The sequence below is a fragment of the Cibotium barometz genome, chromosome 3 (genome assembly GCF_041138505.1).
Source record: "Cibotium barometz isolate CiBa-2024 chromosome 3, ASM4113850v1, whole genome shotgun sequence".
NCBI classification, from domain to species: domain Eukaryota; kingdom Viridiplantae; phylum Streptophyta; class Polypodiopsida; order Cyatheales; family Cibotiaceae; genus Cibotium; species Cibotium barometz.
This window is the reverse complement of record NC_141048.1, coordinates 19,399,050-19,471,138: the sequence shown is the minus strand read 5'-3', so window position 1 is coordinate 19,471,138 and position 72,089 is coordinate 19,399,050. Positions and strand designations below refer to the sequence as shown.

Sequence of the window (72,089 nt, the reverse complement as noted above, 5' to 3'; positions counted from 1 at the left end):
CAAAATGGGCATCCAAGTGTGGATATCAACAAGAGGATCGCACACCTCTCAAACCATCATCCACACCAACGGGCATACAAGTGGTAGAATCCGGGAGAACTCTCGACCGGAATCTCTCAACCACTAACCAAAGATTAACTGAGCATCCAGCTAATCAATATGGCATCTCCAAGAAGCATACAAGTGCTCACACAAGCACATACAATGCTTCAAACGGGCGTAAACTTATGGACTCAAATCAGCCCCAAAGTGCATACATGAGGCATCAACTGCCGCTCACACTCGACGTACACGAGGAGCATAAATGAATCGGTACAAGGTCTCCCCTTTGCTGGGATCTCCCACGTGCATTCATTGCATTGGACTTTCCAACAGAGTTGTTCTTCCTGTTCATCTCTTCTTGAAGAAGAGCACCCTCAACATCTGCATATGACAGCATAGCATTCGAATTGCTAGTGGCTGTCCTGAATGTGTCCCAACTCTCTGGCAAAGTGCATAACAGAAAAGTGGCAAAATCCGTGCTTGTGTGTTTGATGCTTAGTTGCTAGCGTGTAACTGAGCATCTTGCAATGTTGGATTGCGTATTATGCATCCAGTTTCTGTCAGACTTGGACGATCTTGTTCGAGTGGGAGAATTTTTGACAGCCACACTCCTCTCAGATAGGAGAGTGTTTTGTACTGTACCTTTGAGCAGTGTTGCAGTTTGCCATTGCTACAGTGCCTTGAGGATTTGGCACTTGGTTTTCAGCTTGTCGGATCATCTTGTGGACAGTCATGGCTTCGGAGAGTGCCCACCATGATGCAGTCAGTGTAAATGGTATAGCTGAGAGTAGAAATACATGTATGGCTGTTGTTGAGACACCTCATGTGAGAGGACGGACTCGATCTCGTAGAGACATGGTCTGTTGGCATTGTGGCAGACGTGGCCACATCAGACAGGGATGCTTCCGTCGTATGAGACAGAAGAAGAAGCGACAGCTTCTTGATTCACGGATGGCAGATGTTTCTAGCAGAGAGGTTGTACGGGATACCTCTTGTGCAGTCACTACAAGTCCTTGCACATTGTCTCAGAGATTTTTGTTGGATATGGATGCCTTGTGCCATGTTGTCCCACATAGGGATTGGTTTAGCACATATTCAGCTGGGAGACATGGGTGTGCTGAGATGGACATGCTGGGTAGTGATGTTGCAGGTGTTGGAGATATACACCTCGTATTTGCCACTGGTGGTTGTTTGCTGCTGCGCGACGTGAGACATGTGCCGAGTATGACACAGTGCTTAGTGTCTGTGGCACAGTTACGAGACGAGGGGTATGCTTTTACGCATACAGAGCATGCCTGGAAGCTGCATAGGGCTTCGCTTGTGATAGCGAGAGGTGCCATGTCAGGCACAAAGTTCCCTTTGTACTTCATGTACTCTCGTGATGGTAAGAGTCTGTGTGACTCCCTTGCCGTGTGGACAGGTTGAAACGAGGAGAGTACACTTCCAGGATGCTCGAGCATGTGAGATGCATGCGAGAGGTCTGCGATTGTCAGATGCGCATACAGAGCCCGCCGAGGTGCATGGTTTGTCCAGCGTGGGACATGTTGAGAGCAGTGCTTGCTCTAGAGATGCACTACAGGGACAGCAGTCATCACGAGATGTGACACAGGAGCCAGTGCATGAGATGTCTATTGATGGACATGTGGAGCATCTGTCCTCTATGGATGCACAGGGCGAGTCATGATGTGTGATGGCGGAGATGACTGGTTTAGATGCCGATGATGCTTCGGTAGTGCAGTCATTTCTTGACATGCTGATGTCAGACGAGATGCTACAGTCAGAGCATGACGATGCTTCTGACATGATTCCAGGACACTTGGATTATACGGGGACACTGGCTAGTTCCCCGGAGCTAGCACATTCATATATGGCAGAGTCCAGTCCTGATGTGTCAGCTATGGCTGACATGGTGAGGCTATGCGAGATAGCCAGAGTAGCATCAGCGTTCGGGAGTCTCATGTATGAGATACTCATGTCAAGACCCGAGCTTGCATTTGCCGTGGGCGCATTTGCAGTGGGAGTTGTGAGCCGTGCGGTGGCTGACTCCACGGACATTCAGCATGGGGGAGAGATGCAGGTCATTGCTACATACCTGCATGAGTGCATGAGCTCTCGCAGACGGGATGTAGAGATGGGTGATATCTCTGCATGGCTTCCACCGCGCATTGGTCTGCTCCTTGGAGAGCTGGATGCACTACGACACAGTGAGCCCGTAGGTGTGGGATGAGATCCGTCGTATCTCGTCCATCTTGTACATAGGCTAGTAGGTAGTGGGTTCTCACTTGAAGGCACATTGGCCTTTAAGTGGGAGGTTGTTGGGGTTAAAGGTCCCTGTGCCATCCGGGCGGTCTCCCGTGTCCGGGCGCCCACATGTGTATACACTTATTCATTACATATAGTGAATAAGGGGAGGGCTCACGGTACCACTACTAGACTACTTTGGTACTCTCCCCACCATATCGTCTCTCTCTCTCTCTCTCTCTCTCCTATGTGCGTGCTCCGCCCCGGTCCCCTTCAGATGGAGCCCAATACTATCTCAAATCTATAAGCTCAAGCAAGAAGAGGGGGAGTCCATAAGAGATTATATTTCTAGAGCCAAGTACCTTCTAATGAGGTGCATTCCTCAGGAAAGGCTCGATGATCTATCAATGATTAATCAATTCATGATTGGTCTAAAAACCAAAAGCCTGCCATCTCTATAGGTCTATACACTACACCTTTGATGAGTGTTGCCGTGAAGTAGTGGAACTAGTAGACAATGTTACCTGTAAACACAGAGGCTAGAGTAGGAGACCTATGAGTCATATGACTCACATGATCCATACAGTAAATATAATCCATATGGACATCCGAAATTGACTGAAGAGGTTGACTACGCTTCTTTGTATGAAGCTATGGTACAACAAAGAGCATGAGACCTCAATAATATGACACACATGCCACCTCTTCAGTGTTTTCATTGAAAGGACCCACATTGCATTGTTGAGTGTCCTTATTACAAAGCTCAAGTTCCAAGTGCACCAAGTGCACCTTGACCACATAATCAAGTGCCACCTCTTTAGTGTTTTCATTGTGTGCAAGGGCCTGCATTGCATTGCTGAGTGTCTACATAAAGCTTAAGTTCCAAGTGCACCTTGACCACATAATCAAGTGCCAGATCCAAATGTCATACCATATGGTAGCACATGCTACACATGTGGATTTGAGCATGCTTATAAGGATTGTCCCAATAGGGTGACAACCACCCAAATGGTAGCATAGAATACACTATCAATGAGCCTTAATTTGTTAAGCTTGCAAGGTGGACTCATTCACATGTTTCCAATTAATTCAATAACTAGGCTCCAAGCCAAATCAAGGGCAGCAGAGCCAATGGAACATCCAAGGTTGCTAAAAAACAAAAAGGTCAAGCCTCAATTTCAAAACAACCCCCTAAGAATGATGAAGCCCAAGCACCAAAAACAATAAAAAACCTAATGGAGCAGAAACCAGGGGTCATGAAAAGAAACAGTCTAAGAGCACACGAAAACAAAATGCACAATCAATTATTAAAGATGATGATGTCGTTATACGATTGAAAGTGGTTTAGATGAGAGTTCAAAAGTTGCCTCCCATGGAGAAATGACATGATCTCCCACCTAACCAAGATCTTAACACATGAAAGAAACCCATTGATTTATGAAAGTCTTCCTAAGAAACTTAAGGAATACCACAACCCAGTGTTGGAAAAACACAACCCAATGTTGGAAAAACAAAGGCTGAAACAAGCTCAAGAGCTTCTACGACAAGTTCAAGCTGACCTAGAGCTGATCTTAGAATAAGTGGTTGAGTATAAACCATTGAGACAACAAGAAGTTATACCAGGCTCTAATCTAGAACCGATTGTATAGCCAACAAGAATACCTCAGGACTTGGTCAAGGCCGTTTGACAAACCAATTTCTATACTAAAAATGCCACAAAAAGACCTAGTGTAGGAGCCTCCGACCCCCGAACCATTTCACACAAACCACACATTGCTTGACTCAATTGTGGAACCACCAGTGGAGAATCATGAAATACCTCCAATGCCACCACATACAATCTTCTGGAGGTGATCGGTGATGACTTTATATAATTCCCTTCAGAGCCAAATAATATGAAGGATGCTTCATTCGTATACGATTGTAGGTCCTAGCCCACCTCTGAGTGAATGTGAGTACCAACCATGGGGATATCTAAGTCTTCTTGTCCTTAGAAATCCGTGTCCCAATAAGTTCTCTTTTTGTTGAGGCAACCTCCTCAGCATGACTTCTTCCTCCCCCAAGGCAAGGGTGCTGAGCTTCTGGTTCTCCTCCCAACCACAACCAAAAAGCTACGAGACCTTCTATCCTTGGACCCCATGATTTTATTGGCTATTTTCCCTTCACATGTGCCCAACCACTCTTATTAGTGCTCGGTCACACTAGAGTCCGTATCCGGTCATTTTTGGCTCCCCTAAACCCCGCCTATGTCTTGCCTGCATGGTCGAGCTCTCTAGGCTCCCACTGATTCCATTGTCATGATATCTTTTGAATGGTAACATGTAATTATGAAGAGACTTATCAAACTAGATGAATAGTAATTTAAAAGCCTATGTGGAAGAGCCAGATGAGCTTGAACCATTTCCAATGGGACAAAATCCATCTGAGCTTAAGACAAAACACGTGTATCCGAAAGTTCCCATGAACAAACTGGGACCATACTTTGAGAGTGATGATATGAATGCCATATTGCGTGTCATGTATAATGGAAAGCAAGTCACAACAATCTTGGATGCATACTCACAAAGAACTGCTCGGAGACTTGGGGAAGCCGACCAGCCTTGTATAGACACTAGTCTTGTGGTCAAACTAACTAACGATAATATAACGTAGCCAATGGGTATACTTCCAAATGTGACGATCAAGACCTTTGGTATCACATTTAGCCACACATTTGTGGCAATAAACTTTCAAAGAAGAGGGTCTTACACAATGATCCTCAGAAGACCATACATGAAAGAAGACTGATTAGTGCATGCTTGGGAAGCTAATCACATCTACATCCGAAAAGGAGGTTAAACATTAAAAGTGGCCCTCAATTCTTAGAAAACACACCCTATGGGTTGAGGAATATTAGTATATGAGTCAGACACTGTTGCCAGAACCACTCAATTGGCATATGTAGAGCATGCACAATGCAACAGCTAACACCACAAGTATCAGCATGTGCCGATCGTGCAACTAACTAGATGGTACAAATGAGGATCCAGAATATGAGCCATGTACAGAGCCTAAAGTTTATGAGGAGTTGGAGTCATGTTTTGGCAATCATGGACACACTTTCGCAAAAAGTTAGGGACATGATTTGCTTAATTGGATGGAGCATGCACAATGCAACAGCTAACACCACAAGTATCAGCATGTGCCGATCGTGCAACTAACTAGATGGTACAAATGAGGATCCAGAATATGAGCCATGTACAGAGCCTAAAGTTTATGAGGAATTGGAGTCATGTTTTGGCAATCATGGACACACTTTCGCAAAAAGTTAGGGACATGATTTGCTTAATTGGATGGAATTGAAATAACAAATTACGAACAACTTCGACATACATCCACAAGCTTTACAAAAACAATCCCAGACTTGGGCCTCACAACTACACCTTCGCAATCAAAGTAGGTGACGCGAGGAAGGGGGGTATTGTAACCACTCTGATAAAGATGGCCTTGACCATCCTATTTTTGTAGGGCATTCCGCCAACTTATGATGCCATCACTTTATTTTTGCACTAAAAAGACGTCTTTGTATTTCAAAAGATGTAACATTTTGTATGACAGTAACTGTACTTTATGAGTGCACAACCTTACACTGAGCTTATTGTAAAATGGGGAAAGTTTTGGACTTCATATGTAATTTCTTAGGCTAGTAAAAGGCCGCCATGGACTATTTTTAAGTTATGGCCGACCAAGAGAACACTGGTCACATGTACATAAATCAATTTCTCAATAAGCAAAGCATAATCATTCCCCTTTGCTCAATAGATTGTATGTGATCTCTCTCTCTCTCTCTCTCTCTCTCTCTCTCTCTCTCTCTCTCTCTCTCTCTCTCTCTCTTGCATGTGATTTGTTATAATCTTGCATTGCATGATGGAGTGCAATTATGGTTAGGGTATGATTAGTGGTTTTCTTTTGCATAATCTTTTCTTTTTTTAGTGAGTGTGAGAGATTACCAGAGAGCCTTCTTGCTTCTAACATAGCAAGATTAAACACTCTTTACATCCCATGTTCTATGGAGCTCTCCGGTGTGACAACAGAGGTGTGACAACAGAGTGAGGATGCTGGTTGGCTAGCCACCCCACAAGAGGAAGGTGCAAATTACCATCACCGCTGTGGCTCTTTGGTAAAATTCCAAATGCCAATTTAATCGGTGAAGACAAGTTGAGTGCTTCAAATTAACACACCCACAATGGGAAGTTGTATTTGTGGCTCAAAGGTAAGACCTAATGACTGTTGCCATATTTGGTAGTGATGTGTATGAACACACTAGGACCAGGGCACTTTTTCTCTCTTTAGGTGGTTTTTTTCCCTATGCTACTATACACCCATCTTGGGGTATACTTATCATCTTTGTACAACACACATTTATTATCTATCTATCATCTCATTGTGTGCTCCCTTGAGCTTCTCCACTATGTGTGTGCGTGTGTGCGTGTGTGTGCATTCCTGCAACCATGTTTCCAACATTTGGTATCAGAGCATACACTCCTCGTCGCCGCCCTTGTGTTGCTGCCTTCCCTTCACCTTGAGTCACCTGTCTTTTTAAATCGGTTCAAGGAGTCCTTTTGGGAGAAGAAAGAGGACCATGAAGTATATTGTACATTGTACTATTGTACTATTGTTTTGGGGTCATTTTTTTTATTTTGGGCACCTTTTGGGGCTGTTCGCATGGTTTTTGGTTTTTCTATAAACTGCTTTGTGGATTGGATTTGCATGTTCTTCATCAAATTCTAGAGTAGTCTTGTTAGACCTACACATATGGGTGTGCACATATATCAAAAAGCCTCATCAGACATTCGCCACACTGGATCTTGTCTATGAGCTACACTTCGGTGACATCAATCTCTACATCTTATGAGTAAAATTTCTACTCACTTTCCTCTGCAAGGTCTCCATTATCAGTGGCCTTATTAGTAGCCACCTTGATTGCATCAAAGAAGCACTTATCACTTAGAGGTTGTGTGATTACTTGCTTGGGTATTATTAGAGATGGTAGACAATGATGTATTTGAGATGTTATCCTTGCTTTGACAGGACCAACTAACCATTATGGTCCTATATGATGTGGCATGTATTGGTAGCCAAAGGGATATGGAATTTTGTGGTTAGTATTGAGAAACATATTGGTATGGAGTTTTGTGGTTAGTATTGAGAAACATATTGGTATGGAATTTTGTGGTTAGTATTGAGAAACATATTGATATGGAATTTTGTGGTTAATATTGAGAAACATATTGGTCCCTCTGATGAACACGATGCAAAAGGCACATCTACTAAAGTCATGGACTCAGTTTCACATGGTCTGTTACCACAAGGTAACAAACCTCCTACATAGGAATAAACAAAGTTGGATGGAAGAGATACATAAGCACATGCATTGCTTGCTTTGTCAGTAAAGAGGAGTATCATTCCTCACATTCGGTCATGCACGATTACTAAACATGCTTGGGATACACTTGCATCATTGTACCAGGTATGTAATGAAGCACGTGTTACTTATCTGCGTAAGTAATTAGAGTCAGAGCATATGAATGAGGGAGACTTCATGGAAAATTTCCTTACAAAAATCAAGGATTAAGACGCAGTTGGTTAATGTTGATGAAGTATATCCTGACAGTCAATTGTATCAAAGTTTTTCTTCTGCCATTAAACTCATGACTTCAAGGTAATCCAAATGCGTTAAAGTTTGAGGATTTGGTTTCTGTGCTCTTATAGGAAGAGCAATCTAGGCAAAACAAACTTGTCATGCGTATAGGAGATCATGCTTTTGCTGCTAGTCAACAAAGAGGTAAAGGTAAATCCTTTCCTCAAGGTAGTTACAAGTAGAAATCAAAGTCATCAGGCAAGCTTGCAACATACAAGGAAGGCGACAAGCCAAAGAAAAAGAACAAATGCAACTATTGCAAGAAACTTGGTCACTACATTAATGAGTGCAGGAAGCGACTAAAGAAGGAGAAAAAGAAAGACTCAGGTATGGCTATACTGAAGCATCAGCATCCAATGTAGAAAACAAAGAATCTGAAAACTATGCACATGATGATTGGGCTTTTATTGTGCAATACAGGTTTGACCCTTTGCATAAGGATGTATGCATGGTTGTTATAGATGTACATGTATGGTATTTTGACAGTTAAGCATAGTACTTCTCATCGTTGTTTGTTCTCATCACTTAAATCTTCTCCATAGAAAAACAATGTTACATGTGCAAAAAACGCCTCATATCATGTAAAAGGAGTTGTTAAAATCGCTCTCATTGCTGCAAATGGTGGAACAATCATGCTCTTAGATGTATTATATGTATCAGGGAGGATCAAGAAGAACTTGTTATCTATCTCTGCCTATTACTAAGGCTCGCTTATTGGTTTAGTTTTTGGATGATAGATGTATTGTTTATGATTGTAGTGATGGCAATACAATTGTTGCTTCTAGTACTTTGTCTCATGGCCTTTACAAGGTAGATGCATATGAAAGACAAAAGCATGCTGTATATATAGTCTATACCACAAAGGTAATGGGTGATGCTAAGCTATGGCATGCAAGCTTTGGTCACTTGAACTTTGCCAGTTTGTTGCGTTTGCATAAGTATGACATGGTGTCTAAGCTGCCACATCTTGAAGCCCCTATTAAACATGTTTGTGAGGGCGGTATTCTTTGAAAAATGCAGCGACATCATTTTTCAAAGATGGTTAAACTAGATTTGTCCAAAAATTACAGCTTATACACATAATGTATGTGGTCCTATGAGAAAAAAATCTATTGGGAACTATCTCTATTTTCTCACATTCATTGATGATTATTCTAAATATACATGGGTATATTTAATGAAATAGAAATAAGTAGTTTGTTGGTACAGTTGAAAATATTTCTGTATGTAAGATTGGCACCTGTGTATTGATCGAGGGGGGAATTATATTTCTAAGGAGTTTCATGCATACATAACTAATTATGGGATAAAACACCAATGTACTATGCCCTATACATCTTAGCATAACGATGTAGCTAAATGCAAAAATAGGTCTCTCATGGAGATGGCACGTTGTATGGTCAAAAGTTAGGAGTTATGTCATCGCTTTTGGCTAGAAGCAGTCATGTGTGTAACATGTTTTAAACAAGTGTTCTAAAAAGGATTTGCATATAATTATGCCTTTTGAAGCTTGGAATGGTAGAAACCCCTTTGTGGCTTACTTATACACAATTTTGGTTGTCTTGCTTATGTACTTGTACCCGAACAAATTTGTAAATAAGCTTAACGATAAGGATGTTAAATGCATTTTTGTGGGGTATAGCTCGAAATGTAAAGGTTATTACAATTTAGCCCTTGCTTTTGTGTAAAAAATAGCAAAATGTATGTTCACAAGACATGCATTTTCGACACTCTCCTTCATTGTTCAATGTAAGACACATTGATGTAGAGCATTTGGGTACTCAAAGGAATGCTAAAAATCAGCCCATACATGTAAAAAATCAGCATGTTTTTTAACCCACAGATTATCCTATTGATGAGAAAATGTGGATGATGTAATTGATAAGGAAAGAAGGAAAATTGAGGAGTCAAAAAGTATGCTAGAATTATTTTTTAGCCCACAGACTAGCCTATTGAGACGAGGCAAATGTGGATGATGTAATTAATAAGGAAAGAAGGGAAATTGAGGAGTCAAAAAGTATGCTAAAAAGTATGGTGTAAACACTACATGATAGCAAATTGGCCACTCCTTTGCCTAGCAGAACATATGTAGGTTCTCATCATGCATCTCATGTTGACGTAGGTTATGCTCTTATTGTAAGTTTATGTAATAAAGAGAAACTTGTCTCCTTTGATGAAGCAAAGGTATCAGAATAATGGATGAGTGTTATGCAATTTGAATATGATGCTTTACGAAAAATGATACTTGTTGGGAGTTGTTTGATTTGCCTCATGTGGCAAGCATGCCATTGGCACAAAATGGATTTACAAGCTTAAACGTAAAGTTGACGATAGTGTCGAGTGATATAAACCAAGGCTTTAAAAAGGGTTATGCATAAGAAAAAGGCATTGAATATGGTGAGACCGTTGAACCCACATGTTGTATGACTACCATGGAGAGTATCTTTGCATAACAGCACATAAAGGTTAGAATGTACGTTGATTGGACATCAAAATCGCTTTTTGAATGAAGATTTTCATGAGGTCTATGTATCTCAGCCTCATGGTTTTGTTTAGAAAGGTTAGGAATCAAAAGTATGCAGATTGAAAAAAGCTTTGTATGGTCTTAAGTAGGCTCCTAGAGCATGGTATGAGAAAATACATGCATACTTAGTTGCACAAGGTTTTTGCAAAAGTACTGCTAATAATTTTCTCTACATTAAGAGGACTAAAGATGAATTTTTGGTCATCATGCTAAACATTGATGACATGCTGCTCATAGGCCCTAATGATAATCATATTTTAGCTTTTATAGTTGATTTATAGAGATCTTTTGAAATGTCAGAGCTTGGCCCGTTGCACTATTATTTGGGTATTGAGTTTCGGCAACATAATGATGTCATTGTTATGCTACAGACACAAAACATAGAGACATTGTTGAAGAGGTTCAATCTTGGAGGCTGTAAACCTGTTGCTACACCTATGGAACCTAGTTTGCGACTTAGTATTTAAGATTTAGGTGACTCTTTGATGCTGGCTTGTATCAAGAATCTATTGGATGCCTTATCTTCTTATGTAAATCTAGACTTGACATTTAATATGGGGTCTCAATATTGAGTAGATTTATGCGTAGCCGAGGCACAAAAAGCATTGGCAATTTATCAAATATGTGTTCCATTACCTAAAGGGCACCAAGCACTTTGGATTATTTTATCCCAAGGGGTGTAAATCATAGCTACATGCATTTATAAACTCATATTAAGCTGGATGTTTAACACACGAGTGTCCATGAGTGGTTTTTGCTTTCGCCTTGGTGATTTATGCATATCATGGCGGCTCAACAAGAAGCAACCCATTGTGGTCACTACGAAGTTGAGTACAAGGCATCATTTTATAGCCACATTTGAGTGTGTTTGGCTCACACGCCTTATTGGCGAGTGCTGATTTGGGTATTGGCGAATCCTTAGCCACTACCATCTTTACTGACAGTCAAAGCGCTATGACAGTTTACGAGGAATCTATTTTTTCATGCTCACACAAAGCACATTGAGGTGCATTATCATTTTGTTAGGAAGAGATACTCCACAGGGGAAATAAGCTTGGCTTATGTGCCAACACAGGATAACATGGCAGATTTACTCACGAAGGCTCTCTCATGATGAGAGAAGTTTGAAGCTTTTCACAAAGCTTTGAACTTACTTCCCTTTAGGGATTAGTCTAGGCTCTCTCTCACAGTCCAAAGAGCCTTACACATCTCTTTATGTGCTAGCTCACCCCTTGTTCACATCATCACTCCCACGGGGGATTTGTAGTAGCCATATTTGGTAGTGATGTGTGTAAACACACTAGGACCAACCAAGGCAGTTTTCCCCTCTTTAGGAGGCTTTTATACTTATCATCTTTGTATAGTACACATTCATTATCTATCTATCATCTCATTGTGTGCCCCTTGAGCTTCTCCACTGTGTGTGTGTGTGTGTGTGTGTGCATTTCTCCAAACCTATTTCCAACAATGACACATGCTTCAGCAAGGCTATGGTAATGCTAAGGTAAGCTCTTGACTTGAACAACTTGCAAACTATCACCCTTTCTTAGCTATCACACTTGTGGTTGCATTTGCCTCTACAATTTTTATCTAGATAGAAATTTAGGGTAGAGAAGAGACCTTAACCAAGCAATCCTCTTGTTGATCCCATGGTTGATACTTAACCAAGAAACCCTCCGAGGAATATCATGGTTGACCCTCAACCAAGCAACCCTCCTCCTGATCCATGGTTGAGGGTCACTCAACAACCACTGACCTTGGCAACACACAATTAGTAATTAATGTTGATATTGCTCAAGATATATACATATTGAATCTTTTTATGATAAGTTTTTTTGTTTGTTTATTTGTTTAAAATTTAGTTATGTGTATTTTTTTGTAGAGGTTGTGTTGGACATGGAGATGTACTCTATGAGGCAAGGAGGTTGGGACAATTTTAGAAAAGATGCATCCATCTCGTTCCATGATGCTGAGTAGTTCACTCTGAATGGAAGCACATAGTTGGTCATTTTGAAAGCTCTCTCTTGGGTCCTTTGTCTAGCAAACATATGACCGACCCAATGTACATAAAATCATCCTTGTAAAAAAAACCCTTGGAAGACATGCTTTCGGTGGATTTAAGGCAACATTATAGTAACCATAGCCATAGGAGAGGCTATATATGAGAATTCCATAGTTTTTTAACTTGAGAGTTGATTGTACCCAAGAGGAGATGCAAACAATCTAGTGACACAATCAAAAGGCTAATGAAAAATTATGATTCTTCCCCCCTATTGATATACTTTGATTTCAAATGGTCATGTATGCACCATTGCTATAATAAAATGATATTTTTAATACTTTTATCACCAATGAAATATAATCTTAATTGTTGTTTGACAAAGCATTACATTTCTTGCCAATTATGCATGCGTAGCCAATTTTTCTAGCGCATGGTCTCAATCCCTCTATAAAAATCGAGTGTAACCATTGAGTATGATAGCATCAGTTTGAAATGGCATACTGCCAATGCTAATCCTATTTAGAGGGCCTTATGCTAATGTAATGTACATGTCATCATATAGGAAGTCTACATTTTAAAAACTAGGCTAGGGGGATGAAAACTCATGGTGTGTGAGAAGACAAGCCTAGATAAATTTTTTAATCTAGCTTTCTCATATACCATCACATGTTTTTATCCTTGTGGGCTAGTTTTTCCAAATTTACATTGCCTACATAATCTAAATTTGTGCAAGGCCCTCAATAAATCATGGTTCCATGTCAAGGAAAACGCATGATGCCCAGGTTTTTGTTCTTGTTGTGGTGATTTCCACAAACCTTGAATATATACTAGTATAAAGAATTAGAATCTGACAACATATTCATGGATACTTATATAAAGAACATAAATAAGAACAAGAATACACTTGAACATGTTTCAAACTTGAGCACTACAACACTGAGCAAAAAAGAAAAGATTAATCAAAATATACATTTCATTACTTCTTCAAAGAAAGATACAAAGTTGTTCACTTCTGATCACCCCTAAACTTACGTGCTTGCTACATGTCCTTTGTCATTATGGTTACTACATGCTTGATGTAACATAGCACACAAGTTGGTAGCTTCCAAAACATTCACAAGGTGGGTCACAGTAGTCTCTTGGATACCTTTTCCCTTTATGCAAAACTCCATCATGTTGTAGGACCAAAGGATCTCCTTGACTTTGCGTGCAAACAAGGCTTTGCAGATCATGAGATCAATTAACTTATGGTAGTCTTGGATCCCTTTAAGTGCTAAAATTGCTTTATAATGGTAGTCCTTTCTCCTTGGTGCATGCTTTTGAGGGGAGTCTTTGTGCAGGCCTTCATGGAAACTCGATCTTCATGAGAGAAACATATTCTTTTTCATTATTAGGGCATCATATTTAATGTACTATCAATGAGCTCAGCAGCAAATGGAAATGGCCTTGATGAAACCCCGCGTGGGGAAGAAGACTTCCTTGCCAAGTTTCCTTGACGTAGGGCAAGTGAGGGTTTTAGTGTGTGTAATCCTTGCATAGAGACCATAGCTAGAACTAAGAAAACATGAATACCTATCCCCAACCCCCGAGATAAATATAAGAAGCATAAAAGTCCAACCTTCTTAGATTTGCACCACCATGGGATGGAGCCCAAATCGTAGTTTTCTCAGGAGTAATGATCGTTACCATGCAATGGTAATGTTTGTTTCTCTCCATGCTACATTAACAAGCTTGGTGAATAATTTGAGCTCTTTTTTAAAGGAATTTTATTTTGTTTTTGTGGTGTTACTTTGTTTTATTCATGAGAAACACTAGTTTATCAGAGTTAAACCAAAATTTTGCTCTTTAAATTTCAAAGTTGGGAATTTTATCTTGATTGTTTATGTGCACTTGCACACAAACTCCTTCCATGTGCAAGAGTCGATTTTGACTGTGTATACCAAATTTCTAGTCAACGTATAGTTGTATCATGAATTTGGATGCAAAATATTTTATGCAGATAATCTATGATTTGTAGGTTATTGGCGAATATATGTTTATGTAAATGGTTCACATAAACATATATGTGAATGGTTCACATATAGTGGTAGTATAACATGTTCACATTATCGCTCAAGGTGACTATGTTAGAGATTACAGGTTTGCTATGAGTGCAAAAGTTTATCCAAGTTGTTACAGGTAATCATGTCCTGATAGTCTATCCTAGATTATGAGCAAGAAGTTGTATAATAACAAGCATGGAAGTTCAGGATGAGAAACTTTCTCATGGAAAAAGGATATTATGGAAAAACTCAGGGCATATAGCAAAGGCCTACTATAAAAAGAATAACATTAAAAGTGGGAAGTTAGAGTAAGGGAACTATGCATCTTCAAGCATGAAAGTTGAAGATAGAGTGATGAGCAGCATTTTTTGATGAAGTATAAGCTTAGTTCCATGATTGCAGATGCACAAAATCTTGGAGATGTATGGTATGTTGATCCTTATGCTTCTAACCACATGACTAGTCATGGTGGTGAGTGGTTTAGAGGTATGAAGAGAATGGAAAAATCAGAGTATGTGAAAAATCCTTATGCTACTAACCACCATGACTAGAGTGGTTTAGAGGTATGAAGAGAATGGAAAAATCAGAGTATGTGAAAACATATGATATCCTATTACGTATGATGTTGGTAAGGTGTCATTATCTATCCAGGACAGAAAAATGACGTACCTTGTTAATGCTTCATGTTCCAAACATTACAAAGAGTCTGTGGACAAATGGTTGAGCAGGGTCTACAAGTGAGGTTTAACCCTCATGGATATTATATAGAAGATTTTAATAACCACTACCACGTAGCTACAAAGAGGGAACATAATTGGCAAAATGTTTACATTGGTGGTGGATGTAAACATGCCTATTGTGAGAGAGCAGAGATGTTATGTTTGATGAATAGCTAGTATACTAGTACGAGTGAAGGATTCCATAGAGGTTGATATAACAATATTGTGGCTGGTAGAAATGGAGAGCAGTAATCACATATAATTAGTGAGCCAAGAGATCCTCTATTAGCCACTATAATGTTAAAAATTGGCCATGAAGGTTGAGGTTGAATGCCAGGATTTTTGACACATTATTTAGTGGTACTGCATGTGCTAAAAATTCAACAAATTCACATGTATCATGTAAGGGAAAAGAGAAGGTGGATCACCCTTTCATAATGCTTGATATTTCAGTAGGTCATTCCTTTGTTGATTTGGATAATGGCTCAAAATAGAGCCTTGATGAGGACCTTGGTTATTATTACACATCTAGTGTACAAAGAGCCAAAGCAGTGTTCTAGCAATGATCTAGGTTTACATAGGTTAATGAGGGTCAGATATTCACTGAATAGGTTGAGATATGACGGGTATGTAGTGCATCAGTATGCATATATAGTCAAATAAATACAAGAGATAGAGCTCACATATTTTGAGGAGGCACTTGGACATAAGCTTTGGGATGATTCCATGGATGAAGAGATGGTTGCATTGAATGCAAATAAGATATGTGATTCAGTGCCTTTTCCTAAGGCAAAGAAGGCAATTGGATGCATTAAATGCAAATGAGATATGGGATTTAGTGCCTTTGGCAGCTAAGGAGAAGAAGGCAATTGGATGTAGGTGGGTCTACAAAATAAAGAACAATTTAGATGAGTCTGTGAGAGCAGGTACAAGGCAAGATTGGTAAAGCCAAGAGATATGCCTATGGCATGACTATGAGGAGGATTTTGGTTTGCTATAGGATGGACCATGAGAATAGTCATTTGTAGGACTATAGCTAAGAGATGGTTTTTACATCAAATGGATATACAGAATGTAATTTTTACATGATGATGATTTACAGGAGGAGGTCTACATGGTGTAGCCACCTAATATAAGAACTATGCACACCCAAGTTTTATTTGCAAGTTGCGTTTTGCAAGTTGCGTAAAGCCTTATATGGCTTGAAGTAAGCACCTAGATCATGGTCAAATAAGATAAGAAGTATCTTGTCACACTATTATATTTTAGATATCTATAACAAACTTTTCACTTTATGTGAAAAAGACTAATGGGGACATTATGCTAGTCATCATCTATGCTAATGACTTGATTATTACAAGAGACAACGATGTTGACATTCACAAGGTGAAGATGCTCCTTAAGGAGAAGTTTGAAATAAAAGATTTGGGTGAGCAACGATACTTCTTGGGTGTAGAGGTGATTAAATTGCATGATGAGATTTGACTTTTATAGAGGTAGTATGCTTTGGACATGCTACCCAAGTATGGGATAACAAGTTGTAACCCAATCTCACTAGCAAAACACAAAATTGGTTACATGATATAAGTAATCTTTTGGAGGACCCCACTATGTACAAGTGCATTGTAGGGAGTTACATTTACATGACTATCACCAAGCTAGATTTGTGCTATGATGTTGGATTAGTGAGTCAATTTATGTAGGGCCCGAGGAAGGTACACTTGGATGTGGCTAGGAGAATACTTAGCAGGTACATGAATTCTATAATACAATATGGACTTTTCTATGAGGCTAGAATACAAGCATAGGTACATGGTTATACAGATGCAAATTAGGTTGGTAGTAACTTAGAAACAAGATCTACTAGTGGTTTTATGTTTTCTTTTTGGAGTGTTGTTATTAGCTAGAGCACTAAGAAGCAACCAACGATGGTGGTTGCTTTGTTGACTATAGAGGCTGAGTACATGAATGATGCTATGACATCATCAGTATTTTGGGTGCAAAAGCTGTTTGCAGATATGGGTGAGCCCATGGATAGGACAGTTGTCATTTATTATGGCAACATGAGCATAGTTGGCTTATAGTTGGCTACACTAGTAACCTAGTATATCATGCTAGAATGAGAAGCACATTGAGATGCATTATCATTTTTTAAGGGAGAAGGTTCTAGCAGGTGATGTGGTTTGGTTTACGTTAGCATAGCGGATCAAGCAACTGACATCTTTACAAAGACATTAGGTATAGAGAAGCTCAATAGGTTCAAGAGCTTACTTGGAGCGCAGGGGATATGGAGTTGAGCCCAAGGGAGAGTGTTGGGATATCGAGCTCAACTAGTATGGATATGGATGATACGCCATGATGACATGCTCCAGACTTATGCCACTGGCATGGTTGGTGATATTATGAGTGATATGCTACTAGTGATTTATAGGCCATGAGATAGCCACTTTGGTTTAGTAGAGTTATGGCATAGTTACAGCGTCATCTCATGTAGGTCAAGTTCACACGACGAACCGGCCTTGCATGTTTTAATAGTAGAATAATTTCCCTTATAGCATGTTACTATTCTTATCTTTATGTTATGGTTGTAGAGAAGAGAATGTACTTTCCCTTACGGCATGTACTCTTATCTTTGTGTTATGGTTGTAGAAAAGAGAAGAGAATGTACTTTTCCTTATAGCATGTACTCTTATCTTTACGATATGGTTTTAAAAAAGATAATATAACAGAAGAAAATTCAATCATCCATCTCTCTTGTGTGCCTTTCTACTCGTGTGTGTGTTTTCTTGCAAGAGATCAAGGTCACCCTCTTCCTTACATTTTTCTCAAAACTTCATTAGGGAATCATTAAGGGCCAAATGGAAGTTGTAGGAATAAAAGAAAAAATAGAAATTGTGTTTGATTACACCAAGTTTAAAAATATTTTTATTGATCTTATCAAGTGCATTACGTGACATTAAATGTCTATAAACAATGATTTATTTTCTCACTATGATTTTAGGTTTTGAAGATGCACTTACATTTGATTGGAATTTGATTGTGAAAGACATAATATAGAGAGGCTAAGTGTGACACTAATTAGTTATACAACAGCTCATGCTAAGGACAAATCAAAGATACCTCCATTTAGTGTCCAATCAAAGAAGAAGATATGATGGCTAACTACCTTTGAAGTTCCCAAAGAAATACACAATGTTCTACATTAGATTTTCCAATAAACAACCTATAAGAAGGAGATCATTGTATAGCAAATTATTGATAAAAAACTTGATGTTGAAGGGCTTAGGAGTTTCAAAGTTAATTGGCATTTGGAAGGTGATCTAAAAAATATTAAGTGCACATTCAACTACTCCACAACGGTCTCAGCATTTCTTCAATGTCCTTTGTGTATATAAGGTTTGATAAGTTCAACAACATAGGTTGAAGATGTGACTTGGACAATGGCAGACCACTTGTAATCATGAGGCAATGCCAAATAGATATATCAAAGATAAGAATTGGAAGTGGTTAATGTTCACTTTTACACTCTTCATTGTCTAGCCGATGTGTGTCCTTTTGAAAAGCTATTGAAAATGCGAAAATCAAGAAAGATGGAAAAACATATAGACTCAATTTTGAAATTTCTTAAAAGCTTTCTATGAATGGAGTAAAAGCTAAAATATCTCTTAGTAATATGATACAGAAGCTAAAATATCTCTTAGTAATATGATACAGAAGCAAACAAATACAAGATGGATCTTTAGAGGGCGTGCGAAAAACTTTTTTAGCTAAAAAAGGGCCCAAAATGATATTGAATCCAAAATCTAAGATCATTGAGGTCCTATAGATGTCTCTTGCACAATATAATTCCCCTTTACTTCACCAATGAAGGTGGCTCACAATGTGACAATGCACCTTATTGTTTAGCCGCAACTACTAGTAAGAAAGGGTTCCAAATCAAAGGGAAAGAGATGGAGTTACATTTATTTGTAGTATCTCTTCCTTTGCTTACCTCTAGCTTGTCTCTTGAGATCTCTTTGTAAACCGACACTTTGATACCATGAGAAGAATGCAAGGCCCAGAGGGTGAGCTTGACCTCCTTGCAAAGCAAACACACACACAAGAGTAGAAAAGCACACAAGAGAGATGGATGGCTAAATTTTATTTTATTCTCTTCTCTTCTCTACATAAAGATAAGAGTACATGCTATGAGGAAAAGTACTGTAGAACTACTAAAACATACAAGGTCGGTCCATAGTGTGAACTTGACTACATGAACTTGCACTATAACTATGCCATAAATCTAGAGAACCAAAGTGGCTATCTCATAGCTTGCAAACCACTGGCAACATCTATAATCTCACCAACCGTGCTAGCTACATAAGTGCGGCCTGGCGAGTCATCTATATCTGCACTAGTTGAGCTTGATATCACAACAAGTTTTTGACTAACAAGTTTTGTCCTCTTTGAGCCAACCAAAGTCTATGTGGACAAAGTATAATTTTAAACCAAGTACTATTCCTTGCAGGGGTATCCTTTATAGCATCAAAGGTTGCTAGTAGCTTGCACAAATAATTCCAGTAGTAGCACGTGCTATCTCAACTTCATCTAAATCCCAATATCTCACAATATCTCAACTTCATCTACATCCCAATATCTAACCTTCATCTACATCCCAATATCTCACCTATGATTTCATTCAATGTAAGATGTTGGAGCCTCTTGTGTTGTGGATCTCTAAGAATTGATAGTATACAATTTTAGATGGAAGTAAAGTTTTATGTCCAGGTGTCTGCTTATTAGAGTTTGCACCTATTAAAAAAGACCATTTGATTAGATAAGAGGAACTATAGCCCAAGGTAGTCTAGGGTGCGACACAACCATAAGAGGAACTATGAAGTGGAGTGGTCTAGGGTGTAGTGTAGAAGCAGAAGATGACTATGAAGTGGAGCGAAAACAGAGAAATGAAGGAGGCATAGAAACTTGCAAGTGCAACGATGCCACCTCTACCCCTTTACCAATCATTTATTCATTTATTTGACAAGGATAGAAGATTGTTGCCGTTGAAGTAGAACATTGGGCATGCCAAGTGTTAATCCATGGGATCCACCCTTACCCAAAGTGTCACTAGACCTTATGAAGGTGGTCGGCTTTGCCCACCCCTTTATAAATTTCAACATTATTTCTGATCCAACCACAAGTTCAACTCCATAATTCCCTATGGATAGCTTGATAGTATTTGCGAGTTCAGCCACATGGCCGACTCCATAACGCCACCTCTGTTGGCATCACGTGCTACTAGCAGCTACCCATATACCCACTACCTTGTATAATATTTTGTAATCACGGTTCTGCTACCTCAAGAACCCAGACTGTTAGGTAACATATTGTGCGACACTAGTTAACCAATAGATCAACCCCATGTACATGCCACTATGACTTATACAACTCAATACAAATGTTTGACAGTGCATACCACTCCCCTTGCTCCTAACTTTTACCCAACATCACTTGCCATTTTAACACTTCCCCTCAAAGTGATTGAACAGTAACTACCACCACACATGCATTGGATCTACACTCTGAGTTATTTGTTAGAGTCATCTATCACACAGGTGCCTCATAGGTTACAATGTTATGTTAGGTGCCAGATAGGTTACAATGTTATTTTTGGGCGTGTAGGCTTGCTTGTACAAGGGTAGGAATACAATGTAGGGTTAAACACAAAGTGAGAGGAGGGCATGTCCACCGAAATGTTGATCCTGCTCTCGGCTGCTTGCGTATGCCTCAGATCTGCTGGTCTTGGTCTCTGCCTCTTTGTCGCAGCTCCTACTCCCGCCACACGTCTCTTCTACTACTGCACCCGAAGATGGCCGGGGGGCCTGTATGCATACCTACTAGGCGGAGGCGCACCCTTGAGCTTTTCTGTTCGTTTGTTGCGAGCAATGCTTTTGCTTCCTTTTATCTCCTTTGCTGCAGCTACTAGGCATGCCTAATAACCTCTGCGCTCGTGATTTTGACGGGCTAATAACACCTTCTTCCTCTTGTCGATGCTGCTGCTCTTCTGCAGCTCCTGAAAGTCTTGTCTTGATAACAAATAGGGGTAAGCACTGGATGCTGCTGCTCTTCTGCAGTTCCTTGAAAGTTTGCTTGTCTTGCTTGTTTGATAACAATTAGGGGGATAAACACTTCATAACAAATAGGTGAAGCTTTCAATACTCACAAATCTCTCTCTCTCTCTCAAAATAAAATTTACACTCTCTTCATATCTCCTTCGTATCTATTCCTAAATACTTGAAATGAGGAAAGCAATGAAGATGCCCACTATCTATTGCTACAAGGAACAAAAATGATTAAGAAAAACCTAATTATCCCTTAATAAATTAATCACCTCAGCTATCACTATTTGAGCTTGCTAGGAGCCTACCTATCCTATTTTTTACTTCATCCTACTAGTATAGACCTGTGCAAAGCTAGCTTTGGTACCATGTTAAAACACATGGATCTAGGTAGGGCTCTGGTGGATTAAGGTGTGTAGAAGTGGATTACCATCAACATATTGACATACAAGAAATGCAAGGAAAGAGATTAAAACTAATGATAAAAAAAGAGGTTTAACCACTATCATTATCACTCCTTGTAAGATAGCAAGAATGTTCTTGACATGAACATACTTCTAGATTGCTTTTTCGGACAGCTTGACTCGGTAATATATGCATAAGTTTTTGAGAGTGATATCGAAAACTTATAAGGGACTTTGTTTGTGTTCACTTCCTTGTGGATGATGCATCCACCCACTTGGTCCATATATTCATCCAAGTGTACTCTTTTGTGGGACTTTGAGGGATATTTTCTTGGATCTCTTCAAGGATCCTTGCATTGGTTTGGATGGAGTAAACCCTTTATCGTCCATTATTTGTGGAAAGGAGGCTATACGATGGAATCTTCCTCTTTGGAGATGCCATCCTATTGTAAAAGTAAAGCTATTTAATTTAACATTGCAAATTTTTATTATACTTAGAAAGAATTCCTCAAAGACGTTTGAAGGAGACAAACCGATAAGTTAAGCCTTATGGAGAAAACTCTGTGACAACATGCATAGCCCAACTAATATATTGACATTATATTACTTGTTAAAGAAACACCCAAACAATTTCCACGTAAATGCCATAAAGATAAACTTGTTTGGTAGAACATGATTTTCATCATTTTAATGTGATGGTATATTCCATGGATATGTATTTTATAGGGGTATATTAAGCTTTAAATAAAAGAAAACAACCACATAATGCTCACGCAATAAAGAGTTAGTCTCAACGTGATCATTTCTACTAGTGAATTTGATGTGCAAAATGATTTTATTCCTAGAGAAAATCCTCATATTATTCTTTTTGATATGTACTGATATGTATCAGCAGTTAGTTTTAATCTCAGATAATGAGACTAATAATTAGATATTCAGCATTATGTTATCTCAATAGTATGTAGCAATCTTTCCACAACTAGTAGTAAAAAAAAACATGCTCCTGATTCAAAATGTTCATTCTCAAGAAAAACTGCATGCTCTAAGGTACATATGACATGTGCAATGTCATCATTGGTTTTTTAAAAAGAGTAAAGAAAAGTGTTGGGTGAGTAATAACAAAAGGCTTTTGTTTTGGAAAACAACAAAATACACACTTGGTAAAGGGTTCTAGGTTTTAAAGCCCTTTGTTTGTATAGTGTAAAACGATAAAAAAGTTCAACGTGTATTCTATAACATATTTACGATCAATTAAGAGTCAAGATATTGTCATTAATCACGTATAAAGGGTACACGCACCTTACCATGCTTTTACCCAATAGGAAGTGATGCAAAACTATTCAAGGATGGCAAGAAAAAACAAAAGGTTAGTAAAGGGGACGCATAACATTGTGTTAAGGGCTAGGGTGCTAAGGCAAGAGCATAGCACTAATATGTTGAGTGGTGAAGGTTGAAATCATGGACATTTCTTTGTGAGTAGACATGATGTTCTTAGTATATGAATATTTGAATAAACAATTGAACGCTCGCAAAAAAACACATCCCATGTACCAAACAATGGGCTATAATATCTATTGATAATGCAAAATGTGGTGGAACACACATCCTCCAATGGGGAAACATGTGCTATAAAATGTTAGAGAAATGTTATTACTTTATCTTTTTCTATTTCTTTACCCGGTCTATGTGTTTGCTCTTCCTCCATTACTGGGGGTACTGACGAACCAAAATAAACAAATCATCTTCAACTTTCCAATTCAACGAATCTGCTTTAGGTCGGTGGTAAGGTTCCCAATTCAATCTGCTCAGATGAAGAAATATCTCAGCCCATGACTCCAGAAATCTCTACCCCATCCTCCTTCAATACGAGAGAAATGGGGGAGGGACATCTTCTCTAGTATCTGTACCATGGTGTCATGGAACTTGAAATTGGAGGAGTGACTAGTAGTCTCGAAGATGCATTAGAAAACTAGAAATGATCATACAAATCAACCTTTGCCAATGTTCCCTAAGTCTATTCCTTTTATAATATGCGTGATTCTCCCCTTGCTCTTCTACGCATGCTTCACCCTGACACATTGCATTTCTCAACACCTCCCCTCAGTGTGATGAGAATCTTAACACCTAGCTTTGACCTGGCCTCCTACACTCCATGCTCATATGGTTGACGCGGTCCGTCTAGGTTGCTCTATGAGCTACAATGTTGGCTTGGTCTTGACATTTTACACATCGGGAGAGTGGGGTTATAACTAGGTGTAAGGAGCCATGCTCCTCATATCATCTAGAAAAGATGCTCGGTGTTGGGTGTTGCACTAAAGAGTTGGAGTTCATTAGCATGAGTTGATTCTTTGATGGGGGTAAAGAAGTCTCTTGGCAAGGAGGTCTATGGGTTTTTGATATTGAAGCATGGTTTGACTCCCCTTCCTAAGCTATGTCGTACCCTCAAAATCTTTCTAGGTAGCCAAGTTTGGAGAGGTGGGGATGTTGTAGACACATCCATAAGTGCCTTGCTCTTGTCTACACATTGTTTGCTTATTTGTCTTATATAAATTCTCTACTATTTCATCTTCATTAAAGGCATACCTGAAATCGTCAACTTCATTCTCATTTCTTTTCCATCTATTCATGAACCAATCTAATCTTGGATGTGAAGCATCAAAATTTTGTTTATTAATAAAAATGTCAAAGATATCTTTCATTGTTGTGTTGGATGGGTATACCATTGTCCTGTTGAAATATACAAGTGAAAAGGGTGTGTGTGGGAACAAGCTCTTGGATAGAGGCTGTAAAAGAGGAGATGTAATTGTGAAAGAACCTGTGAAAAGGTTAGAAGAATATACTGGGAGAGAATAATGGGTAGCATGAGGGAATTTAGGAGTGTGGAGATATTCTGGGAGATAATCAGGGAAAAGAGAAGAGGTGGAGAGAATCAGGCAAAAGGTGGAGATATTCTGGGAGTGAATCATGGAGAAATCAATGGGATTTGATGCTTGATGTAAACTCTATAAATTGAGGCATAGCCCTAATGAGAATTTGCTGGTTTTTGAGTATCCATGCCTACATTAATCTATCTGCTAATTATTCACTAATTACGTCTTAATCATTTCTTAATCACTTTGTTAATCATGTTGATTCTAGTGTATGATCCACCATAGCTCATCATTATGCTCAAATTTCAACATGGTATCAGAGCCATGCCTAGAATCAACTAGATTTATGAGCCCATTAGTGAATTAATTAGGATTAGTAGAAAGCAAAAAATCAAATTTTTAGTGTGTTTTTACTTCTCCCCTTCACCCCCAATCAGTGGTGGAGGACTCCATTCTCTTTGCACACATAACATTAGGCTAGGCCCTTTTAGGCACTTATAGTAGACTCATAGGGCTACACTCATCTTGAATCTTGAGGGCTAATTCAGCGCAGAACTGCCGATTTTCGCTGATTTCTGGGCGCTGTTTTTCTGAGGTATTTTTGCCATTGCTACTTGCTCAAATCAAATTGCTTCAATTCCTCCTAGCCCAAGGGGTAATCAAGCATGCTCTACAAGCTGGTGAAGACAGAAATCAATTTCATCAAGTCTACAGAGAGATCCAAGCTCTTCATCAAATCTGCAGGTGACTTTGGTAAAACAGAGATTAAGCTTTCATTATTTGGTCAAATCTTGTGTTTCTTGGCTTAATCCTCTACTAGACTCATTGCTATTGATGCCTTTGAAAGTATTTGAGCTCATTTGAAGTGGAAGGCACCAGATCTGGGCTCCCCGCATACTTTGTTTTTTGCACACAAAACAGAGCATTAATTTGCTAATCAGTGCTAATCACTGTACTTTGGTGCAATTGAGGGTTCAAATTAACCATTAGGTATCTGATACAGATCCCTAAAGCTTCAGATTGCAAATCAGAGTTGGTTTGATACTCCAACCATCCTGTACAAATTGGTTACTCTCAATTTAATGTAGTTTCTGGTAAAATTGTGCTGATAAATTTGTGAAAATCATCATTTTGTATTCAACCCTTGGTTAATGCCTGTAAATCTCACTCAAATTCAAGATTATTCACAGCCAGAGTTGCATTTGGAATGTGCATGAGAATGAATGCTATACACATTATGTATTGGGCACATTTTATCAGTGTAAAAATGGGAACAGACACTGCCCTTGTCCAGATTAAGGCAAGAGGTAAGACCTCCCGCATAAATTTGGGTTTGCATTGCATAATGATACAAAATAAACATAAAAAGCCCAAAGGAACTGTCAGCAAAACATTGAAACATGTTGCTCACATGGAGCAAAAAGACCTGACGGACGAGCTCATGGCCCCAACCATGAAAGAAGAAGAATATCTCTTCCCAAGAAGAGGATCCACACCGAGAAGAAGATCTGAAGGAAGACATGGACACGAGAAGAGAAGCTGCCACAAAAAGAGAAGCTGCCCCGAGAAGACTGGAAGAAGAGACGGACGCATGGAGAGATGCTGCCACGAGAAGAAGACTGAAGAAAAGAGAAGATGTGAGGCTCCAAAGAGTGAGGAGCCATGTGAAAATCTCTGAGAGAGAGAGAGAGAGCCCACAACCCAATGTAACCTGCCCCAATAAAGTAAAACCACCTCTGAGCCACCGATGAGGTAGGCCAAGTGGTAGACGTATGTGTGAGCACTTTAGTCAAGGTCGCGGGCACTTATAGTAGCCTTGGACACATAGAGAGAGAGAGTGTCAAGGACTATGGAGTTTAGGGACTTGAGGCACTGGTCGCGGACTGTCAAGTAAGAAAGAAACTTGATACAGGGTCCAGGTGTGCTAAGATAACTTGAGGGGAGGAGTAGACACTGGTCGCGGACTTCCAAGTAAGGGGAGGCAAACTTGGTATAGGGTCTAGGTGTACTAGGATTATTCACTTGAGGGGAGGTGTTGAAATATACAAATGAAAAGGGTGTGTGTGGGAACAAGCTCTTGGATAGAGGCTGTAAAAGAGGAGATGTAATTGTGAAAGAACCTGTGAAAAGGTTAGAAGAATCTACTGGGAGAGAATAATGGGTAGCATGAGGGAATTTAGGAGTGTGGAGATATTCTGGGAGATAATCAGGGAAAAGAGAAGAGGTGGAGAGAATCAGGCAAAAGGTGGAGATATTCTGGGAGTGAATCATGGAGAAATCAATGGGATTTGATGCTTGATGTAAACTCTATAAATTGAGGCATAGCCCTAATGAGAATTTGCTGGTTTTTGAGTATCCATGCCTACATTAATCTATCTGCTAATTATTCACTAATTACATCTTAATCATTTCTTAATCACTTTGTTAATCATGTTGATTCTAGTGTATGATCCACCATAGCTCATCATTATGCTCAAATTTCAACATGTCCTCCATAAAGCATCAACTTTTTGAAGCTCCATTCCTCTTCCTTGATATGGTGTTATCCAATTAGAAGATGGGTAGTACTTTCCTGTCTTGATCATTTTATGAATGGTGGTGCAGAAATTATTACCTAAAGGATGCTTTAAATAGAACTTCCAAAACATCAATGCTCTATCAAAAATGTTTGTTGGAGTAAGACAAACTTTGTTCTTTAAATCATCTGCACCATATTGCATGTAAATTTCTATTCCCATTGAAATATCTTAAGCACTAATATTATGTGACACATTTTTATAATGAGGCTTATCAATATCTTTCATACAATAGCCTATCATACCATGAAATGTGTGCATGTTCTTTTGCCTTAATGCTCTACACATTACAATGCCACCAATGGGATTATTCTTATCCCAATTCTAATGACCATTTGAGAGTGTAAATGGAAAACTGTGCCTCCTCTTTCCAATGAGTAACTACCAGCAAGGCATTCTTTAGTGATAAAATCATGAAGATTATTTAGTAATGCTTCATCAATGTCGCTACCACCTAATGATATTGTCACACTTAGCTCAAGCACTTTCAAGTGGACATTGGATTGATCTAACATTGCATCTTCATTAGATAACTTCTTTGGTCTTCCACGATTTTTCTTAGGTTCTATGCTTGAAACTTCATGGCTTTCATTAGTTGAATTTATAAATTTTCCAGTTGTTGATTCTCTTGCTCTTTTTTTCCATTTTTGACATTTCACTACATAATAAAAAAGAAAAAATAGGTTAATAATTCAGAATACATATAGTCAAATTAGTGATAATACAATTGTGGAAAGAAACATTAATGTATTTGATTGCCCAATTTTAAGAAAATTATATTCATGAAATAATAGGGGATTACCAAATTTAGGAAATCAACAGACAGTTCTTCCTATTGGCCTCAATGCTTCTTGGAGACGGATCCCAGTATACGGTAAGGAGGCAGCAATAGACCGTGCAAATAAAGTGAAGAAATCAAGTGAAATAATGCCTGCAAAATAGAAAACACCTCAAAAATGATTTCTATCTTTAATTTATTTTACGGACTCCAAAAATGCTGCGCTATTTGGAAGGATGCCAAAATGCTGCGCTAATTATAAAACTGCAAATCAAAACTGCAAATAAAAAATGCCATTCACACAGAGAACCAATTAACATTTGATTGACCAAGTTTAAGAACATTTATTCATGAAATAATTGGGGATTACCAAATTTAGGAAATTGGTCTTTCATTTTGCAATGCCTCCTAGCATAGATACACCACCAGTTTGGCTACATTGGTATGGGAGGGGGTGCATGATGATTCGCCAATCTCACTACATATATGTGTGTGTAATCATTGGATAATGGTTTATGAATTATTTAATCTATTTTAAAATGGAAACAAATAAAATAAAAATTGCACAAGATAAATTATTAATTATTTAATCGTATTATCACTAATTTAATTAGCGCGAGCAGTTTAAACATGGACAAAACCTGCTCTGCATTAACCGAATTGTGGAGCAGCCTGCAAACTCATGAGGCCATCATCAAGCTTCCATCGATAGCGTCGACGATGAGGCCATCATCGCATAAAATCGGGATGCCCCTATTCGCATGTACATCGCTTTCTTCAATATAATCGGGAAGAGGATTAGGTAGCATAAAACGTTTGGATAGAAAAGTGAAAAGGGTAGGGTGTTTGACAAGCGGGACGGAGGCCGGCAGTTGCTGCTGGAAGATCGCGCAGTTGCAACTGTTGGAAGATCGCACAATTGCGCAATAATAAATTGCAGTTGCAACCGTTGGAAGATCGCACAATTGTAATAATAAATAAATAAATAATAAAATTACCTAAAGTTTTTTGATCCTAATGTTATCTAAGTTGCATACTCTCTTAATTAATTCAATAAATTTTTTCACTCGTTGTGTGTCCCTATTGCAAAATGTAGTGGAAATGATGTCTATACATATATCCTTGATTTGAAGAAATTATCTATGCTTGCATGCAAGTAGGGCTAAACCTACCTTGGACATCAAAATTGAAGGACTATAAGATACCATTTACTTGCGACGATGACCTCCTTTTGAAACACATTTTTCAAAGGTGCGTATCTTTTTTAAAGTTTAAAAGAGGCTTTGAAGCCCACTACACCGTTCTGCAAGTATGACTTAGATGGTGGGCTCCCATCACATGGATGTGTACATACATCACTTAAAGTTTTTTTTTTTGGGTATTTACGTTGTAAATGTGATCTACGTGTATTTACATTATAAATGTGATCTACGTGTATTTACATTATAAATGTGATCTACATGTATTTACATTGAAAATGTGATCTACATTTTTTTTGTATTTACAATTTGTTTGCATTTCCCTTTTCTTGTATTTACAATTTGGATGACAGTAATGCCTTTTGCATAAATATTAAGTAAAGCATGAAAAAATATAAAATCGTCACGTATTGCACTATTGTGCTAAGAAACTCCATAGTGAATTTTGCATAGATGCAACCATGTAGAGGATAATTTTAAGTCACATGTATCATATCCATTACCCAGATGCAGAGTTGGTTTTGTGTGTGTGTGTGAGAGAGAGATGATCCATTAGACTACATTTGTTTAAGAGCTTAAGTTTCAAAGTTGGAGATGCCTCGCATTTTGACCACTTAATATGTCTCGTGTGCACAAAAATACACATGCTTGCACATATGCACACGCACACACACACGCACACATGCACCATGCGTGCGTGCATGCACACACAAAAAGAACATCCATGTTGGTGTGAATCCCTATTGTGTCTAGCAAAACATATTTCACCCCTCAATAGTAGAGAAGGTGAGGAATTGATTGGTTGGAGATGTATATCCACTTTTTTTTTGAGAGGGGTTTGTTTGTTTTAATCACACACCTTTTGGTGTGAGAGGAGGAGGAGGAAGAAGAGGGGGGTTGTGGGGGTGTGTGGTTAAGGTGATTTGGATTCATGCCTGCGTAATAGAGCTTGAACACTCTACTGCAAGGCTACTCCCCGAACCCTAGCCCGCCTATCCCTCCACTTATTATTACAGGCGCAACGTGGAGATGTAGTTGGGGCTAGGAGTGGGGGTGTCTTTTCTTATTCGTAAGGGAAAAGCACCCATCCATTGTGGTTTGCATTTCTATGGGTTGGTTAAACGAGCATGTGCGATTGAATGTGGTGTGGAGTCATGTTGACCGTGGTTGCGTGTGACTACGCTCTTAAGGTCTTAAGGGGGCCAACGATGACTAGGAATTAAGGTTTGTGAAAATATCTTGTGTGTGTGTGTGTGTGGGGAAAGGCAGATATTTATAATGTGGGGGAAAGGGGCAGATATTTATAATGTGGCCAGATATTTCAAGAACTGTCATGATCTAAGGGAATATTGTTGGTGAGCGCAAGCAGAAGCGGATGCGTCGTCGCGAGTGGAGACGATTAGCGTTACTAGTGGTTTCTTAATACACTCGTGGATTCAATAATTGGGTCATCGCCGTGGCCATTTCTCGTCTTGATCTTGAGTGAGAAGGGCTAAGCTGATTTCGTCAGTCTGTTTGATCTTCGATGACAAGCTGGGAAATGGATGTTGGCTATGGCGATAATGAGGGGGAGGATGATGCAGACATGGCTGATGACTCGTGCTTTGATGTGGAGGAATGCCATCATCATCAACATGGTGATGATGACGATATGGCCGGCATGTTTGCGTACCCTCTGCAGAGCGAAATGCTTCTTCGGTCCAGCCCTTGCGGCTTGGTTGTGGCAGATGCCCTTGACCCCGATCAACCCGTCATCTATGTCAATGCAGTCTTCGAGCTTGTCACAGGCTACAAAGCGGACGAGGTCCTAGGCAGAAACTGGTAAGTCTTCTCCTTTTCCTACAATAACCTCACTCAGCCTTCCTGTACAGTGGTTAACAACAGTGTAGCTGGAAAATTTTTCACACGTGTCTGCTGCACATCTGTGTGTGTTCATGCAGCATCATTCATGGCTGTTATGCATAGTCAGGAATGGATTAGCTTCATTTCATGCTGTAATGGAAAAGTAAGCTAAACAATCAGGCCAGTCAAGCAACTCTCTACCCAGATGGGGTCACACCCACACACATACATACACACACACGTGCATGGAGAAAAACTCCTCTAGTGTGGTAGTCCTTCCCTTCCTCTAAATTCTTGGGAGTTGTGCAAAGGAAAGGTTTGGCAGTATTTTAGATACCAAGGTAGCGATTATGTTTTTGAATGCGTGTGGTGATCTTCATTGCCATCGTCATTGTTGTGGTGGTGGTGGTGGTTGTCATCAGTGTGGATGCTAAGGCCAGCTCTGCAGCTTGTTGCCTACTGCACTGCAACATCGGACAGAGTAGTGGCCTAGTAGAAATTTGTGCATCGGATAGCTCTTAAAACTTCATTATGGTCTCGATCTCAATCTTCGACATCATCAGTGTGAATGCTAATGCCTGCTCTGCAGCTAAGCTAATTGCCTACAGCACTGTGACAGAGTAATGGCCTCCTAGAAATTTGTTAGGGTTTAGGCTTATGAAGGGTGGGGTAGTGAGGAAGTCCTCTGCGTGCATGCTTGCACGCATTCATGCATGTGTGTGTGTGGTCCTCTTCCTTCTTGAAAGTTGAGGTGAAGCATTTTAAACAGAGACTAGTGACTTTTGAAGAGGCTAGTCATCAGTCACGAGATGCTCATCATCTCCTTGGATAGTTCAATGACTTTTGGATAGACATACGATAGTCATTAGTCATAATTACCCATGGCCTCCTTTTAGCCTACAGAGGATATTATAAAGCAGGGCAGGGAAGGTGTTTCTTTGGGGGCAAGAGCCCAGTCACCAATCCCAAGATGCCCAGGATACCTTCTTGCTTTCATTTCACAGAATGGCCATTTAGGTGATGCACAACTCATGGCAAGGTACAAGGCCCAAAGCAAGGCTAGCCTCTAGCAGTTTACTTTCTTTTTGGTTACGTGAAACATGCCATTGTGCACGATGGCTGTTTTCTTGGTGGACTTCCATTGTCTCTCAGACCATTACGGTCCTCTGTAAGAGGTAAATAAAACTAATGCATGCATGTGTGGGCATGTTTTTTTTTTTGGTGGGGTTGGGCATGCTCGCACATTTTGTGGCTTCTGTGTATCTCACATGCATTGGGAGATTACACCCCTAACAGTTGTTTCTCTACCTCATGTATACATTTTTGAAAATGCTAACACAAATCTAATGATAACTTTTTCTGTTTTTTTATTAAAATCCAGCCGCTTCCTGCAGTACAGAGGGCCTTTTGCAAAGAGAAGGCATCCCCTGGTGGATACAACAGTTGTAAGCGAAATGCGGAGATGCCTTGAGTACAGATTAGAGTTCCGGGGAGAGCTGCTTAACTTCAGGAAAGATGGGACACCAATGATGAACAGATTGTGTCTAACTCCTATCCACAGTGATGATGGAACGGTTTCCCACATAATCGGCATACAGGTGTTTTTAGAAGCAAACATAGATCTAGGACCTTTGGCATGCTCTTCATGGAAAGAGGGCTTTCGCACAGCTGAGTGGTCTACTGAAGAAACTACTCCCCACAGAGGAAGGGCAGCTGCATCTGACCAGTCTTTCAGACATCATGGCTGTGGACTCCTGGATCTGAGTGACGAGGTTCTGGGTCAGAAAATATTGGCACAGTTGTCACCAAGGGATGTTGCATCACTTGGTTCTGTTTGCACACGGCTCTTTCAGCTCACTAAGAATGAAGACTTGTGGAAGACGGTATGTCAAAACACATGGGGTGTGGAAACCACATCAATTCTCGAAGTTGTGCCAGGTACTAAGAGGCTCGGTTGGGGGAGACTGGCAAGGGAGTTGACCTCACTTGAAGGAGCTGCATGGAGGAAGATGATTGTAGGAGGGGCTGTAGAGCCTTCTCGCTGTAATTTCAGTGCATGTGCTGTTGGTAACCGGTTGGTGCTCTTTGGTGGTGAGGGAATAAACATGCAGCCCATGAATGACACTTTTGTACTAGACTTAGGTGCAGCATCTCCCGAATGGCGTCATATGCATGTGAACTCACCACCCCCTGGCAGATGGGGACATACTCTAAGCTGCCTGAATGGGTCCTGGTTGGTAGTTTTTGGAGGATGCGGGAGAGAAGGGCTGCTCAATGATGTTTTCATCTTGGATATGGATGCACAGAAGCCTGTATGGCGGGAAGTCACAGGAGGAACACCTCCTCTTCCCAGATCATGGCATAGCTCTTGCACTTTGGATGGTACAAAGCTAGTAGTATCTGGGGGTTGTGCAGATTCAGGTGTGCTGTTGAGCGACACCTTTCTTCTGGACCTAACAATGGACAAGCCTATGTGGAAAGAAATACCAGTGTCATGGAGTCCACCTTCCCGGCTAGGTCACTCTTTGTCTGTCTATGATGGTTGCAAAATTCTCATGTTTGGGGGTTTTGCAAAAAGCGGGTCCTTGAGGCTGAGATCAAGTGATGTGTACTCGATTGATCTTAGTGAAGATGAGCCTAATTGGAAGTACTTGAGCAGCAATCCTGGGGGGTCCGTGCCCCCACCGAGGCTTGATCATGTTGCTGTGAGTCTGCCTGGTGGGCGAGTGCTCATTTTTGGTGGCTCAGTGGCAGGGTTGCATTCAGCTTCTCAGCTCTATCTACTAGATGCAACAGAAGAAAAGCCTACCTGGAGGAAACTTGATGTACCTGGGCAGAAACCAAAGTTTGCATGGGGACACAGCACATGTGTAGTGGGGGGAACCCGAGCTGTTGTGTTAGGGGGTGAAACGGGTGAGGAGTGGATACTGAATGAGCTTCATGAGCTGTCACTTGCAACAGAGGCAGAAACGTAGGGGCACATGAGTGGTGCTGTTGGGAAACACATTTCAAGGGACTTCTTAATCTTACACTTTGTGAAGGGAAGTTGGATGTATGATTAAGGAGATGCCAGTGGTGGTGGCATCGGTATGTAGCTGCATGAGTAGGTGTCTCAGGTTATATTTTGGTCATTTGGGGGGATCCTGGCATTCTTGTTGTAAAAAGGTCTGTTTGTGAGTGTACCATGGTTTCTTTTGTCATTTTCATGATGTATACAGTTTTGGGTCTTGTATGAAGACTAAACTGTTTAGTTGAGTTTTTTAATCTACTTGGCTCCTTTAATCAATACAGTATAAAAAAATCTACTTGGCTCCTTTAATCAATGCAGTTTTTTTTTTTGTCTAGGATATAAGTAACTCTTGTACCTATTTACAAGAGGTACAGAAAATCGTTGGCTTTGATTTGTAAGTGGGGGTACATTTGTGCTTGTGAAGTTTCATGAAAGTGATTTTTTAACACCAGTTTGAATGCAAGCAAAAGATCATGGTTTAAAGCCTGTGATCAAGCAATATCTTTGCAGTGTGTGAGTGTATTTTTGTTCGATATTATTTTTATAAATTAGAGGAGGCATATGGATAGAAGTATGCGATGAAAGGTTGCTATATGAAAAAGTGTGCTTTACCTTTCTTGACTGGCAATACTAGGTCTTTGCACTGAGATGGTTTTTTTGTTTAGGTTAATCTTTTCCCTTTCACTCCCCCTTTTTTAAAGCCTCCCCTACACATAATCCCCCCCCCCCCCCCCCCCCCCCCCCCCCCCCAACCATTCTTTTTCTCTTTTCCCCTCTTTCTTTTAGCCTCCTCGTGTGTGATTTTCTTCTTTGTTAAGGATGGGCTTCGTCAGAGGGGGGAACCATAACTGTACAAACATCCTTGTTTTCTGTACTCGAAGATGAAGCAGATTTCTGCACGACAGGGGGAACATAAAAAATTATGGTGAAGCTGATGTGGGGCAATAATACCAATCTCCCATTAGCCATCATCCGGAATGCTTTCTGCTGAAGCTGATCTGATGTTAGATCATTGGTGTCCTCTTGACTCCCATTGTCCTGCTTGACGTCTGGGAAAGGACAGGAGTCATCCTTTCCTTGGAGGAGTGGGGGCTCATGCCTGCCGCCAGTCCCTCCTTCAGGGAAGGATTCCGGTTCTTTCTCTCTCTCCCCCCACAAGAATACATCATTTGTTTTTTGGTCAAGCACGCCTTCTCACATCAATAATTCAATGTTGTTTTGCAACTCTATTCATTTGCAGTTTTGCTTCTAGCAGGTCATAATTTTATGTGTTTATCATGATCTGTAATCTCTTACATGACCATTGTAGAGCTCAAGGAGAAGGTGAACATAGAGAAGATCCACACTACCTCACACTTCACAGTTGATAAATTCATATGGTAGACCAATCAATTGTGTAAGGGGTCAAAACATAAGAAAAAGCTGAAGTCAACACTTGAGCAGAAAAAGCTGAAGTCAACACTTGAGCACAATCTTGGATGAGTCTTTTGAGATTAAGGATTTGCTACAAGCCTATCACAAGATTGGAGTATGTGAAAGAGATCCACACATGACCTAAAGTGTTTTTTTTTGGGTATCAATATCCAAAATTTCATCTCCTCTACTGATTTCATAGGCTGATCTCATAGGTGGGCGTTGAATATTGTGCCCCACCTTATGCTCAAACAAGGTTTTCATTTTTTCAATTTTGTGGCAGGGCTTGCCTTTGGTGGATTCTTGGACCTCTTAAAGGCCAAAGATTGTGAAGGTATCAATGTAGGGGATCTCGCCTTGAGCTTGACTAGTCTAAGAATGATCACATCTGTGCGTAGGCTCAAATTATGCTTTCAAGAGGTTTGGCTTGATTGCATCAACAAATAATTGTAACTTTAGGATCTTATGCATCAAGTGAAACCCATCATGGGACTCAAAACTCCTAGCCCGTCAGTACCCAATTAAATGGGAGGTAGGCGTTTGTGTATACAGGTGCTCCCATTGGCATACATGATGATTATAAATGGGAGGGTGCTAGCAAACCTCTAAAGGCACAACCCATTTTTACACCTATAGTGTAGAACTCTACATTGACATATTGCACACTTTATGAACCCCACTTAATTCTCCACATTTGAAAAGCTTGCTCAAAAGACTCCAAACATTATGAGCATGGATTCACAAGACCCCCTATGAGTCTACACACACCCCTGCGTACACATGAATTGATGACCTTTTTGGCATGCAAATAAGTACCAAAATAACATAATATGTGAGGATTCTTTAGCCCATCTTGCACAATATGCATTCTACCAAAAATCCATGGTAGTTCTTAAAGACTTCAACCTAAAAAGACCACCATAAGGCCTCCAAGCTTGTGCACACAAGAAGCTCTATGCAGTTTACATATTGGACACTCACAAATTATTGGAGAATATGGTGTTATCATGTGGACAAGGAAGAGAGAGGAAGAAACCCCCTATGCAAATATGGGGCATGGAGTTCATCCCTAACATCCGACAAAAGGACAAAAGTGACACAAGCTGTTTTCAAGCTTATGAGGAAAGGAGAGATATCATATAGCATGTGTGTGCACATGAGCACCCTTATTTATATTTTTTTACACAATTGTTTATCCCCTTTTGTAAGTATACATGTTGACGGATTGCAATACCAAAAAAATATACATGTTTAGATTTCGAAATGAAAAAATCCATTGTATAAATTCACATAAATAAATTATGTTAACATTTATTTTTTGTTTAGATTTCGAAATGAAAAAATCCACTATATAAATTCACATGAATAAATTATGTTAAACATTTATTTTTATAATCCCCTCTTGCATGTATATGACATGTAAGACCAAGGTGTGTAAAACATGTGTAAATTGGCTCCTCGATGGGTGTGCCCTCTAGAGCTAGGCCTTAGCTTACTTAGTGTGGACCTTGTCACCCTTAGGTTGGCATGAAAAGAAATCAAACACAAGTAAAATTGAAGATGAACTTAATTGAAATAAGGGACACTTAGCCTACGGGCACATAGTAGCTGAATTAGTAGAACGGTTGGGTTCCATTGTGAGGACCCAGGTTCGATACGCGCTACGGGTGTGCGTTAATCCACCTTCCCGCTAAGGTGAACTAAAGGGGCTCCATTCCCTTTTTTTAATAAGAAGATAACCTAAACTGAACCTAAACTGTAACATTAATCTATTCCCACTAACATGAACTAAAGGGGCTCCATTCCCTTTTTTTAATAAGAAGATAACCTAAACTGAACCTAAACTGTAACATTAATCTATTAGAAGGTTTAAGACAGGTAAAAATTGCTTAACTAGACTACAATAGATGACAAATTGTCGACGCGATCATTGTGGTTCTATCACAACTCTGTCATTAAGCAAGTGACCTTTGAAGAGTTTGCCCAATATATATATATATTATATTCATAGATAGAGCAATCTGCGCAGGAAAAAAGTTAGAGCTCTTTGTAGTGAAAGTGATTTGCGTATGTTTTCATTCAACTCTCTCTAAATTGCCCCCTTCCCCATGGAGATCTCTCATCAGGACTTGATCAGGCCCTGTAGATGCTCCAGCAACAACAGGACAACAATCAAATGTTGCGTAAACAGGTGAGATTTCCACCATTCTAACAGGTACTCTTTTAATAGCATTCTTAATCTCTCATTTTACCCGATTTCTTCTATATTCAACAATCAAAGCATCCTAGTATAGCAAGTAAAGCCATGTGGATTGCATGCCAATCTTTCTCGCTCGGTTAAAAACCTGTGTGTGTCTTACGAGCTGCTGCAAATCGATTTCACAGTTCTCTCTCTCTAATGTGTGTGTGTATATATATATATATATATACACACACACACACGTATATATATGTATATACACATACATTTATATATTTAGAAAGAGAGATGGACAGAGATGTATATATGCATATAATATATATAGATATATACACACACACACTTCACAGCTCTCTCTCTCTCTCTCTCTCTCTATATATATATATATATATATTCTCATGTAGACTTTTAGGTTTGTGTCATTTGCTTATACACATTAACCTTCCACCCTCTTTGCATCGTATGTAACTGGTCACTCCAGTCGCTGGTGGGCTAAGCCCTAGGGTGAGGCTTGAAACTTGAAGGCTGCAACGGGCATCAAAGCCATTTTAGCTTTTAGGTGAAGGTTACCACTAAAAAGAAGCTTGCAAATAAAGGCCATAAAAGCAAATAGTGGGCTTCAAAATAGCACCTTGGCCTTCAATTTTGAAAATTTTGATGTCTAGGGCAGGTTGCAAATTTCAGGCCTACCTAGGGTTAAGGATCTCAATGCCTTGCTTTCTCAAACTAGGCTTGAGAAACTCTGATCAAGGTGTAGGAGCTCTCTTTGAGGGCAAAAGATCTCCATCCTTCCTTTCCATTAGGCCTTAGTGTGCTAGATATTTGAAAGAAAAACCTCTCTCGAGGTAAAGACTTCTCCTTTTTGTGATTGGTTGGGACAAATAACACTACCACCATGAGGCAACTAAGTTGTAAACTTGTACCTTACACACAACCTTAGTACTAACACTCATCAACTGCCCATGGCAACACTCAATTAATGAGGCAATTAGTTAGTCATCCATTGATTGTAGTATGAGAATATGCATTATGTATGCATAGCTGATATATATTGATATATTTATGTGTTTGCTATCATGCCCTACCAAATTGGCTAAGGTAGTACATTAGCAGTCGAAAGTGGAGAAAAACGTTAAGGCTATTGCATGTTGTGGGTTAATGATGTGGAAACTAGCGAAAGGCATGAATCGTCAGAGCGCAGAAAGATTGTAAAAACTTGGAGAGAGAGATAGAGCAAGCGCCGAGAGAGAGAGAGGTCGAGGAGTTAAAGTGGCTTTTAATACGAGGGTCGGTCATTGGGCGAGTGGGGTGCGCCCTCACATGTGTGGTTGCATGCTCCTGTACCTAGTGAAGGGTGACGGGTTGCATGCATGGAGTGCGACTAGGAGCATAGCCCAGATGAAGATGTTGGCGGTTGGGGGGACTGGGGGAATGAAGGTTCTGAAGAGATGAAGAGGTCACGGGAGACAGAGGACGAGGAAAGGGATCATAAGAAATCCTTGCCAGAGAGGGTAGCCGATAGAATCATTGCTCAAGCACAAAAGCCCCTAACCAGAGGAGAGAAGGTATGTTTGCAAGTGAGGAGTCAGGTTGAATTGTTTTCTTTGTGCAGTGTGATTGTATTTTGTTGAGGTAGGATCCCATCCAAAGCTAACGTCGCTAGATGGCTGCAGGATGATGTTTTTCATGGTAGAGTGATTTCTCAGGTTTTCTATTTAGGCAAAGGGTTCTTTAATATTTTGTTTACTAAAGCGCAAGCAGTTTTGGAGTTGTTTGCCAGAGCTCCCCTCTTCATAGACCACAGGCTGATGCATGCTATTCCATTTGATCCTTTCTTTGATGTTAATAGAAGTCTGTCTGAATCTTGTCTTGTGTGGTGGAAGTTCTTGGGCTACCTCCGTGGCTTCGTCCTACTTTGAGGGAGATTGCTTGCGTGATTAACAGCGTGTGTATAGCCTAGAATAAAGCTATAGAAACTCCTAAATCTGTGGAAGTGGATTTAGGTGATTTAGGCAAGATGGAGTTGATGCTGAAATTTGGACCTTTCCCTAGTGTATGCTTCAAATGTGGTGGGTTTGGACATATTGCTAGGAACTGCATAAAGGGGAGTTAGGATAGAACCGAGGTTGAAAATAAGGATAAGCAAGGGGGAGAGATTAAGACTGGGGAAAAGGAAGTTGGCAGGGGTAAAGGGGAAGAGGATAAGGGAAAAAATATTGTAGAGAATGACGGGGACTCTGTAGGAGAGGGAGGCTAGAGAACAATAGTGTGAGGCAGGCTAAAGAGGACGCCAGAAAGAAGGCAAGTGGAGGTGGTGTAAAGAAACAACACTTTTCAAGCCCTAAAAAGGGACTTTTTGGTTATTTTATATTTCATATTTTTTGGGGTTTTTGTCTTGGCTGCTGGCCTACACCTTTATGGTGACCGACCAGCACCCCCCTTTACTATAAATAGCATTGCCCATACCTCATCATCAGTGTACCACTTCATCGCCATATGAGGTACCATCTGGCCACCTACAAGCAGAGGCTCTCATTTGCGTTTTCCTTGGCTGGTCCAGGCGGCCTACTTCAGGGCTCACATCAGCCAACATCAGGCTGTATCCTGGCGCTTACATCAGGCCTTCTTCTGCTCACATCTGCGTTTCACCTCAGCATATGTCAGCGCCTACATCAGAGCATATATCAGCGTTTATACATCAGCTTACATCAGCGTTTTGCTTCAGCAGACATCTGCGTTTTGCTGCAGCTCACATCAGCGCTTCACATCAGCCCACATCTGCGCTTACATCAGGCTTATGTCAGGGTTTATCTCAGCCTTCTTCAGCGCATACATCAGGGCTCACATCTAGCATATCTTGTGCATTTTGGCACAGCCCTCGGGACAGCAGCCCTCTCTGCTACTTCGGGACAGCAGCCCTCTTTGCTACATCGGGACGGCAGCCCTCTCTGCTTCAGGTACGCAGCACCCGTGTCACCAAAGCTTGCACCACTCGGGACGGCAGCCCTCTCTGCTCTAGGTACGCAGCACCCATGTCATCAGAGACTGCACCACCATCATCGTCATCGACGTTATCTTTTTCCGCTGCCACTATCACCTCGGAGTGCTTTGCCACACATCGACGCGAGCCTTCGTCATCGACCGTGCTTCAGCTCCGACGTCTTTCTTTGCTTCAGCACTGGTCTTCTTTTTGCTCAGAGTCACCTCTCATATGAGGGCTCTTGTACATATCTGCACTCACCTTTTTATATATATTCACTCACATATTTCATGCTGTGTGTTTTACTCTGATCTCTCGTATATCTGGTCCTTCCGTCCTTTTGCCCTCACAGGTGGTGCTGGGACTAACCAAGGTAGCAAACATTCTAACAGCATAAGCCTATTGATGTACTCGAATCCTTTTAACCCGTTAGGGGAAGAGGATAGTGGGATTTCATCAGTTATATCGACAAGTTGATGAAGCCCGGAAAGAAATTCAAAAAGAAGGGGATCAAGGGAGGAGTGGAGAGGAGATAGAGATGGTACCCGAGATTGCATTGTCATGAGCTCTACTATTAGAATTAGTGGTTGTTTGTGGAATATTAAGGGGATTAAAGATAAAAAGAAGAATGTTGCTTTTTGGAGTTTGATTAAGGATTGGGATTTGTCTATTGTAGCTATTCATCAGGAATATAATCTATACGGGCCTAAAATTTTGAGGAAGGACAAGTTTAAGGATTGGGTTGTAATGTATGGGGGTGTGAATGGAGGGTTTAGTGGTGTCATGACCATTGCTAAGAGTAGTCTATGACCTAATGTCATAGCTAGTCATCCCAATGGGAGAATTTTGGTAGTGGAGATTGTTTTGGAAGGGAAGAAGATTTGGATAATTAATCTCTATGGGACTCATAACCATAAGGTGAAGAATGGGATGTGGGAATGGATAGCTAACTTAAACTATCAAGGGCACTATATTCTTATGGGGGACTTCAATATGATTGAGAAACAGAGGGATAGGTGTGGGGGGAGCACTGTGTTGATGGGACATGAAAAGATGAAGTGGGAAGGACTGAAAGGAAAGTTAGGCCTTAGGGATGGTTGGGAGATGGGTGATTGGGGCTCCGATCTTGGACATTCATATTTCAGTCTACAATATTTTGGGTCTTCTTCCAGGATAGCTAGGGTGTTCTTTAGCCAACAAGCTACATGGATACCTCATACTCTTAAATTCCAATTGATTCCAGCACTGCTTTATCTGATCACATGCCCCTTAAATGGGGATGGCATGTGCTAGGTTGGGAAGAAGGCGAATTAAATAGGTTTCCCACTAGGAAACTAAGGGTTAATAATCTGCTTCTAAAGGATGAATTGTTTGTCAATCAAACTGAGGAAGCTATAGAGAGACTCAAAGAGAGAGACAATACGCAAGGTTCTTGGAGAATGTTTGCCAATGAAATGCAGGGCATAATTAGGGGGGTTGGAAAATTAAGAGCCGAGGGAAGTAGACACGAGAGAAAGAGATGGGGAGATCTATGGGAATCTCTTCAGAAGAAGAGGTAGGTTGGGAAATTAACTGCTGAAGAGACAAATTTGTATTTTAAGTGCCAAGTTGGGTTAAAATGTGAAGATGAGAAATGCTCCAAGAGGAAGGAGGTTAGGTATAAATGGAAAACCTTCACCAACAAAAGGATCAGATGGCTATTTGTTCAAGTTGACTAAAAAGTTGAAAGGCAAGGAGGTTATAGATAGGGTTTTGGATGAAAATGGGCAGGAGTTAAAAGGGTTGAGATTAATAGCCAAGAAATGGGTTGAGTATCTAGGAGCAACTCTTAGTCTCAAGGAGGATTACTCAACTAGAAGGGTTCGAGCTGAATCCAATCTTCTTGAACAAGTTAGTAAGAGTCTGGATCCAGATAGGGCTAAATGGTTGGAAAGGGATATAGAACTAGAAGAATGTTGGGAGGCCCTTTTAAAACTGGAGAGAGAGAAATCCCGTGGCTGGGATGGTCTATTTGTGGAGTTTTTTATTGCTTTCTGGCCCTCTCTAAAGGAGTTTGTTTGGAGAATGTGCAATGATGCCTTTAAATTAGGCAACTTGGATAGGGACTTAAAGGAAAGGAAGGGCTGGTGAAGCTTATCCCTAAACAGAATGCTTGTGACAAGTTTAATCACTAAGGCCTATTACTTTGCTGACTGTCATATACAAAATTCTGGCCAAAGTCATTGCCATTAGAATCACCCCTTCTCTCCAAGAGATTATTTCTAAAAAACAACATGGTTTTATAAAGGGGAGATCCATATATGACAATATTTATGCTGCTATGCTGGGAGGGATATGGCTCTGAGGACTAAGTAGAAATGTATTCTCTTGCAATTAGACTTAGAAAAGGCATATAATAGGGTGCATTGGTCATTTGTGGCCAGAGTGATGGAAAAAATGGAGTTTGGCTTCAGAATGTCTTCCTACATATACACTCTTACCTTGGGGGTAAGTCTAATTTATTGTTGAATGGAAGAGTTGTTGGGGGATTTGAGGTAAATAGATCAGTGAGATAGGGTTGTCCCCTTGCTCCCCTACTCTTTGCTATTGCTTCTCACCCTCTAATTAAGGCCCTAGAGTAGGCCTCTTCTGAAGGGGAGGGTGACTGGATTAAAGTTGAACAATGGGAGCAATTGGTTATTCAATGTTTTACTGATGACTCTTTACTCTTCTTGGAAGCTAAGCAGTTGGTTATTCAATGTTTTACTGATAATGTCAGGTTGGCTCTAAGCATTATACAAGAGTTTGCTGATGCTTCAGGCTCCAAATGTAATACTCACAAGTCTAAACTAATCAATCTGTCTGAGGACAATGACTTTGACTTAGAGAGATGGGGGTGTGAGGTGGTGAGGAGAGGTCAAATTGTCAGATATTTAGGGGTTCCATTGGGGTGGATGTGACCAACAAACAGATGACAGATTGGGCACTGGACAGATTCTTTGTGAAACTGAAGAAATGGGAGGGTATCAGGGTTATGCAACACAGTATTGAATGCCTACATAATGTTCCTATGCCCTGTGTTGGACTTTGGAAAAGGGCACTAGCAGAAGATAATTAGACCTGTGAGAGATTTTGTGTGGAGGAATGTTGGGTCCAATAAAAAGGCTTTGGCTTGGCTGGCCTGGGATAGAATTAGCCTGCCTAAGAGCGAAGGTGGGTTAGGCATTCTTCATCTTCCTTCCCATACTATAGCCAGGTTGGCTGTGCTTCTGCCCAAATGTCTTCAACAGAAGGAAATCTGGTCAAAGATGCTAAGGGAACTTGTGGATTGTTCAACTGTCTATCTTGATGAAGTGTGGCAAGGTCTAAGCTGGAAAGATAAAGTGTTCTCTCATGCCCCTCTCAAAGTAACAGGATCCTCATTGTGCAGGATGTTGTGTACTAAATGGAAAGAGGTATTGGAACATATGGTCTGGGATGGCTGTGGTAGAGCTTCAGGGAACTCTTTGATGTGTTTAGGGATTTGGTGGACTCACAAGTTTAACCCCCCTCTAGCTCTACAAGACCTTAGAATAGCCAAAAGATTGAACAATAAGGGTTTGAGGAGATTTAACGATTGCTGGGATGTAGCAGCAGTGGGTTGGAAGAGCCTGAGCAATTGGAGATGGATCTTGCCTTATCTAATAGGGAAGCATAACTTGTCATATGTGTTGGAGGAGGTGCAGAAAGGCTGAATATCCATGAATCTTGTTGGATTAGGGATTGGTCTTGGTTTAATGGATCTAAGCTGGACAGAGGCACAACCAGAGTCCTGTACAATGCTTTGAGAATAAGTGAGGACAATGTCATCTATTGTAATAGAATCTGGAAAGTGAGTTGGAGCTCCAGTTGTTGGAGAAGGAAGTGGAAGGCAATATGGGAGATGGAAATACCTACTAAATCTCAGGTGTTTCTATGGAGAGTGTGTATGGGAGCTCTACGCATTGGTTCTAAACTGGTTCAGAGGAATTTCACAAGTGGATGCTATCCTAGATGTAAGATTGGCTTGGAAGATGGGAAGCATGCATTTTGGGATTGCCCTGCTATTAGGGGGGCCTGGGTTAAGATTGGGAAATGGATCCAGAGTAGCTTAGGGGTGCAAAGTCAATGGGGGGATTGGTTGATTGGGAGATGGGCAACAAATGGTGGACATGTTGATTTGATCTTTAATATTAGCAGATTCTATTGCTTGTGGGAGATATAGAATTGCAGAAATTGCATTGTTTTTTAGAAAGCTTGTGACACAGGAATTGATGTGAGTAGGTTGATGCATAAATGTATGTGCTGGTCTATATGCTTGGTTAATAAGTTGAGTGGGGCTAATCTGTTTCAGTTGATTCAGACTCCGCAATCTGCTATCATCTGATCCTTCTACCTAGGGGACACTAGCAGACATACTAGGCTGTGCCTAATGATGTGGTGTGTTGGATTGCAGGGTTCAGAAAGCAGAAGGTGGATACCAAACCAGCCAGATATGGACCTAAGACAAAGAGATTGTACAAGAAGGTCAAGCACGCAAGATACATCTTTGTTGCCTTTATTGAGAATCCAATAGGGACTGAACCAACAGTCAAAATTTGGTTCCAAAAAGGGGATGTGAAGGCTGATGTGCTGGAGAAGTAGGTCCCTAGGGGCTGTTCTACTGAAGCTATGGTTGAAGCTTGCTGGGTACCAATTTTCTTGGGATGAATCATCTTTTGTCTGTGAGGATGATAGATGGGATTTACTGTGTAGCTTGCTTGATAGATGTTGTTAAATCTGTTGATGATGGCTGATTGTGGTGGGGTTGGAAGGATATGCAATGTAAAGTTTATCTCTTTTTATAATATATATATATATTATTGGTCAAAAAAAAGATTGCAAAAACTTGATGATTGATATATTGAAGACTAAAGCCTAAGGTTATGACTAACTTGAACAAATAAAGTAAGTTCTATTTAAAACCTAAGGCTGAGGTATTTATTTGAGATCAATGTGTTTGCAGCATTCCTTATGTTGCCTTTGTCATAAAGTGTGCCCACATGTCATTTGTTGAGACATGTTCCACATGAAGCTGACCCATCAGAAACTAGATCTCTTATAAAATGATGACAAAGATCTATAAGTTTGGTCTTCTCTGAAAGAAAATGTTTGGGATTCTTGACCAGGAATATTGCTGACTGATTTTGTCAGAATGAAGTGTGTAGGGTATTGTTCTAATGATGCTTACTTCCTGGAGACATCGTTGAATCCATATGCTCTCTCAGGAGGCAATTGAAGCAGCTACATAAAAACATATCCTGTAGTTGACCTGTGAGTGCAGAGATCACACCCCTGGACACCTAAACAGTAAGAAATGGGGCCTCCATCAGTAATAGGAAACATAGCAGAGATTTCAGCTTTTGCAGCAGTTAGGGCATACTTCCTGTTGCTCAGTAAAAGGATTTCATCAACATAGATGCCGAGAATGACCACGGTGGTTGCCATATGATGAGAGTAGACGTTGGGCTCAGTTTGCAGAGATGTAGCCCCGATCTACTCCATTGATGATCTTAATATGGAATTTTGGTGCCTAACAGAATGCTTCCAAGCTTGCTCAGATGGGCTTCCCATGGAAGCATTCAACTGTGCCCTTTTGTCACAGTTGAGAAGTCTTTGCAACACTAGGTGATCACATGTTGTGACTTTGATGTCTTTACATACTTTTACCCCCCTCATCAAAAAGCTTCCACTTCTGTCAGAGCATCCTTGTCCATCTCTACCACTCCCCGTCCATCGCATGCAAGCTTGACTTTTGATGAGTACCTTTCTGACTGTTAAATTCTGGGAAATTTTGAAGGCTTCTGTCATAAATTACAGACATTGTAAAAAGCTCGAAACAATGCGTTCCTGGAAAAATGATGGTGTAGAGAAAGGCCGTCGAGAGGCTTTTCCTGGGAGGAAGGGGGGCGACTGGCAGAGGCCGGGAACCCCCTTCCAACCGGAAGGGCCTCCCGACGGCCTTTCCCGGCCGTCATGGTCTGGGGGAGCAATAGCGTGCAACAGTAATCTCAGAGTGTGCGCTGTCAGAGTGTCACATTCCAAGTGCTGATGTGTTGAAATTTGGGGGCATTCCCGATGCTGCTGTGTCAAAATCTGGTAACATTCCAGGTGCTGATCTGTCAGCATCCTGTTGAGTTGTCAGTCATCCAGTGGTTGCTGGAAGTGATCATTCCGGATGCTGATGGGTTGGCATCTGCTTAATCCACTGGTTATATTACTGCTATAAAAGGTAGGCTAATAAACGGCTCAGATTAATCCTCCCACGACCCCAGTCCATGACAGGTGAGGGCACCTATCAAAAAGCAACCTTTGCTAAGACATGTGGAAACTTTGAAATGAATGTGTTCCAAAAAGTGAGTGTTTAATGCTCCCAAGGCCAACTTCACACGGCCCTAAGTATTTGAGAACTCCATCTCAGCTTACCTTTCGACGGCATTATCTATAATCTGGTTGTCATCTTTAGTGAAATATGAATTGACATTTGCACCAAAAGAGCTTTAAAACTAGAAACCTTTGCCAACATACTGAAACTGCTTAGATTTCTCTTTCTTGCATTCAAAATGAAATGGTAGGTGCTTTAATTATGTACTTTCACTTCCCTTGTGTTAAAATTGACACTAGGAGTTGGCAGGAGTGGCTTATTTCTAGCATACGCATGCATTATCTCTAACACAATATACAATTTATGCAACCAAGCCAGTGGGCTCTTGCCAGAGTGGCCATCATGCCACATTCAAGCAATGGGGCATAACTGTGGACCCTGACATGTAAAAGTAATAAAAGTGTGCCTCTAATAAAAGCACCAAATGCACACATACATTTTGGCCAGTGCCCTTTCTTTACAAAGTTGTATAGAATTTGATAAAGTCTACTTACATCTTTAACGTTCAAGCTCGAGTTACAAGGTGAGAGAGGCCTTCCATCTTATTTGCAATGCTCACATAGATTTAGCCATTTACTGTCTTTAGCATAGTACAGTAAAACATGCAGCTAATGCACATAAAGTAACACATGTAGCCAATCCCCTTTGTTTACATAGTGGAATAGCCTACTAATAGGGAGTTGTTGAGTGTAAAGAGTCCAATCAGAATTGAGTAGAGAGGTTGAAACTGTTTTCATCTTCAAGATTGAAGCAATGATAATCGAAAAGCTGATCATCTACTGGGGCCCATAATGTGCTGGATTGTTCAAGGTACCCTTCATTCTCTAGTTTGACATCACCCACCAACTGGCTAAAGTTGCTAAGGTTGTATTGCTGTTGGAATTGTTGGGGAAGTTGATGTTGATACTGATGATTATAGTTAGAGTTGAGGACTTGGTGGTCGATACCGTAAAGCTCTCGTTGTTGCACATAAGGATGCATGACTTGTGTTTCACATCCAGGTTTGGTGGTGTCATTGACTTGGTGGTAGGTGCAATCACTACCTGGGCTGTTTGCAGCGAGTGTCGATGCGTTTTGAGCGGTTGCACATGAGATATCGTCCGACTCGGCTTCAGTCTCTCCTAAAGTCTCTTCTACTTCTCCTCCATCTATTTCATTATCTAGTTGTTGTTGTGTCAGGAACACGGCGACCTCTTTCTTTGTTCTCAATGCTTCAGCTTCGCTGGGATTCTTGCAGTAGACTTTGTAGTTATTTGTTGATGTTGCTGCTTCTTGCCGCTTTTCCACAACAGTCTTGACTTCTTTTGCACTGAGCTTTACCTTCTCCGGCAATCCCAACTGCTCCCTCAGTTTGATGACCTGAAATTTGTCACATAAAGGTTAGAAATCATCAAAACAAATCTTTGTCACATTGTGGTCTATGACTAGTCAGGGGCCCTTGCCTGAGTGGCTGCTGTACCTCACTGGCCAGAAAGGACCATGAGTTCGATACCCAACACCTAAACCTATAATATATATCCCAACCCACAACCAAATAGAGAAAAAAACATTGTGGTCTATGCTGTGGTCCTTTGCGTGGTACTTTGTTAAGCCAAGGAAGAAATGTGATAAATTATTACCTCTGCTTCAAGCTTCCTTTTCTCTTCAAGAACTCCTTGATATTGCATCTGCAGGGCATCATATTTATCTTCAAGATGCTTTGTCTTGGTTCGAGCACGTCTATTCTGATACCAGATGGCCACCTGTCTTGGCTGAAGACCAAGCTCAAGTGCGAGCTTGTTCTTTTTCTCCATATCCAACTTGCTATCAACTACAAAGCTACAGTCTAGAGATTTTGTCTGGTCCAAAGTAAGACGCTTCTTCCTTGCGGGCTCGTTTTCTTGATCCGAACTTGTACTGATATGCCTTGCAGGGTGTTGAATCAAGGGGTTCTGAATTGGCTGTCTTGTCAAGATGGTGGGCAATCCACAAAATTCATCAAGAGCCGCGAATAGGTATGGACCTGACCAAGTCCAGACGATGTCAGATTTTGCTATTAGTGCTTCTAATTGCATGCGAAGACCAGGAACAACAACAGGATCTTTGTTAGGACAAGACCCATTATTGCCATTGTTCTATCACCTTAGTTCATATTCTTGTATATCAAGCTTGCTCCAGTGTATGTATGTATGTATGTGTGTGCTCTGTGTGTGTTCTACAAAGACATGTAAAAGAAACCTATTTCTTATTCACAGGTGATATGAGTGTTAAGAAAAGTAAGGCTTCCGGGTCAGAGAAGCTTGGGCTCAAAGTAACATAAATTAAGAAGCACAAAATAGAAGAGTATTTTCCCGGAGCAAACCACAAGGCAAAGAGCAGCCGAATGCAAACATGCATAATGAGACTAAAAGGGGAGCTAAGGTCTTTACGCACCTTCAGGCCGATGCGATGTCGCTGGTGTAAGCAGTGGCATAACCATATTTCGGGCAGTGATGTGGCTTCTCTTTAGAAGGTTAGTGGGGGATTTGTGCATCATTTCCTTAAATTTACCTTCTTAACATAAGCAAATGGCTCAATGCAATCCCAACTCCCTAAAACTAAGGATTTAAGCTATATAGTACCTCCTGATGGTACAATACAACCCAATAAGCCCACCAGAAAATGATCCACAATATGCAGTGCCTCTATATTGATACTATAACAAGCTATATATGCTCATAATATATAATCTAAATGTGCAAAGATGACATAACCCATGCAAAGCTGATCTCAGGATTACTATAATAAATAATCACACCCAATATTAGAATTATGATAATGATAATAATGCAATCCTGACCTCCATTGATTGGCAACTGCAGCCCAGTTTGCTATACCAATACAGCCCAATTAGCCATAGAAATATAGTAATAAAGCCCCAATTATTAATAGAACTTGAGTAGAGCCCAGCTTCCCTCACAGAGAATGGAATCCTCTTATCAGAGCTTAGGATCCATAACATAGAATGCGTCCATTGATATAGCTTTATGTAAAAGAAAAGCTTAAAACCCAAATATGCTCCAAGGATTGATGACGCCTTCGTTAGGCTGGAGGAAACAACCGACGGAGCAGCAGCGCTATATCCACCACCACAAAGCCGTCCCGTGCAACCTTGAAGATGTTTGTGTTGGCCCTTTGGGTCAGCATACTACGTTGATCCTGTTTTTCGAAGTAATGCATGGAAGAAGGAGAGAGATTAAGAGGAAAATGAGGGTAATTAGAAGTATTAACCTATCTTTGGCAAACTTAATTGATGTTGAAAATTGGCGCGGATCAGTTCTAGCTAAGGGACTCCCATGACTATATGATGAGCTGCTTTGTTGAACTGCGTGGCTGCGACCCGAGTCATTCACAAGCGATGGAGGGAGGGGATTAAGCAAAGAAAGAGTGAGGTTAGGGTGATGCTTAAGGAAAGGACTGAGGCACTTAAGAGTAGGAATAATTGCAAAGAGGACTCGTTATAAGAGAGAAGTGGGTTGCTTTAAAGGGAGGGGAGTGGGTATAAGAGAGAAGTGGGTTGCTTTAAAGGGAGGGGTAAAGAAAAAGTAGTGCAGGGAGAGGGAGACAAATGGCAGCAAAAAAGCTTCTCAACAACAACATGACGCCCATGACAAGACAAAAAGGAAAGGGGGGGAGAGAGAGAGAGAGAATCTCCTAGCACTTTGTTTGTTGCCGGCCTTGGTGTTTCCTTCGGCTCCACAACAAACTTTGCATATTTGTGCTCCCTTTTCTAATGGCCTTCCTCCCAATGACAACAATTTCCTCTCACTTACTTCCCCCTTCCTACCCACCTCCCCCTCTTGTTATCTGTGCCCCCATTGACCAACTCTGCATTGGAATTTGGTGTCAGTTTTCTAATGTCCTCCCTCCCCCCGCAACAAGTTCCTATTGTTGCGGGGGGGGATGTAGACCTAGCTCTATAGGTACCATAGCTCTCTCTCTCTCTCTCTCTCTCTCTCTCTCTCTCATTAAACACATTATTAACCCCTTCCCACGAGCCCCTGCCAATTGTATTTAATAAAACTTGGCCATCCGTTGTTTTTGCAAAACTTGGCCATCACATCACCATTGCCTCACATATTCTCCGTGGGACTGCAAGAGACAATATTTTGCTGGCAATAATTTTATGCTATAGATTCCATTAACGGGGGCATGGAAAGACACTGTAAGAGCAAGGCTCTGCACACTCTGCAAGACATAGCCCTCGGCCAACTTGCTCAAATCTCCTCCGGTTTATTTTGAGCAAACCTTAAAACTTGTTTACTGGTTAGCATCCTCCAAGCAGGGTTCAAGAAAAGATGGGTTTGCTTTATCTTGGAGCCTGCTCAAGCTTTGAAAATGTCACCTCATTTTGAGAGGAGAAGGAAAAGTGTTGCATCCAAGTTTTCAAAGAACAGTAGTAATTGGATGAAATCATAAAGAAAATGCTTGTTCAAATTTGTCCTATCCTCTTTAACTCAAGGTGAAGTTCACTAAAAAAAATTTCTTGAACACTACCTTCAAGTTGCTCAAGTAATTCTACTTTGGTTAGCACTTATCCATTTTTTTGTCACTTGTTGCAGCTTATTAAATGCAATTTTGAAGTCCTCTAGCTCACTATGGGGCCTTACTTTAAGGCTGGTGCCCTTCTCAAAATTTAAAATACTTAACCTTTCTTTCTTTTTGCATGTAAATCTCCCCCTCATCATTGTATGCCTAAGGGAAACCCTTCTTTGATTTGTTTCTCGCCTCCAAGATGCCATAGTTCTTCTATTTTTTGCCAAACTTTCCCTACTTTTGTGACTTGCATGGATATTAAATGCAAAAATGATGTTGCTCTAACGTAGATATCATTATGTGCCCGTTTAATTAATGATAAGGATATAATTTAATACAAAATATTTACAAGTTAGAGAGAGAGAGAGAGAGAGAGAGAGAGAGAGAGAGATGTAGCATGGCCTTCGCCATCTTTGTATGCATGTTTTATCACATGACCTAAAGAATCACTGCTTTCCCTAATGTTTCTTAGTTGTGCTTTCTTCTAGTTTCAATTAATTGTACGGGGATATTTTATGCAAAATTATTATTATTTGGCTCATGTGATAAATGTTTTTGAAAGAAACAAGGCTAATGCCAATCCTATCATGAGCCCAAAAAAATAAAATTTCTTGAGCTCATGATCATTGTTGGCATCAAAGTAATGCTAAATGAAATTTCATGAGCTCATGATTAATGTTAGCATCAAAGCTAATGCTAATCATATCTCCCCTTTTTGGTATGTTGGTCGATTTTTATCGCGTTTGCCATGCTTGCATCTCATCAACTCTCTCTCTCTCTCTCTCTCTCTCTCTCTCTCTGTCTCCCCTTCTCTTTGTGCTGGCCATGAATTCCATTGAGGTGAATTCTCCACCCTAATATGAAACATCTTCAACCTCTATCCTATCTCATTTTTAACCATTACTAGCCAAATCTAAAATTTTCCAAAAACCTCAACCTTATCCTTGAGAAAGTATACCACATCTCCTATTTATAATCATTGATCAACATGAAAAGAAAGAACCATCCATAGCAATGGTTCGCATTTTACCATAACGGTGAGGATGGACCAATTGTTAAAGAGGAGACTTTGCTCTAAAGTTGGATTCTCGTAAATGGTTTTGCTGATGCTACTTGCCCATTCTCATACAAGCTTCACATGCATCAAATTGGTAGACACAGCTCAGGTGCCCGAGTCTCTCATGCTACAGCTTACTGATGCTATTGAGAGAACTACTCGGACATTAAAAGATGATAATAAACATTATTCGACCTTGTTCCTCTATGATAACCATGATCAAGATCAGATTTCTCTTGATGTATGGTATGACAACACCACCCAAAAGCTTTTTAGTAACACCAAACTTAAAATAAAAGAAATTGTACCTTTGCCCTTGGCTAGGCATTTGGCATTATTCCTTGGCTGGAACCATGATGCATCTCATACTAGCTATAGAGATATATACCAATCCTTATGGCCGGTCATGTATTGGGATATTCTTTTAACACCATTACTTGAAATAAAATTTTACCTTTGCCATTGGGGATGGGCATTTGACATTATTCCTTGACTGGTACCATGATGGCATCTCCTACTAGGTATAGAGATGTATACCAATCCTTATGTGGCTAGTTATGTGTTGCGATACTCCTTTATCGATGATCTATGATCCATTGGGAAAAGTTGATTAATCCACCTTTGCACAAATTTCTTCGATCACCACAAAGAGCTTTGGCAATGCCACTTGACTTTCTTCTTGGTGGGATTCAAAGTGTTATTCTTCCAATCTTCTTACCTCTTCCTACAACAATTCTGATAATGATCAGGTTTGTTGCAGTAGAAACACTTCCCCTTCTTCTTCTTTTCTTCATGAAGAAGAAGGGTTATCGGAGCCTTTACCCTTGCCCTTTTTTGTGTTGATGGGGGAAAGTAGAATCCCCACCATCATACATCTTCTGGTGCATCTTCCATCATAAAAAAGTCCTCAAATGTAAGAGGCAAATCTTTGACTTGAGTATTCAAAGAAGTGACTAGATCATTATACTTTTGGGGTAGGGACCCAATGTTCTTGGGTTGTCATAGTGATTCTCATTTCCGCTATGTGATCATGTAAATTCTTTATCCTTGTGATGAATTGCTCCATTTCTTCTCCATTAGAGAGATTCTCTAGTGCTATATGATTCTCAAGGTTTTGCATCCCTAGTGGTCTCATACTAATTCCTTAGAATTTGAGCTTCTACATTTGTAGAAAATTGTTGAATCATAGTCATAACATAATTATTGATGCTTGTGATAATAGAAAATATGAGTATGCATCCCCTCTTGTCCATGCCAAACAAGAGAAGGATCTAACAACATTGTTTGAGTTAGATCTATGAGGGATGTGCTATAGCAATTGACATCCATCCACCCTAGTGATTGTCTCTCACAAATCGTATAAAGATATAATTGCCTTCATTTTAAACTTACAAAGAATGTAATTGGTACCTTCTTGCCCAAGGGGGGATTGTCCATCCCCCTTGTCTGTGCTAAACAAGAGCAGGATCTAACAACATCATTTGGGTTAGATTTGTGGTGGATGTGCTATAGCAATTGACATCTATCCACCACCCTAGTGATTGTCTCTCACAACTCATATAAAGATCTAATTGCATTCATTTTAAACTTCCAAAGAATGTAATTGGTACTACTTTCCTTCGTGGCCTGAGGGGCACTTCATACAAGTAGAGCCATTTCTCCAAATCTCCTTATTGCTGACATAGCAACTTGCTCTAAACAGCCGTGTTAAGAACTTAAGATCTAATGTCATATAAGAAAATACAACTTGTGCATTGTGCATTGACACAATGCACAAGTGCTTGTACAATTGTGCATTAATTGAACTAGCAAGACCTTCACAGAGAACAAGAACTCTAGAAAGATAGAGATAGAGATAGAGACAGAGAATAAATTCACCTACTAACACAACTAGCAAGGCCTTTAGAGATAACAAGAACTCAGCTAAAAACAACATATAGATATTTGTAATAAATTTAAACCCTTTATTTGTCTCTCCCATCTCTCTCTCCTCATTTCTTACCTTATCTTTTAGATTTTTTCCCTTCCTTCACCTTATTATATGCCACCTAGTATAAGTAGTTGAGATGTAAGCATACAACATGATGTAAGTATTACCACACTCTATGTTAGGTTATGGAGAGATCATTGCAAAACCTATTATCCAAGGAGCAACATTGCCTTACTCTTATCAAATTTTTTAAATAATTGAAGCACCGAACTTGTCCTTGGATACAATTTGGTGCAATTTTTTTGGGGTGATATGTTAGATATTTGGTAATACTACATTGTGAGGCCATGCATTTATGCCATGGGAAATTTTGTCCCATTGGGGCTTTCCCCATGGCCATCCAAGTGTGAATGGGTACCTTAGGGTTAGCTAGTATATAAGCAACCTTCTTCTCAGTTTAGGGGTGCTCATTTGTACTCTCTTTGTACTTGTAGAGAGCTGCATCTCTGTTCTTTAAGCTTGCCAATCTCCCTCACACTCTCTAGCATAGTAAATCTTGAATTGATTCTTGTCCAAGTTATTCTACTTCAAACAAGAGTATTGTTTGCAGTCATTTCTTGTAAAGTGACTCAACTCCTCACAATCGATTCCGCTCGGCAAACAATTAACCCAATCATCAATACAGTTGAATTGCTTGGCTGCCCACATGATCCTACTTTTTCACCACTTGATCAGCAAACAAGCAAATAAAATCGTTCGTTTCTGCGATCTTTTGAATTTGCAATCATTTTCATGTGCAATTACCCAATTTTGTGATCATTTTCAAGTTTTACAAATCAATTGATTCAAGTCTTGGATCGTGGGTTTCTTCAATCGACCAATTTAACTATGTCTGATCAACTGATTTCACTTTTCGTCGATTCCACTTTTTGGTGATTTGACTTTTTTTCAATTCCACTTTGTCTCATTGCTAAATTCCAAAAGTCAGATCATTCATTAGTGATCCTACCACAACGATCCTACTTCAGTGATCCTCTGCGGTGGTAGCGATTCAACCTCAGCAAACCAGATTTCAATGATTTCACTTTTTGAGATCATCCCAATTCCACTTTCTTTGATCGTCCGATTCCAAAATCAGATCATTCGATCCATCATTGATTTGTGACTCCAATTAACAATCCTGCTGCTAATTTTCAACAGTTTGCAAGTTGTTCAATAACATATGTTGCCTTTAGTTCAGGCCTTATTTTTGTATCTTTCCTTCTCAAATTCACAAGTAGTCAGGTATTGCCAATAACTTTGCAAATAATTTGTTTGGTAGTCTTTCCAATGCGGATAAATTAGATGGGTCAAATTACTCTCTATGGAGTTTCATGGTCATAAATGTCCTTGACGTTGTTGCAAAGGGCTTATCAATTAGACGCCTAGGCACAATTACTCTTGCTACTCCTCAAAGGATTTAGGGCCAACATATCCAACCTCATGCTCCGCAATATACTTCTAACCAAAGAAGATGGGATTCATGTGATGCTCAAGATTTAGCATTCATTGCCTTATCAATTAAGCAATTTATTGTTCTACACATTTGCTCTTATAAAACATCCCTTCTTGCTTGGAACATTCTAGAAATTATGTATCATGCTAAAAATGATAGAAGGATTACCTATCTCAGAAGGCAACTTGATAATGAAACTATGCAAGATAAGGGGTCCATGAATGAACATTTAAAAAAATTACAGGACTTGAGAAAGAAACTTCTCAATATTGATGAAGTCATTCCTAAATACGATATGATTAACATCATGCGTGAATCTTATTTGGGGTTTAATACTTCCCTTCGACTTTCTTTGAGAGGTAATGCAAGCCTTCTTACCTATCAGCAGCTTTTTAGCTTACTGTTGTTGCAAGAGGAATAGTTTAGAAAGAATGTCTCTAAGAGTTAGACTAGCACTGGCTCTAACAATCAACCCTTCTTACTGTTGCAGAATGAACAATTTAGAAAAAATGTCTAAGAGTTCTAGCAGTGATCAGGCTCTAGCAATCAAGGATAAGGGAATGAAATTTTAGCGAAAGACCAATTCAAATAAAACATCTGAGGCTAAGGATGATTTCAAAGAGCTGTAGAAGGTGACTTGCCGATATTGCGACCAGCCCAGTCATGTAATTGAAAATTGCTTCAACCTTCAAAATAAGGAAAAGAAGAAAAATGAATCTAACAAGGATACTAGCAGTTCTACCTTTGACAATTAGAGTTCAAAGAAAGAGGACTATGTTAATGTTGTTATCCATCAAGACCTCTCTCTAATGGCTATTTGTTGCTCACAGGGATCACTCATAAATATGTAAGCGTAGCACATGGGTTCAACAGAACGGGTTTTCTAAATCCCTTTTTTGCACATTTTTTACATACATAAGGGTATCTTTTAAAGGGGGTATTCATAGTTTGAATAGAAAAAGAGTGTGATCTATTCATGAGAAATTCACAGATAAGGGGTTTTACAAATAGGCCTTGAATGCATATGATATATAGAGTTTATACATAGTGACTCCCCCGACATTTGTTGTAGTTATAATTATGACCAGGATACATGCCTCGGTTTCTTGATAGCAATGCTTCTAAGCACATAACTTATTTATGAAGTTCGGTCAAATATATGGAGACTACGCAAGGTGGTCACACTATTACGTGTGCCAACTATGCCTCTTACCCCATCAACGTTATTAGTGAGATAGCTCTCATTATTGTAAGTGTGGTAAAGAATCCTTGTCTTCAAAATGTACCTGTTGTTCTAAGAATTCATAAGAATTTGCTTTTTGTGTCCACCCTAGCAAGGGGAGGGGGGGAGTCTTAATGTTGAATTTGTAGATGATAAATGCATTGTCCATGACAAAGAAAAGGACAAATAGATTGTTTTTATTGGATCTTTAACCATTGGTGGTTTGTACAAATTGGACATGTATGATAAGTGTGATGTTTCTTGTCTGGCAAAACATTTCTAATGCAATGAAAGATGCCCAATTGTGACATGCTAGCTTTGGCCATGCTTCTATTGGTGGTTTGATGCTTTTGTAGAAACATGGAATGTTAGAGGATCTTCCTCAACTTTATCCACCCACACCAAGATATGTTTGTGAAGGATGACAAACATTCTCACTAACCTTTCCCAAAGAATGGAGTAGATAGAGCTGATCATAAATTACAACTCATACACATTAATGTGTGTGGTCTATGAGAGGACTACTTCTTTAGGAGGAAACTTATACTTTGTTACATTCATTAATGACTATAGAAAGTATGGCTGATCTTACCCTATGAAAGAAAAATCAAAGGTATTTTCTCATTTTCAACACTTTGTTGCTATAGTTGAAAGTGAAACTAGCGTAAAAGTTCAAACTCTCCGGGGGGAATACATGTCTAATACATTCAAAGAGTTTTTGGCACAAAAGGCATTAAGCATCAGTGTACAACTCCTTATACACCATAAGTTGATTTGCATTAGATTTTGCCTACTAATCCTTGTTTGTTTTTGTAAGGGGGGTTACAAGGGGGGGAATGCTGAAGGATTTGATGCAACACCTTCAGATAAGCTAGATGATATAGTAAATGTTAAAAGATCACCAATCAATGAATCTAGGCTTATGCATAGATGGGGTAGAAGCACCTTGCTGAGGATAGCAAATTGTGCACTTCTTTGCATAGTAGATCTAGATCCGATGCTCGAACGAGTTCTCAACAGATATTGCTAAGTTTTCATTTCTTAGTTCTCTACATGATGTAGATGAACCTGAGTCTTTTGAAGAGGCTTAAGAAGATCCAAATTGGGTGGAATCAATGTAGAATGAAATTCATTCAATTCAAAAAAATAATACTTGGGATTTAGTGGATTTACCACTTGGCTAGAAAACTATTGGTACTAAGTGGGTCTTTAAAATAAAGAGAAAGGCAAATGGATCTGTTAATAGATCAAGGCTAGACTTGTTGCAAAAGGTTAAGCCAAACAGAAAGGAATCGATTATGATGAAACTTTTTCTCCTACTTCTTGTATGATCACTATCCGATTTGTTATTGTTTTGGCAGGCCATCGTGGATGGAAAGTGCACCAACATTCTTGAATAGTGACTTGCAAGAAGAAGTTTAAGTGAGTCAAGGAGCTGGATTTGCTCGAACTAGTGAAGAATAGAGGTATGTAAGCTTAATAAAGCTTTATATAGTTTGAAACAGCTCCCAATGTTTGATACCATAAGATTCATACCTATTTGATTGGATAAAGATTTCAAAACAAGCTTTATATGGTTTGAAACAAGCTCCCAGTGCTTGGTACCAAAAGATTCATACCTACTTGATTAGACAAGGATTTCAAAACAGTCCTATGAAACAAGCTTTATATGGTTTGAAACAAGCTCCCAATGCTTGGTACCAAAAGATTCATACCTACTTGATTAGACAAGGATTTCAAAACAGTCCTATGAAATGCACTTTGTGTGTGAAAAAAGATAAGCATGATTTTCTTGTTATCATTCTCTATGTAGATGAATGCTAGTGGCAGGCACCAATGAGGATTACATTATAGCTTTCAAGGTTGATCTTGCCCCAAATTTGGAGATGTCAAAGCTTGGTTTTTTGCACTACTACTTGGGTATGCAATTTATACAGCCAGATGATGGTACAATTATTAAGTAGTTAAAGTACATCAAGGCACTACTCAAAGAGGTTCAATGTGAAAAGTTGCAAACCAATATCTACACTAATGAAACCGGTGTAAAACTTAGCATGTAAGATGCCGGTGAACCATTTGACATAACCACATATGATCAAACTATTGGATACCTAACTTGTTTATACAATTTATGGCCAGACAACCAGTTTGGTGTGTCACAACTTTCAAAGTTCATGCATTGCCCAGACACTAAGCATTGAGGTGTCTTCAGATACTTAAAAGACACTCAAGATTTTGGATTGGTCTATGCCAAGGGGGGTGATTTAGAACTGGAGGCCTTCAATGATTTTGATTGGGTAGGTAATTTTGATACATGATAGTTCCACATCTAGAAACTGTTGCTTCTTGACTATTTATACATATCTTGCCTAAGAAAGAAACAACCAATTGTGGCAACATCGTCCTGTGAAGCTGAATTAAAAGCAACATTCAACGTGATAGTTGAATGTGTATGGTTGAGAAGATTGATGGAGGATCTCTGTGTCCCTTCAAACACCCCTACTCATATTCTCACTGACAGTCAGAGTGCAATGTCAATTGCAAAGAATCATGTCTTTCATGCTAAGACCAAGCACATTGAAGTGCATTACCACTATGTCAGAGAGAGAATCCATGCAAGAGAGATCAATGTAATTTATTATAGTACACATGACAGTGTGGCAAATCTTTTCACTAAAGCCTTAACATGTGAAAAGTTTGAGGCTTTTTGCAAAGCTTTGGGCCTCTTCACTTTCAGATACTGATTTGCAATCTTTGTAAACCTCACATTTGTATTATAGGGAGATTTGTTAGATATTTGGTAGTACTACACTGTGAGGTCATGCACTTATGCCATGGGAACTTTTCTCCCACTAGGTTTTTCCCATGGCCATCCAGGTATGAACGGGCACTTATGCCATGGGAACTTTTCTCCCACTAGGTTTTTTCCCATCCAGGTGTGAACGGGCACCTTAGGGTTAGCTAGTATATAAGTAACCTCATTCTCAGTTTAGGATTATTGTGCATTTATACTTTCTCTTTGTACTTGTAGAGATGTTCATCTCTCTCCTTTGAGCTTATCGATCTCCCTCACAATCTACACCTTTGTGTTCTTATCTTTGAGCATTATGTGTGTGTGAGTCCAGCTTCATTCTGTGAAGCTAACTAGATAAACCAAAGAATACACGATTAAAGCACAAGATGGTCATTTTGGCCTAGATTTTTAATTCTTAGGTTTGATTTCAAATCAAACCTGATTTCAAATCATGTTGTAAAAAAAAATATGGCACTACTACGGATAATTTTAAAAGAACAAGGCTAAAATATAGAGCTTTGACAAGTATAAATTGGTTAAATGCAAAAAAAAAACTTTAATTAATAATTAATAATTTATCAAGGATAAACAAGACCAAAGAATACAAAGTTAAAGCACAAGCTAGTCATTTTGGATTAGATCTTTAATTCTTAGTTTTGATTTAAGATCTTAAAGTTTTTTCTTATCAATATTTTGGTGCCAACTTTATAGCATACGTTATTTTTTTGTCTGTTTTTTCTTTAGTTATCACTCATATATTTGATACTTTTGAAAACGATTGTATTTTGAACACTTAATTTTATGTTTTAAATATTTAAATTTATGTTTAGATAGAGTAATTTCTTATCAATAGTTTTTTATTTCATTTTTTAAATTAACTCTCATGTTGGACATAATGACCCATTTTCTCTATAACTTTAAAATTTTGGTGTTTTCTTATTGAATTAAATGGTTTATGGGTATGCATTTGAGAAGAAATTTGACATCCCAAAGACTCAAGAGTGCACCCATTACAAACTATAAAGTATAAAATAAGGTTTAAGATCCTATTGTAACATAGAAAATATAATTATAGCATAATGGTTGTGATATCCACCCACGAGTCAATATGAAAATTTAAAGTGATAAGTTCTTTGCTAATTTAATTTTAAAATTTAATAAGTAACAAGAACCTTGCTTTTTTGGTCATACAAAAGGTCTTAGGTTTGCTAGTTTAATGAACTACATTAATTTTTCAATAATGAAAAATTTACACACTTTTTGGTCATTTTAAAAAAAGGGGGTTACACAATATACACACCATTATAAAAAGGGGTTACACAATTTTCACACCACTCTAAAAAATACCAAACTTTTACAAGAATAAAATGTCCTAGATCCATGGAATAAGACCCATTTTGCTTGCAATAATGTGACAAGAATAAGACCCATTTTTCTTGCAATAATGTTACAAGAATATGACCCATTTTTCTTGCAATAATGTCATAACCATCCACACTTCTAAAAATATATCCTTGGAATATCATTCCATCTTCTTTATGTGGATGTTAAAAACTTTATATGGCATTCCTAGAAACATCTCCTTGGAATATTCTTATAATATCATTCCATCTTCTTTGTGTTGCTATTAAAAACTTTGTATGACATTTTGTGAAAATCATTAACACTTATACACTATAACCTTTGAACATTTTTTTTTCATAAGAATCTTAATAAATATATAAAATAGTATAGGTCCTCATTCTTTTTATTTGATGATAGGAGAAGTCAAATTAAAATAATGTCTACACTACCTTTATTTGTGCTTAGATGGTAAGCGAAATTTTATGGTAATGATAGGTGTCAAAGGGATATGATGTGAAGCAAATTCCCAAAGTCAAAGTTGACTTTTTATTTGGTGATAGGACAAGTCAAATTAAAATGGTATCTATACTATTTTATTTATGCTTAGATGGTAAGGAAAATCTTATGGTAATGAGAGGCCCCCATGCGATATGATATGTTAAGCAAATTGCCAAAGCCAAAGTTGATAGAAACAATTATTGTGTCTACACTTTTATTTGTGCTTAGATGGTAAGTGAAATCTTATGGTAATGGGAGGCCCCAAGGGGATATGAAGTGTTAAGAAAATTGCCAAAGTCAATAAATGTGGGAAGGCCTCAATCAATATTTTATTATGGAATCTTTATGTGACAATAGACATTAATGTAAAAGGTTATATAAGATCCCGCTAGTTATATAAGAACTATTAATTTGGTGGTAGGAGAATTCAAATTAAAATAGTGTCTACACTACCTTTATTTATGCTTAGATGGTAAGTGAAATCTTATGGTAATGAGAGGCCCCAAGGGGATATGATGTGTTAAGCAAATTGCTAAAGTCAAAGCTGACTCCAATAAATGTGGGAAGGCCTCAATCAATATTTTATAAGGGAATCTTGATGTAACAATAAACATTGCTATAAAAGGTTATGTAACATCCCTCTAATCATATAAGAATTATTAATTATTTTTTGTGTTCTTTAAGTACACTTTTGTCATATATATAAAATTTCACCTTGATGTAGTGACATTTCCCTGCAAATGCGAATGGTCAAGAATATTCCAAAATTAGGCTAGACCTTCAAAAAATAACACTCTATTCTCTATTCTGTGTTATTTTTTCATACACTTTGCAGGTGATTCAGTTAGTTGGCAGCCATCTGGGGTTGCATTCACTGAATACTGAGTACTTGCAGTGTGTTGAAAGATTTTGCATTTGGTAGACAGTCATGGCTCGCAGTAGTGATGTATTCAGCATGTTGTCTGCCAAGGACAAACTTGATGGGACTAACTACCCAGTGTGGTTCTATATGATGAGGCATGTACTGGTTGCTAAAGGCCTTTGGAATGTGGTCAATGGTAACTCATCTTGTTTCACAACTACCAGTGCAACCAAGTGCTGCAGGTACATCTGAAGTAGAATATGATACAGATGTGGCTCCTCCATATACACCACCAGTACCTCCCAATACTGCTCAAATGAGATGGGATGGAAGAGATGCACAGGCACATGCATTGCTTGCACTTTCTGTGAAGCGAAGCATTATTTCTCATATTCGATCATGTAGGACTTCAAAACACGCATGGGATGCACTTGCTGTATTAGACCATGTGCGCAATGAAGCACATGTTGCATATCTGCACAATCAGGTGGAGTCTGAGCACATGAATGAGGGAGACTTAATAGACAGCTTCTTGACCTATATTAAAGATTTTAAGGAGCAGCTCGCTAGTGTGGATGAGATATATCCTGATAGTACATTGGTGCCCACAGTTTTCAATGCATTGCCGGATTCTTATCAGAGTTTTGCCTCTACCCTTAGACTCGTGATGAAGGAAAATCCAAATGCCCTTAAATTTGATGAGCTGGTTTCAGTACTCTTGCAAGAAGAGCAGTCTAGGCAAAACACATCTGTTATGGGAGTTGGTGACCAAGCTTTTGTTGCTAGTCAGAAAGGCAAAGGTAAAGCTTCTTCGCATGGTGGCTATAAGCCAAAATCAGAATCCTTAGGTAAGGATGCAGAGAAAGAAGATGATAAGCCTAAAAAGAAGGGCAAGTGTCACTATTGTGTAGGAAACTAGGGCACTATATAAATGAGTGCAAGAAAAGGCTAGAGAAGGAGAAAAAGAAAGAATCGGGCATGGCTGTGAGATGACTGATGCATCTGCACTAAGTGCAGAGAAGAAAGAATCTACAAGTTTTGCTCAAGATGATTGTGCATGGACTGTACATTGCAGTTATGACTCTTCTGTTCATGATGTATGCATGGTAGTGGCAGAATCGGACTGTACATTGCAGTTATGATTGGGCATGGACTGTACATTGCAGTTATGACTCTTCTGTTCATGATGTATGCATGGTAGTGGCAGAATCGGATGCTTGGTACTTTGACAGTGGTGCTAGTAAGCACATTACTTCACAAAAAAAATTGTTCTCATCTCTGGAATTTGTCCCAAGTGCAGGAACCATCACATGTGAAAATGGTTTCTCATATCCTGTCAAAGGAGTTGGCAGAGGCAAATGGGGGCGCATTTACTCTTTCTAAAGTTTTATATGTGCTAGGCATTAAGAAGAACTTGCTGTCAATTTCAGCCTTAGCTTTGTTAGGCTTGATGGTGAAATTTGTGGATGACATATGTACAGTTCAGGATAGAAATGATGGTTATTCTATCATTATCTTAGGTACCTTGTCTCATGGCCTATACAAGATGGATGTATTTGAGAAATTGCAGCATGATGCTTGCTCAGTCTTTATGACTCGTGCTATGAGTGATGTAGAATTATAGCATGCACGATTTGGCCATCTGAATTATGCCAGTTTGTTACACCTTCAAAGGTATGATATGGTGTTTGAGTTGCCAACTCTTGAGACCCTTGCTAGACATGTATGTGAGGGGTGTATTCTTGGTAAAATGCATCAGGCATCATTTCCAAAGGATGGATCTATAAGAGCTATTAAGAAATTATAGCTTATATATAGTGATGTATGTGGTCCTATGAGGACACCATCTATTGGGGGATATCTCTACTTCGTTACTTTTATTGATGATTACTCCAGATATATCTGGGTGTATACATTAAAGCAGAAGTCAGAGGCTTTTATGTGCTTTAGGCACTTTGTATCCATGGCTGAAAATGCATGTGAATGTAAAGTTGGGACCCTTCGTTCAGATCGAGGGGAGGAGAGTATATGTCCAACCAAGTATGGATCTGTGAGAGGTGTTAAGAAATTATAGCTTATATATAGTGATGTATGTGGTCCTATGAGGACACCATCTATTGGGGGGTATCTCTACTTCATCACTTTTATTGATGATTACTCCAGATATAGCTGGGTGTATACATTAAAGCAGAAGTCAGAGGCTTTTATGTGCTTTAGGCACTTTGTACCCATGGCTGAAAATGCATGTGAATGTAAAGTTGGGACCCTTCGTTCAGATCGAGGGGGGGAGTATATGTCCAAGGAATTTCATGCATATATGGCTGAAAAAGGCATAAGGCATCAATGTACAATGCCATACACACCTTAGCTAAATGGTGTGGTTGAGAGGAAGAACGAGTCTCTCATGGAGATGGCACAATGTATGGTGAAAGCCCAAGATTTACCTCATGGTCTTTGGTTAGAGGCAACTATGTGCGTAAACTATGTGTTGAACAAATGCCCTACCAAGGCCTTGCAGTCTAAAACTCCTTATGAAGCTTGGCATGGGAGGTAGCCTTCTGTGGCTCATTTGCCTGTTTTTGGTTATCTTGATTATGCTCTTGTACAACGTAGTAAGCTTGATGATAAGGCAGTTAAATGCATATTTGTGGGATACAGTTCAGAAAGCAAGGGATATAGACTTTACCATCTGGCCTCAAAGTGGATTTTGGTAAGTAAAGTTTTTGTCGAAAACTTAGTTCAAACCATGCTTTCATGCAAAAAATAGTAGAATGTATCCTCACAGGACATGTTTGATTCGCTTCTACTTTTGTTTAATGGAGGGCAGCCATATGTAGAGCAAATGAATGCTCAACTAAGTGCTAAAATTTAGCCTTTGCAGGTGCAAAATCAGCCTGCAAATCAGCCTTTTAATGAGGCCATTATTGAGGATGTACTGGATGAGGAGAGGGTAACCATAGAAGAATGTAGGCGTATGCCAAAATAGCTTGTGCAGACATTGAGGGGATAGCAAGTTGGCAGCTCCTTTACCTAGTAGAACACATGTAGATTCTCATCATGCAAATTATTCTCATGTGGATCATGTTCTCATTTCTACTTTATGTAATGAGGAGGAACCTGTTTCCTTTGAGGAAGCACAAGATGATGATCATTGGATGCATGCTATCCAGGATGAGTATAACTCTATACTCAAGAATGACACCTGGTATTTGACAGATCTACCTCATGGCAAGAAGGCCATTGGTACTAAGTGGGTTTACAAGTTAAAACGCAAAACAGATGGTAGCATTGGTCGCTACAAGGCCAGACTTGTTGCAAAGGGGTATGCCCAGCAAAAGGGCATTGATTATGATGAGACCTTTGCACCCACATCTCGTATGACTACCATAGGTGTCTCATTGCTTTGGCAGCACATCATGGGTGGAATGTATATCAGTTGGACATTAAGATTGCATTCTTGAATGGTGATTTACATGAGGAGGTGTATGTATCGTAGTCTCCTGGTTTTGCTGTGAAAGGAGAAGAGTCTAAAGTATGCAAGTTGAAAAAGGCTCTTTATGGCCTTAAGCAGGCTCCTAGAGTATGGTATGAGAAAATTCATGCATACTTGGTTGCAAATGATTTTTGTAATAGTCCAAGAGAGAGTACCCTCTATGTAAAGTAAGGACACATTTTTGGTCATCGTTCTATACGTTGATGACATGCTGCTCACGAGACTTGATATAGATCAGATTTCAACCTTTAAGGCTGATTTACAGTCATTGTTTGAGATGTCAGATTTGGGGCCCTTGCATTACTATTTGGGGATTCAATTTATATATTAGAAAAAAGGTTAAGATTTGTTACATGAGTATAAGAAGTACTTGCTATAGTTTTCCAATCATCTTGGAGGGTGAATTCACTCATCCTTCTAGAAAATAGACTCTTCTAACCAAGGTGAGACCTTTTGATTTAGGAAGAAGAAACGTTCATGACTTTCTCTTAAAGTGTTGTTCGGTCTCTTCAGACAAATTTATGACCTTAGTATGGCTTTAATCATTGGCCCCAATACAAAACTTCACCCATCATACTAGTAGAATGTTTTATGAATGCTTTTATAATTATTTTAGGGTACCTTTAAGACCCTAAATTTGGAGCATACTTGTACACTCATTCTCAAGTTGATTTCAGCGTCCTCATGCCAGAGGTTGCATTAGTTTAAGCTCCTCAACATATCCTTTCTATAGAGTTTAGAATCTATCCTTCGAGGTGCATAGTGGAAATACTTGCCTTCTACAAGGTCAAGGCACCCTACCTCTTAAATTCCTACATGTCTAATTGTTCTTCTAGAATTATTTAACCCTAGAAACACAATGTGAATTCTTGAATGATAATCTCGACCTTGCTCCATCATTGATACTCTTATCAAGTGCTAGGATAATTGCTTATTCTTCAAATATAGTAAAGCCTCATACTAATAATTTGGGCTATTAAAAGCCATTAAGTGAGAGGATAATTGCTTATTCTTTATATAGTAAAGCCTCATACTAATCATTTGGGTTGAAACTATAACTCATCTCATCAATTTTAGATTTGTCCATGAAAGACTCTAAATAAGAGTTTCTCCATTCCTCCTTTTCAATTCTTATGCCGTAAGGGAAAAGATCAAGTCTCTCCCATCTAGGTCTGGATAAACAAGCTTAAATCTTCCTTGAGGAGTCATCATGAGTTAAAAAATAATCCTTACCCATAGTGCCCAAGAGTGGGATAATTTTACATCTCCGCGGGTTAGGTTTAACGAGGGTTTAACCTTTATGATTGAAAAGCATCTTTTCCCTGAGAAAATTAACTTGATGGCTTTGATACCAAATGTGTGACACCCTATCCCCTTATTAATTCTAGAGTACACATGAGAGCAAGAAACTAACCTAGAGGGTAGAGGGGATCACTCCGGGCCTCCCCTATATTGTCTTAAATAAGACACTATCCTAGTGGCTCCCCATGAAGCTCAACTGGAAAAATCCATTGTCGAGAAATGCGAGTGAATCCTCCAAGTAGTTCTACTCTTATGGGGGTATATTATATAATTCTATTGAAAAGTAATTAAACCTAGTGACTCTCCAAGGCTCAACTAGGAAAGCTCTCAACTTAAAAATTATAGAAGATATATCCTGTCGTAAACCTCTTAGCTACCTTTATCTTTCTTCTGTATTCCTAGTTCTCCTCACTTCAATCGACCTGCCCAAATCCGTTGACTAACCCCATTTGACCCATGGGTTAGCCATCACCCAACCACACAATTGATGGACTCGGTAATCAGGGTTCTTGGTTTGGGTTTGGGTACAAAGGGGGAGGACATTTCCAAGCCCCCTAGTTGGCACTAGGATGTTAAATTACACACACTTTTGAATACATGCACCCACTTTTGAAAATAATAATTTCTTGTAGTGTAGTATCCCAAGTCACTAAAGGAGGAGCCATTTTGCAACACAACATGCTCCATCATCATCTAGAATCCTTGACACATGCATCATTCAGGCACAAACAAGGAGTGGACCGACATTTGTCTGAGATACATTAGGTCCTCGTAGGAATGCCTTCGTATGAAGCATCCGTCGGTGGATGAAAATCACACGAAAAACGTCTTACCTATGAGGGACCTTCACAGATGACTCTACCACAACAACATTATCCCAAAAAAAAATCATAAAACATTAAATTGTGCTTCAAGCAAATACATCAAACAAATGACAAGACAGCTTGGTATTTTGATATGAATCTCCACCATGATTCACATGGTCCATTTTCATAACCACATCTCTTCCATTCCAAGGATGGTTTCTTTACCTTGTTCCAAGGCCATCGTCCATACCTATTTATCTTAAATAGTTTCTCATTCATCATAGAAACAGATCCAAAATTTACTTAGAGTTTCATCATACCCACACCCCTATCTAACCCTAGGGTTCACTTTCAAGTTAAATTCTAATGAAGATATACATCAACTTACTAGAATGGGATTTCCATCTTACCATATTGAGGAATTCTTAGAATTTGATAGTATGCTCTTTGGAGTGTACAAGTACGCTCTAAAGAGCCATTGAGTAATTCGTAGAATTCGATAGTCAAAATTACTATAGAGTAAGCTAATAATCCCTTGGTGAACAAAGAAGTCAAAGTCTGAAAGCATTCACCCTGATCCACTTTAGGAGGAATAAGAATTACCTGGTATCTTAATTCAATTAAGGCTACTTGAGCGACTTAGAGATTTTAGGTTTCTTAAAAGAATTGATTAAGAAGGTATGCTTTAGTACAAAGAACCCTTGTGATTATGGACCTTAAAACAAGGCAACCAAGCTTAGTTCTATAAGAGACATCAAATCAAGCATTGAGAAAATTGGTCTAGAACCTTGTGGTTAAGATACTGTGAGAGTGTGCTATCAAGTGCTAGTAACCTAACATTGGTGACTCCAAACTCTATGATAGCATGGGGTGAATGATCTTTTAGCATGTTCACTCTTTCATTGACCTTAGATCATCCACTAATAAAGGAATAAGAGATTAAGCAATGAAGACATGAGGGCATGATTAAAGAAGACTCCCTTCACTTCAGGGCATGTAAAGCCAAATCCTTCATATAGCCCTAGTACTTGGATAAATTTTTAAATAGTTAATAAATCATGTTCCTTGGATGCTAGATATGGGCCTTAAAGCTAGTCAACTGCTAGACTTGCCATAATTACAATACACAAAAAATTATTTTTTTGGAGTTTCCTTCAATGTGCTCATCTATATGACCTTTATTCAACTAGAAGGGTATGATTATTGGTTAGGGTTTGTTGAATTCTCTCTTAGAACTCACCCAATTCTTCAGTAACACTATTTAGAATGTGAGAAAAAAGAGGAAACATAGAGATCAAATTAAGAACACCCTTCTTATCTTGTGCCATTTTGCAAGTTATAAAGATGACTAGGTTAAGTTGTTGGAATTTCAGGGGAACTAATTGTTTATCACATGAGAATAGATCGAGCATCCCTACTTGAAATAGAGGTGCTTTGGATATATCCTCATGTCCTAAGATAGCCACCCAGAAGTTGTACTTGTATCTTGTGGTGGATGCACACATAAGATGCGTGTACAAAGAGTAAGGGTTAGAATACTCTTTGACAAGAATAAGATATTCTTGATACCCAAAGTGTGAAACCTTATAGATGAAGAAATAAAACTAAAAATAGAAATGGATTAAACTCAAATTTTTTTATTCTTTTTTGGATGGATTACTCTCGTGTTGAAGGAAACTTTTGATACTGCATGACTATGAGAGTTTAATTATGTTTGGAATCATGGTATTTGCTAAGTTTGATTTACTCTCCCTGTTTGTGTTTGAAGTCCACAAAAAAGTGTTGTTGAGATGACTCAAAATGCTATGTTTGATTTACTCTCCCTATTTGAATTGTAAGTCCATGCAAAACTGTTATTGAGATGACTCGAAATGGTGTAGGCTACAATAAGGATTATTAATATGACTTAACTATTTGATCAGTTGATAAATGTTTTCAGATTACAAGATTAGCCAAGGCTTGAATTTCAATCACTTGGATGTTTTGTATGACTATGAGCCTTTTTTATTAGCTAGGACTGACCTGAGATTAATTGTGGTTGAAAGGCATTCCCTTTATTTGTGGTTGGATATTAAGAGATTAATAATTTAGACTAAGATTTTATTAACACTATGGTTAAGAAGTTTATGAAATTAGAGATTATTTGAGAGAGGAAAAATGTGTTGACTACCACTGATGGAAGTTCATCTTTTCCATACTATTGTGGATTACCAAGTTTAATAAAGATTATTGTATTCTTGGATAAAAAGGGCACCTTATATATGAGGATAATTTTGACCTTGGAAGACTCACCATGCCTATGGTGTTGTTAAGATCTAGAAAAAAAAAAATTGGATAGTTAACCTACCCTAGAGCTCGAGATGAGGGTGTTGCAAATGTTTTAAGGGGGAGAGAATGTAAGGCCCCTCTAATTTTTTTTGGGCTTGGGGTGAGGCGAGTGTGAAGGAGCTAGAAGTCTTGGGGTAATAAAATGAATTTTTTTAATGTATGTTTAAGACCTTAGTCATATTGGATGGTTGAATTAATGAATTTATTTAAACTCTAAATATTAATTTAAGTGGATTTAAAGGTTAGTTATTAATACAATTAGTTAACTAAGTGACAGGTGAGTCAACTAGAGCTACAATTAGTTAATTAAGTGAGAGGCCTAGATGAGTTAGTCCTAGTCTAATTAAGTGAGAGGCCTAGATGAGTTAGTCCTAGTCTAATTAAGTGAGAGGCCTAGATGAGTTAGTCCTAGTCTAATTAAGTTAATGTTAGTGTTAGTGGAGTTAGGGTGGGGTAAGTGGCCATGCAAACTAGTGATAGTGCAGTTAGGGTGGGGTAAGTGGCCATGCAAACTAGTGATAGTGCAGTTAGCACATGAGTTCAGTGGCCATACAAGTGGAGTTGGCCATGCACATGCATGCATAGATGAGGCGTATATAAGTCTCCCCTCCCCAATTCTCCACACAATTGTCTCCTCTCTCATGCCAAAGGGCTAGTCTGCATGCCTTCAAGTGCAACTTTGACCCTGAGGCAAAATTAGGAATCACCTCATAAACATGAACTTGTGCATTTGTGTCTAAGCTTTGCAACAAGCCAAAGAGCACTATAATTTGAGTTTCCTTACTCAAGTGTTATGGTCAAAATACAGATCTCTAATTTTGGAGGTATGATGATCATATCTTTTCTTTCTTTCTTTATGATGATAATTTTGATTTTGGGACTCCAATAGGAATTAGAGATCTTGTGATCTTAGGAGTTGAAATATCATGCCTAAATCCTCAAGCCCCATGGGTTAATCTTGTTTGATGGTAAATTAAAGATTAATAAAATTGGCAACTTAGTGCATGTTAAGAGATCCAGGATGGATTTTGATGAAAGACACACATTTAGCTAGAGTAATCATGGTTTGTTTTCAATTTTTAGGTAGCAAAAATCACCCCGGTAGAAATCGGCCCAAATCACTAAGAAAGGCTACACTAGCTCACTAGTGGTGCACTTTTGACCATGTCTTTTAATTAGTGAGAGATACTAATGAGATAACTTTTGGGGATTGTTTAGCATGATTAAGGTTAGTTTAAGGATCAAATTACGAACAAAAGTTACACCAAAAATTGAAGATTTTTATGGGCCAAGATCATGACAAGGTGTGCACAATAACCTAGTGTTCTTTACCCTCAATTATGCATAAATCCTCTTATAGAGA

At 39.4% G+C, this 72,089-nt stretch overlaps 2 protein-coding genes across 2 annotated transcripts; one reads left to right on the top strand and one right to left on the bottom strand.

Moving 5' to 3' along the window:
• The first annotated feature begins 30,474 nt into the window (after positions 1 to 30,474).
• Positions 30,475 to 34,166, top strand: LOC147639810 (adagio protein 1-like). The gene is made up of 2 exons (XM_086774300.1): positions 30,475 to 30,996; positions 32,399 to 34,166. The coding sequence occupies exons 1-2, from the start codon at positions 30,701 to 30,703 to the stop codon at positions 33,990 to 33,992; spliced, it is 1,890 nt and encodes a 629-aa protein (XP_086630426.1). The 5' UTR covers positions 30,475 to 30,700; the 3' UTR covers positions 33,993 to 34,166.
• Positions 34,167 to 47,493: 13,327 nt separating this feature from the next.
• LOC147639809 (uncharacterized) lies at positions 47,494 to 50,580 on the bottom strand. Its single transcript, XM_086774289.1, has 3 exons — positions 49,454 to 50,580; positions 48,661 to 49,043; positions 47,494 to 48,400 (listed from the first exon to the last, which is right to left on the bottom strand). The coding sequence occupies exons 1-3, from the start codon at positions 49,554 to 49,556 to the stop codon at positions 47,744 to 47,746; spliced, it is 1,143 nt and encodes a 380-aa protein (XP_086630415.1). The 5' UTR covers positions 49,557 to 50,580; the 3' UTR covers positions 47,494 to 47,743.
• Positions 50,581 to 72,089: the final 21,509 nt, after the last annotated feature.

Bases quoted from the DNA above. Each gene is read 5' to 3' on its own strand.
- LOC147639810 (XM_086774300.1), top strand. From the start codon at position 30,701: ATGACAAGCTGGGAAATGGATGTTGGCTATGGCGATAATGAGGGGGAG. The intron at 30,997-32,398 runs GTAAGTCTTCTC...ATTAAAATCCAG, and splicing joins GAGGTCCTAGGCAGAAACTG to CCGCTTCCTGCAGTACAGAG.
- LOC147639809 (XM_086774289.1), bottom strand. From the start codon at position 49,556: ATGATGCACAAATCCCCCACTAACCTTCTAAAGAGAAGCCACATCACT. The intron at 49,044-49,453 runs GTGCGTAAAGAC...GGACTTGGTCAG, and splicing joins GACATCGCATCGGCCTGAAG to GTCCATACCTATTCGCGGCT. The intron at 48,401-48,660 runs GTAATAATTTAT...GACAAATTTCAG, and splicing joins AAAGGAAGCTTGAAGCAGAG to GTCATCAAACTGAGGGAGCA.